The 64380-nt window shown below is 32.4% G+C and overlaps 2 protein-coding genes and 1 pseudogene across 2 annotated transcripts; all 3 read left to right on the forward strand.

Moving 5' to 3' along the window:
• The first annotated feature begins 2049 nt into the window (after positions 1 to 2049).
• LOC150036179 (RNA pseudouridine synthase 4, mitochondrial-like) lies at positions 2050 to 5867 on the forward strand. Its single transcript, XM_090313735.1, has 10 exons — positions 2050 to 2457; positions 2655 to 2723; positions 2866 to 3003; positions 3363 to 3410; positions 3508 to 3588; positions 3769 to 3882; positions 4010 to 4117; positions 4267 to 4375; positions 4868 to 4914; positions 5014 to 5867. The coding sequence occupies exons 1-10, from the start codon at positions 2095 to 2097 to the stop codon at positions 5350 to 5352; spliced, it is 1416 nt and encodes a 471-aa protein (XP_090169861.1). The 5' UTR covers positions 2050 to 2094; the 3' UTR covers positions 5353 to 5867.
• Positions 5868 to 25651: 19784 nt separating this feature from the next.
• Positions 25652 to 41934, forward strand: LOC150036180 (uncharacterized; annotated as a pseudogene).
• Positions 41935 to 47598: 5664 nt separating this feature from the next.
• Positions 47599 to 50795, forward strand: LOC120078707 (cinnamyl alcohol dehydrogenase 1-like). Its single transcript, XM_039033002.2, has 5 exons — positions 47599 to 48153; positions 48262 to 48375; positions 48488 to 48715; positions 49248 to 49687; positions 50323 to 50795. Exons 1-5 carry the CDS (start codon positions 48065 to 48067, stop codon positions 50517 to 50519), a joined length of 1068 nt encoding a protein of 355 aa, XP_038888930.1. The 5' UTR covers positions 47599 to 48064; the 3' UTR covers positions 50520 to 50795.
• Positions 50796 to 64380: the final 13585 nt, after the last annotated feature.

Genomic DNA, 64380 nt, shown 5'->3' on the forward strand with positions numbered 1-64380 from the left:
TAGATATACTTCATATATCGTATATCTATTATATATTAGTTGACTAATATATCAAATTCAAATTGAATAAAAAAATATATCAACGATATTATTGATATCTCAAATATGAAATATATCATTTAGATTGATATACTTAGACTACTATATCGATATTTCGATAGGATATTAGTACTCATTCAAAATGCATTTTAAGCATATTATTTGATAGTATATCATAATTCCTTCAAAATGCAATAATAATTATTACATTGATGTATAAATAGTTAGCATTGATCCATCAATGTCATAAATTTAGTCTCCTCAATATGTAGTTAGCTTTTAAAACATCGATATCTTTGATTCAATGGGTCAAGATAATTGATAGGATAATTGAAATGGATAGCACTTTTAGGATTTATAATTAAGTATATAGTAATGTATTTAAAAATTGTAAATATAGCAATTTCTCGAATCTCCAAATTTATTTACCTTAATTTCTATTATACGATTATTATTTCAAATTAACATAACCAAAGTGATTCTAACAACACCACTTTTCCCACTCTTAATATCGTTTTGGGTCCCAAAGGCACCATCTACAACTTTTATGGCTTCCTGGCCTACTCCATTTACTAGGTAATTTTACTGAATTTGCTTCTATAAATTGCAACAAGCAACATAAATTTGGGATGCAAACTACACTTTCTTCTTCAATTATTATTAATTAGTATTTTGATTACTTAGCATTTTTTTTCCTTTTTGAGTTAAAAGAACATGTGATGTTGGAAGATTCTATCCTCCCCCTCTTGGTTCATGTTTTTTTTCTTGCAAATGATATTTTCGGTTATTTTTGTTTATGTTGTTACTCATTCTTGATTAACATTTGAATTTTTCTTCTCAATTTAGTCTTTTTTTTTTTCATTTTCATTATATGTCCAGTTTTGTACAATATTTTCTTTCTTATCTGATTTTCATTGTCTTTTCTCTTCTTTACAAGTTTCTTTCCCCCTCTCTTATTATTTTGTTTGTGTTTATCAATATATATTTTTAGAACAATTATGGTGGGATTCGAACTTTGTGACTTTCTGAATAAAAAGTCTATGTCTTATGCCAGTTGAACTATGCTCATGATGTTACTTAAACTATATTTATGTTGGTTTCTATTATTGTACATTTTTTTCATAGTTAGAAGTCTTTTAGTAATAAAAGTCTCTCACTAACATACTTTAATCACAACCCAAATCTATCAATGATAGACTGTTATGACGGATAGATTTCAATCATAATGCAGAAGAAGTCTTATCAATGGTGAAGCCTATCACTAATATGCCTTATTCATAACTCAAAAACTATCAATGATAGACTATTAAGATTGATAGATTTCAACCGATTCTATCTCTTCTATCATAGATTGCAAACAAATATTTTTCTTTTACTTTCTCCATGTTCTTACTTTTTTTTCTCCATTTTTTTTCTTCGTCTCTTTCATTGATAACTCAATAAAATATTTAAAGTAATTTGGCGCAATCTTTTTTTCAAAGTAACCATAAGAACAAATATATATATATATAAAATTGAAACTTAAAACTACATAATAAAAGTCTAATCACTAATAGAGTTCCTCATATCACTCATAGAGTCTACCCATGGAAGAGTATCAGTGATAGATTTTTATAGTATAGACTCCAAATGATATAAGCCTATAATTCAAAGAGTTTAATCACTTATAGAGTTCCTCAACCCATGGAAGAGTATTAGTGATAGATTTTGCTATTGATAATAAAAGTTTATCATTTATATAAATCTATTGATTGATTGAATTTATAACAAATTCAATTCTATCACCGATTGCAAAATCGGTAAATGATGTAAATTCTATTAGACATTTTCTATGAACTAGTTGTAGATTTTGCTATATATAAAAAAAAAAATTATGTTATATGTGCTAATATTTGAGTGATATATTTTCAAGGGCAACGGTATTATTCGGCCCAGTAGACGTCAAGATGGGCCATGCATCCAATATATATACTTCGGCCCATTTTCATGTTTTCGGTGTAATTACGGAACCCCTCGTTTTCGTAGTTCGTTTCCTCCACCTCGACGCCCCTCGCCATGGTACTTCCGGCACTCATCCGTCGTTCTGTCATCCTCCGTATCCCCCTATCTTCAGCCGCTCCCGTCGGCGAAAGCTTCCATTTCTCAATTTTTCATGAGTTGAAATCCACCTTAGCCTTGAGTAACACCACCGAAACCGTATCCCATCGGAAGAATGAGAAGGGAAGCAATAGATGGTTCACGTTGCCTCCATACACTGCGACTGTAAACGGCTCGCTTTTAGGCAATCGCATACTTAAGAGAGGAGATCAAGCCGAAGCAGAAATTTCCACCGCTGCAATCACTGCCCTGAAATGGGTGATTCGTTGCTGCCCAGAGCTGCCGAGGAGCCTCGTGCAAAAGCTATTTCGACTGAGAAAGGTTCCGTCCTCAATTTCAGTTAATATTATGTTACATTCTCGCAATTGAATGATTAGTTTAGCTAGCTGAAATAATGCCTTGAGATTTTTTCTAATTCATTGTTAATGTGGTAGTTTGCATCGTCAGCTTTCGAGTTTATTTGTTAAATTTAAGGACCTTCCTCAGTTTATGAATCTTTTCCTTCTGATATCTTTCAGGTTCGAAGAGGTTCTTCTATGATTGGAAATTCTGAATGTAATTTGGAAGCTCGAGACCAACTTAAAAGAGTGAGCCGTCATTTTCTATTCAAAGATAGATATCAATTGCTCTATTTATATTCTGATTTGGAGAAGGAGAACATTTGATTATGTTTTCCACATGGTAGAAAACTTCCTTAGATCTTTACTAACATGTTTAAGTTATTGCAAGGTGGCAGCCAAAGACATTCTGAACATAGGTGATCAAATTTTTCTCCCTATCTCGGTTCAAGTATTTCCTACAGAGAAAGCTCGGGATTATTGCAATAAAGAAGAAGAGAAATTCATTCATAGTCTTGTATTATATAAGGTTTTCACTTTTCACTGTGTTCTTTCCTTCTCTGTTGTTGCCTGAGAGAAAGGTGAGGGTTAAGAACTCTTACAGGGGATGTGGGATGTATAGTATGTGTTTGGGTTACAGACTATTTTAGTTTGGGCATGAAATAAATAGTAAACATTGTAACGGAGAGGGAAAGAGAGGATGAATAAAAAATAGTAAACACCGTGAAATAGTAATATTGTACATAATGGTAGGTTGTAAATACCACTATTATATTTGGAGAGTCCCAAACATGGAGTCCATTCCACGGACTTTAAGTTAGGGGCCAAACACCCCTTAGTTTCTCCTACTGCTTGTGACACTCTTTTTTTTTTATTTTTGTGTGTCAGGATCCAGCAATACTTGTTATCAATAAACCTCCTGGGCTGCCCGTACAGGTATGGTTTTAACTTGTTCCAATTACCATCGATTGATCCTTTTAAATAATTTTGGTTTCAGTTAGCAAAATTCTAGCAAATAAAAATGTTTCTGCAGGGTGGTATTGGTGTCAAAAGAAGTTTAGATGAATTGGCTGCAAGTTGTTTAAGTTATGACTACTCAGAACCACCTCGGCTAGTAAGTTTTTCTATAAATGATAAACTTTTACCTTGTGGGTTCGTTTAACTTCATGAATTAGCATGCCATATAATGATTTAGAAAAAGGCATTCTAGTTTGATAATTTCCCTTTGATGATGGGCATGTATTGAAATCTTTATCTTGTTACAAACAAAGATATGGGCTTTGCTTATTGCTAGGTACACAGGCTTGACAGGGATAGCAGTGGCATCTTGATAATGGGCAGGACTTCCACAAGTACTTCACTTCTTCATTCTGTCTTCCGTGAGAAAACTTTTGAGGCATCAAAACATGTAGTTTTCTCTGTACCTGTATTGTTACTTCAGCAAAATAAAAATCTGATAGAGATACAAAAGCAAATAAAGCATCGTTAATGTTCAAACTGACATGATTAATTCTTTTACTGTTCGTTCATTGAAGGCAAACCATGTTGATAGTGAGAAAAAGATTTTGCAAAAGAGGTATTGGGCACTTGTAATTGGTTCTCCTAGACGTTCAAAGGGGTTGATTACAGCCCCACTAGGAAAGGTCTGTGCATAATTTCTTTCAAGCAACTATCTTGGAAGTTTTATCCTATACTGAGTGACCATACATTTGCATTGGTTTCTTTGTGAGTACTATCTGTTTCTTTCCTTATATGTTGTCTTGAAATTTATGTGTGCTTCTGATGATTTTAGTTTGTGATGGATGATGGAAGATCAGAGCAAATTATGGTCATTGACAATGCCGAATCTATGCCTTTTCAGCAAGCAATTACTAGATATAAAGTGATCAAATCTCATCATGGTTTGCACTTCACCCTTTCTATATGAAGCATTTGACGTTTCACATTTGATTTTTCAAGCACTAGACATAATTTTAATCTGAATAGTGAAGGCATATTGGAACATCATACGAAAATGTATCAAATTATAGACTTTGTAGGTATTTTGTTCTTCAGAATACTTGGGTAGTTTGTGTTAGCCGTTAGGCACATGAGATCATCTCTTGATCTTGTTTCTATTAAGGCTTACATGTGATCATTTGACACGGAAGATACTTTTATTTTAAATCGAGAGGGTAGGATATGACTGAGAACTTGTACACATTGTTATTCTTCCTATTAAGTTCAGAATGAGAAAATTTGTGAATGCCTCCTAAATAGCTAGAAGACAGCTTTATGCTCAAGTAGTTGGCTAGAAGACAGCTTTATGCTCAAGTAGTTGAATGCGCCTATCTTATCAATGCTATAAGATAAAATATCAGACTCTGTTCATTTATTGCAAGGCAATTATGCAGGATACACTTGGTTGGAGTTGTGTCCCGTCACTGGAAGAAAACATCAGGTACCAGCACCCCATAGCTCCAACTACTACAAGTCTTATTGATCTCATTTTCTACAGATTTTTGGCTGAATATACCTTGCCGTGTTTTGTTTATTGCAGCTTCGTGTACACTGTGCTGAGGTATTAGGAACGCCTATAGTTGGAGACTACAAATATGGATGGCAAGCACATAGAAATTGGAAACCATTTCATTCTAATTTCCACAAGAATGAAGGAAAGAAACAATCCTTCCCTTTTGGTCTTGACTTTGAAAGTGGAAGTATTGCAGAAAATAACCCTCGCCTACACCTTCATTGTAAGCAACTGACTTTACCAGATGTTTCTTTTGCACTACATAATGATTCTATAGATCAGAAATGCTCAAGATTGGAATGTTTGGAGTTGGATGCTCCTTTGCCCTTATACATGCAAAGAAGTTGGGATATCATAAATGGTTAGACTGCCATCAAAGTTTCTGGACCAACCACTCTCAATCCTTTTGGTCTTCATTTTCCAAATGGAAGTATGGTGGGAAACAACCCCTACCTAAATTTTCACCTCTAGCAATGGCTTTTACCCGATCTCTACAAAATCATTCTCTAGATTATGACTTCTCAAGGACGGAATCACTTGGGTTGGATGCTCCTTCGCCCTCCTAAATGCAAAGAGATTTGTGATATTGTGAGTCATCGGACACTTCTTAGTTTAAAGAAGTATTAGGGTGATACGCAGGGTTGGGTTGAGTCATGTATTTAGATACTAAGTTGAGTTGGTAATAATTGTTTGTGTTTTGGTGCAAAGTTGAGTTTGGTTGAATTATGGGTATATGGTATAATTTTTTGTAACTTAAAAATATATGCATTTTTAATGATTTTTTTTGGGCTTAATTTTGTGTTCCATCGAAATATTTTATAATTTTCTACATGTAACTATTCTACTTGATGTTAATAAAATAATATTATTTGTATGATCAATCATTCTACAACATATTTTAATGGTTGTGAAATGTATGAGTTGAACACAAAAAAAAGTTGCCATCAAAGGTCTATTTACATGTTCACAAAATATATATATATATATATTAACATGGCTGACAATTGACCAATTTTACGCATAAGAAAAAAAATATCATCCTTTATCATCCTTTAAGATAGCCAAGATAGGAAGTCATACATCAAATAGATGCAAATAATACCTCTTCTTAGACTATGGTGGACTGTTAAGTAGTTAGTCTTTTGGATGTCAGTGACAAGTAGGTTTATAATGATGATCCGATAATCAGGCAATCTTTCAACGTCAAAATTATTATAAAAGATAACTATTAAAATCTATAAACTAATAATTTCATGTTTGTATTTAAAAACACATTCGCCAAATATATTTTTTATTTTAGTATATATTCGGCCGAGTTGGTTGTCGGAGATGAATGACAAAGTTGAGGTGATCGTCGCAGAGTCGATTACTAAAGATGGTTTTCACTAGAGTTGGTCACCTGATGTGAACATTGGAGTTGATCATTGAAGACGATCTGTGTTAGAGTTATCGTCGGAGGTGAGCCAAACAATCCCGTAGACACGAAATTGAAAATTTAGAGATCCATCAATGGGATACTATATTAATTTTGGGAACCTATTTGACAAAATTTGGATAGTTTAGGAACCAAACATGTAATGTTTCATATTGGAACTTAGGACCTGAAGGAAGTTTGGGTTATTTGTCTCATTAAATCAAGAATATGATAGCCCCCAGTTATAAACTTATATACATGTAGTTGGGGGAGGAACGAAGTGAGGGATTTGGTATGTACAGCCCAAGGTAGTTTGTTTATTAGAATGGGCCATGTTGAGGACAAAGCTCTCGAATTTGTATCTTGCTAAATGTTATTGCTTACAATTATGTGTACCTTCAAAATGTTATTGCTTTTTCAAATTGAAAAGTCTTTCCTTCTAGTTGTCAAGTTGTTCCAACCCATAATATAGGAGAAAGAAATTATACACGAAACAAAATATAAATTTAAACGTGTTAGGTTGACAAGTTGATGCTTGATTGGACTAAATATGCGATATTGATCATTAGTTTTATAATCGTACATCTAATATCATTTGAAAGTTGGCTATTCATTTAATTGATGTTAAATGGAATTTTTTCCCCACAATCTCTTTCTCAATGTTTCATCGACTCTTTGAAAAGCAAAATCGAGGAATAGCTCAAAAAAAAGTCAGAAATAGTAAGTCAAAAAATATCAAAAGCTAATAGGCTCTGAATATTTTTTTTTTAAAGAAAAATGAAGTGAAATCGACCTTTTATATGTAAACATAGATCGAATTGAATAAAAAAATTGAAGAAAGTGTTGGAAATTGAATAGAATAAATGGATCTTGGTTTGGTTAGTTTTGGCTTTGCAAAAGGAATAATTTCATTTTGAGTGGTGTAGATTTTCAGTAGAGAAGATAAGGTGGTGAATGTGATGGTTGCAAGAGATTTGTCTACTTCTCAACCTTTGCAACTTATGGTATGAAAAAGTCTTCACCATTAATTTTAATTTGTTTCCACAATGTTGACCCTTCATTTGTTTTTTTTTAATATATAACAATAATGGATTTATATTTATCACCCAAGAGATCATAGATTTGACATATAGCTGAATTCAAAAAATAAATAAATAAATATCCAAATTTAAGAATAAAAATGAATGGTTAACTACAACATAGTGTTAAATGTCATACTATATTTGTCAATAAAGTGAGTTGTCATTAGGTCACATTACTATTTTAATCTATATACTTTGGATCTCATTCTATAAATTTAGTCTATATCTTTAAAAAATTTAAAATTAGTCACTACATTGTTTATTTGAAATTAATTTTTATTGAACATGTAAACTAATGAGTGGACAAATTTTGGTTTAGTCTAAAATATAGAAAAGATATTTTAACAGGATAATAATAATAAATGAATAAGGATGTGTTGGAATACATTTTCAAATGTTTAATTTAAAAAATAAGTTATTTAAAAAGAAATTGATGTGTTTGGTAATCACTCAAAATAACTTATCATGTGTATTTCAATCAATTTTTATCAAAAGTATTTAAATAAAAATGAGTTTTTTGAAAAATATTTTTTTTTCTTAAGTCAATTTAAATGGACCTAAATAGATAAGAATAATTCTTTGAATTGGTTCAAGTGATTAAAAAAAAATTAAATAGGGGAAAAAAAAGGTAAGTTCATTGAATTGAGTGAACATTCCTTGTTAAGTTGCAGATATTTTAAATAATTTGGAGGATTTGTTGAGATTTTGCCCAACAATGACATTTGATACTTTTCATTATTTACTGTTATTTCTTTCTTTTTGAATAAACATTGCTTCCATTAATGTTGGAGTTAAATAATACTTTTATTACTTAGTTTATGTTTAAGACTTACAAATAATGTTAACTTATGCAAAGTCTTATTTGAAAAATATTTTAAATAGTAAAACTGCTGAAAATAATCCAAACTTCTTTCAAGTCCTAAGTTCCAATATGAAACTTTCTTCACATCTAGTGAACGAACTTCCATTGGAATGTTTAATGGATGTATTTTGTCCATATAGGACCTTTTCAAAACTTTTCCGGTATAAGTTGACTGATGAATAAATATCCAATTTGTTAAATACTCAATTTACAAGCCAAGGCAAAATTTTGTTATTCCGAGATTTTCATCTCGAATTCTTTCTTAAGATGTTTTATTATCTTAGAAAGTTCTTAAAGAGTCTTAATTATATTTAATTCATCAATATATACAGTTATAATAGCAAATTCTTACTGTGATTTCTTTATAAAAAATACATGGACATATTGGATTCACTACAAGAAATCTGACTTCTCCCAACGTCACATTTCGTCGGAAAAGTGTGAAAAATTCGTCGGGAGAGGCTCTCCCGACGAATAAACGGGCATCGGGAGTTTGGTCGAGAGAGAGGATCTCCCAACACACTTTAAAACTGCATCGGGAGTTATGGGGAACTCCCGACGCACAAATAGGGCATCAGGAGTTCCCCCATAACTCTCGACGCCGTTTTAAAGTGCGTCGAGAGATTCCGACTCCCGACGGTTGTTCTATGCATCGGGAGATACTATATGCGTGGGGAGTATTAAAATTTAATATATCGTTTGTCATTTTTTAAAATTTGATCTGAAAACCTATAAAACATATTAAACCGAATAAAGATTCACATAATTAAAAAAAAGAAAATGAAGTCTATATTATAACAAGTAAATAAAAAATTACAATATCCAAACGAAGTCGATACTAGAATTTCATAAACATTCATATCACAAATACATAAAAGAAATAAAATCAAAACGACATCTAGAACACGTCTTGAACACAGTATTTTCAACAATTGTCCCAGCTCATCTCCGAACAGCATTCTACAATAAAACAAAAACATTGAAATGTTATATCGACAAACATTCACAACACATTCAAACTTCAATACGGGTGGTAATGAAAATCTACCCACCCCCCACGACAAACATGAACCTCCCGAACATCAAAAACACATGAAACGCCTCAAGAATGACCAACACACATAAAACTCAAATTTGTCCCTAAAATGGTTTATCTCAACCCTCCCCCCTTCCCACCACAACATATTAAACTTTGTAAACATTCGTAAATACACAAAATAACCAAGTTTAAGGACAAGACGGGTGTAATGAAATTCTACCCACCCCCCACTACAAATATGGAACCTCTCCAACATAAAAAATACACAAAACGAGTAAACAATGATCAACACACATAAAACTCAAATTCGTCCCCAAAATGGTTTATCTCAACCCCCACCACAACACATTAAACTTTGTAAACATTCATAAATACACAAGATAGCTAAGTTCAAGGTCAAGACGAGTGTAATGAAACTCTACCCACTCCCCACGATAAACATGGAACCTCCCAAACATAAAAAACATACAAAACGAGTAAACAATGACCAACACACATAAAACTCAAATTTGTCCCCAAAATAGTTTAACCCAATCTCAACCCCACCCCCCCCCCCCCCAACACATTAAACTTCGTAAACATTCATAAATACACAAGATAGCCAACAAAAAACACATCAAAATCCAGTTGTTTGGCTACCACAACTGCAGGATAGCCAACAATTCTTTAATTATCATAAAGCTACTTAAGACATAACTACTTTGCTATTATAACTGCAAGATAGAAACATATTAGACAACTAAATATGTAGTAATCATACCTAATTTGATGGGTCTCCTCTATGTGATCGTATCATGTCTTCAATCATTTTTTTCATTTCTTCCATTTATCTTGCATGATCCTCTTCCATTTTTTTCTGAACGTCTTCAAATTCCTTAATCCTCGACTGAGACTGTTGGAAATTAGCTATCAATTCCTCCATTCCCACCTTTGTCCTTGAGTAGATGACAAGCTTGATGAGATGCTAATCCTTCTTGACTTAGGCTTAGGGCCCCAACCTAGGCCTTTTGAATATCCGGGTCTTCTACCCAAAATCGTCTCACAAATTTTATCCCTTGTTAGTGGTTGAGAACCTTCTAGAGTGGGGTTGGATTGTAATTCCAACATTTGATGCTAAACATAATAATTAAATGGGTAAGAATGAGTGACTAAAGTTAAAAATGAAAAAAAAACACGATAGTAAAGCAAAAAAAATGTTACATGTGCATTTCCAGCTGCCTCGTTCACAAACTTGCCACCTTTAGAGCGTGTTTCCCTAAATAGGTCAACACGTCCTATTTCTTGACCCTTCTTTGCCTGTAAATCTGCCTGAATTTTCAGGAATGACTTCGATCTACCTACATGGTCGAACGATAATTTCTCTTTATTCTTCATGTTCGTCACAGACATTTCCTACATTTGAAGAAAAAAAATGTCAATAGTGTGATGTATTAGTAAATGCAGCAAATGATACACGCCATAAATATTCTACCTGAAACGCTTCACTCTCGAAGTGGTCACACAAAAAGTACCAATCTTTTGGCCTATTTTTTACTCTTGCCATCATTAACTTTATACCAAGACTCAACACAAATAGAACATTGTTGTAAATCTGCAAAATATTTCCAATACAATATACAATCATATTTGCACACATGAATAGACTCATAACCTAGGCCTAAATCACGCAATTTTCGCTTGGCTTCATAAAAGGAAGTAGGTATAGAGGTGCCAGCTAGAAACGCTGCTTTTAATAATTCCAGCAACATGTCAAACGATTTGTTACTCCAGTCGTTCAGAACTTTGATATGCATCAACTTCACTAAAAAGTTCAAAGACGAAAATTGCGAACACCCAGAGTATAATTCATTACGTGCTTCGGTCATTAAATCCTCGAATAAGTTCGTGGTATCTCTTTCTTGACCATTAAAGGACATTTCATTCTCAGTCCTTCCTTCATTTGCATTTTCGTTTTCAATTGGAACTTGTAAATCGTTTATAAGATTCAACATCTCATTTTCTTCGACAACATTGCTCTCTATACTATCTACTTCAACATCCTGTATTGAATGACTTGTATAACTTCTAGATAAGTTTACTGGCTCTCCATGATATACCCATTCACAATATGAGGGAGATATTCCATATGTTAATAGATGTCGTTCCACAATATCTATCTTTTCCCAAATTGAATTCATATAATTCTTGCATGGACATCTTATTCGTCCGGAATCATTAACATGAAACCTTGCCATATCTAACAACTGTGATATTCCTTCTCTATACTCCACTGATAATTTATTCCTTAGTTTAATCCATTCTTTATTCATCCTTAAAAATAAATATTTTCTGACCAACTTGTAATCCAAAACAATAACCTGAATTAGAGGACAAAGTACAAAGTATTATTAAACATTGAGTTCCATAATTTTTATTTTTTAAGGCAAAATAAACACATAGGTCCCTAGACCGTTTAAATTATCTTAACAACTTTCAAATGTTTTATTTAGTACGTCACCAAGCTTTCAATTTTGTGTCTAATATAGGCCTTTCATCTATTCAACATTTTCTAAAATTTACAAGCCTATTGGACACAAAATTTAGTTTTATGTTTAGTAGATTCTTTAAACTTTTTTAAAATATTAAATGTGTTAGGGACCTATTAAGTAAGGTTTAAAGATTTATTTTATATATTTTAGATTTATAGATTTACTAAACACAAATATATAAGCATAAAAAGGTTCATATACTAAAAATAGCACATAGCATCTATGTACTAATTTTCTTTCTCCTTTCAAAGAAAGTTCGAAATGTTAAATCATGCATGCTTAGGCTCCAAATAACCAACATCATATCCTTTTGTAGACATAAACATAGTGTTATAATCAACTTGAAACTTAAAAGAATTTTATAATGTTTATCTCTAACGAATTAAGACATGTTCATTATAAAATTACTCTCAACAATTTTAGAGAATTGTAAAACAAATATGTTCTGCAAAATTGACGAGATATTAATGGGCATGATTTGTACAAAAAAAAATTCAGAGAATATTTTAATGGGCATGATATTAATGGGCATGATTTTAATGGACATGATTTGTACAACAATTTCAGAGAATTAACAAAAGCGAATACAACATTGAAACACATTTCAATGGGCATGATTTGTATAAAAAAATGTGAAATAATGATTTAAATAAATATACAAGATAAAATAAAATGAGAAGATTATCGGCAAGGAGATGACGGCGGCGGGCAGTTGATTGCAGCTGCTAACCGAAGGGAGGAGCGGCGGCGGTGGAAAAATGGAGGAAAAATGGGGGGAAATGGGAGAAAAATGGGAGAGGGAGGGAGAGGAGTTGGTGAAAAAACACTATTTGTAAAATATTGAAAAGGAGCGGCGCGGAAGGGGCACGACGAGGGTGAAAAAATGGGAGAAAAATGGGAAAGGAGCGGCGCGGTGAGGGCGGCGGCAAGGTGTAAAAGGATGGGAAACTAGGGAGAGGGAGGGAGAATGATGGAGAAGAATAAGGAAAATGGGAGAAGGAGGGGCAGTGAGGGAAAAATTTAAAAGGGAGAGGCGGAAAAATGGGAGGCGGCGCCAGTTAGGGGGAAGATGGGTTAGGGTTTTGGGAAAATGGGGGGAAAATGGGGGAGATGGGGAAGAAGGGGTCTGGTTTAAACTAGACCCCTCTCCTGACACCGCCCAATGAGCGTCGAGAGAGTCGTCGGGAGTTCCCCGGAAACTCTCGACGGCTAACAAACGGTGTCGCCTGTTTTAATCGTTGGGAGTTCCCCGAGGAACTCTCGACGATCCTTTACGGTGTCGGGAACTCCCGATGGGCCTTTACGTCGTCGGGAGAGACGGTCTCTCCCGACGACCTAACGAGCGTTAGGAGAACTCCTTTTTCTTATAGTGATTGTTTCAATATTCTTACTTCAAAAAATATCCATTCAGGCGATTTTATCACATTCTTCCTGATTGTTTCAATCCATAAAGCGATCTCTATAACTTTATTGAATACAATTAACGGAAATTTGATTTATATGTTTCAAGTACCTTAAATCCTTTTGGGATTCTCATATAAATATCATTATCAAGAGATCCATATAAATATGTTATTACTACATCCATAAGATGCATGTCCAGATTTTCATACACGGTCAGACCAATTAAATGTCTTAATGTAATTGCATCCACCACCGAAAAATACGTCTCCTCATAATCAATACTAGGTTTTTGTGAAAAACCTTGCACAAATAGTCTTGCTTTATATCTTGTGACCACATTATTTTTATTTTTTTCCTCACAAATACCCATTTGTATCCCATAGGTTTAACACCTCCTGGTGTTCGGACTATTGGTCCAAAAACCTGACGTTTTAAAAGTGAGTCTAATTCTGTCTCGATTGCTTCTTTCCACAGAAGTCGATCTTTTCAATATCTACATTCTTCAACAGATTTTGGTTTAGGATCCTCACTTTCAGATATTATATCAAGAGCAACATTATACGCAAAAATATTGTCAATAACTACATTAGCTCGGTTCCATCTTTTTCCTATCATGAAATAGTATATTGATATCTCATTATTATTTTTAGGTATTTCATCTTCCTTACTAGTCATGTCAAGGATTTCTTCATGGGTATTTATATCCTGAACCAATTCTTTTGACTGTTTATTATTTTTCTTTTTCGAATATTTTTATCTTTGGAACCCACTGGTCTACCACGTTTCTGACGTGTTCCAGACTCATTAATGACAACTTGCTGTGTTGAAATATCAATTTTAAATGGAACATTTGCAACTGGTATATATGACTTAATTACTTTCTTTGCATCTATAAAGGCATCTGGTAACTGATTTACTATATTTTACAAATGAATTATCTTCTGAACTTCAAGTTCACATTCATCTATACGGGGATCTAAATGAGACGATAACAACACATTCCATGTAATTTCTTTTTCCAACTTTTTAATTTCTCCCTCTAATATTGAAAATTTGTCTAATTAAAATGACAATCAGCAAATCATGCAGTAAATACATCACCCATCAAGGGTTCAAAATATTTAATAATTGATGGGAAATCATATCCAATATATATTCCTAACCTCCTTTGAGGACTCATTTAGTGCATTGTGGTGGAGTAATTGGAACATATACTGTACATCCAAAAATTCTCAGATAGGAAATATTTTGCTCATGGTCATAAGCTAATTGTAATGGCGAGTACTTATGATAAGCTACTTGTTTAATGCATACAAGTGACGCTGCATGTAGAATAGCAGTTTCCATTCAAATGTAGGAAGTTTAGCTTTTGTAAGTAATGGTCTTGCAATTAATTGCAAACGTTTTATAAATGATTATGCTAAACCATTTTTGTGTATGTACATGAGCTACGTGATGTTGAACACTTATCTCAATTGACATACAATAATTATCAAAAGCTTGGGATGTAAACTCACCAGCATTATCAAATGGTCTTAATTGTGTAGTAGGAAATTGTGATCTTAACTTAATTATTTGAGCAAGTAGTCTTGCAAATGCAAGAATTTAACTTGATAATAAGCACATGTATGACCATCTGTTGCATGCGTCTATTAATACCATAAAATATCTAAATGGTTCACTTGGTGGGTTCATAGGTCCACATATATCTCCATGAATTTGTTCTAAAAATGCAGGGGACTCAATTCCCACTTTGGTTGGTGATGGTCTAATTATTAATTTGTCTTGAGAGCAAGCATTGCATGATAATTCATCCGATTGAAGAATCTTCTGGCTCTTCAATGAAAGTCTATTTTATTGGAATACAGAAACAAGCAACGGAAGAAAATAGGATCATTAAGCATTCTAATTCTATAATTTTGACATCAACACAAGCATGTTCATAAGTAATTAAGAAGGTTTCAATACATATCTTTGAATATCCTCCAATGCAAGCTGCTCCTCACGAATCCTCAACTTCAAATTTTCAGTGAACCACCAAGAGATCTTCTCTACTATTCTCAGCCTTGAATTTGAATGGTGGAACTCACAACTGAGTTGAATTTGTGAAGGGAAAGGGATGAGTTTTCAGGTGAAGGAGAAGAACTCAGCTGAAACTTTTCCTCTAGTACTTCCAACTTCGTCTCTCTCAAATTCACACAAAATTGGAGTGGTTTTATTCTTCAACTACATGCAAGCCTAAGTGAATTTAGTCAAAGACACCTCAAACTTGAAGATTAAATTGGGATAGATGTGTGAATTGCAGAGTTCCACCTCCTAGTTAATGGAACATTGGATTTTTTTATTAAATGGAAAAGTCCAAATTCCAAACATAATTTTAGCTTCAATTAATTCAAAATTAATTTAAATCAAAATTTCAAAAATACAATTTCTTAAATTGAATTAAATTGAATTAAATTTGAAAAATAATTTGATATTAATTAATTAAATAATAATTTAATATCAAATATTAAATTAATCACACACCTAATTTTAAATATGAACCCTATTCATGTAATTAATATTTAAATCAATATTTAAATATTATAAACTCTCCAATTTCGTTTAATTTCAACATATTAAACATTAATTAATTATATCAAATATAATTATATAAACTCTAATTTTGAATTTGAACTATTCAAACTCAAACCCTAAATTCAATTTGAACACTTCAAATCGATATTCGATTTGAACACTTTAAATTGATATCATTTCAAATTTATTTAATTTATTAATTCAAGATGTTCATGTTTTACGAGCTAGTAGAAAGACTTTATGGACCTACAGATCATGTACTCCAACGGTTTGAGATTAATTGGCTAAAACTCTTTAGACCAAATTAATCAATATTCGTTAACTACCAAGTCACACCATTATAGCTCAAAAGTTGCACTTTCCTCACTGTAGATATCTTTGTGTCCACTTGATTTAACCATAATTAGTAAGTTGACTTGTTTAACCATAATCATTATAGATATATTTGTGTCCACTTGATTTAACCATAATCAATAAGTTGACCCTTCATAGGTTGTTTGTAATAACGGTCGGGTCAAATGTTGTTTTACCCCCGAAATTACGTCTGACTCCTTAAGTTCCACTCATCCTCTAATGAATAATTAGTTTGTGTTCCAATCACTAAACCGGATCCATCTCGGGCCAATGAGAGGGTGGGGTCCCATGTTCAAGACCTGGATTCAGCACTTAAGAGAATAACCTTCCTCCTATCCCTTAAATCGGGCAGGCATGAATTCCATTTTGCAGAACTATATCCCCAGCTATCTATCTGATCTTATCTTAGAAATGGGAGGCTTATTGAGCAGCGATGTTATACTACTCTCACCTATGCAGATCACAGGATAATCCCGAATAAACAGGAGTTCATAGTTAGCTCAGAATTAAGATCGAGATACCTAGGTCATCTAAGCGAAATAGTCAATTTTAAATAGTAAACAGCGTTATAAAGTAAAAGTGACTTATTTCTTGGTCCGATCTTATGCAAAATAATTGCATATAACGCACTCACTCCTCATTTCATCACATGAACGAATCAGGATCACCTCGTTTATAGAATCTTACAACAAATTGTAACAACTACAGAGTGGGTCGCATCTGATAGTGTTATCAGAATAAGGCACCCAACCTTATTTGTACACTATAGATCATTTTGACTATTTACTCGAATTTGATCCACTTTTATGTCTCCACATAAAGTTCAAGTATTCATATAATAGCTATTGATCTTAATTTATTGGCTTTAGTCTTTATAAGTGCAATTTACAAATTCAATAACAGATATATTCAAGAAATGTTAAATAATATCTTTATTGTTTATAGAAAATGTCTAACTCTACAAACTGCGAGTTTTAGGACATACAACCCAACACATTTGAATTCTCAATAATTCTTCTCAACATTATAGACCCTAGATGACCTAATCTGTCGTGCCAAATTATAAATATGTCTGGATTCATGAACTTTAGGCTCATTGTTGCATATGTTTCAATTACTCGTATATGAGTATAATATAATCTAGAAGATAAAGCAAGCAACTCTTCTAGTATTTTTCATATGAGATAATATATATGATATAAAGATACTCCATATTATTATTTCTTTCAGTCTCAGTATGATAACCATTGCAACATATATATTTAAAACTAAGTAGATTTCTCTATAAATTGACTAGAGAATAATGCATTGTCAATTGTAAATTTTGTTCTTCTAGACAAAATAATATTTGCTTTTTTGAAGCCTTCAATCGGGTTTGCAGAACCTGATATTGTATTGACTTTTGCTTCTAGCATTGTCAATTTGGAAAAATATTTTCTATTTGTAAGTATTGTATGTGTAGTTGCACTATTTGCCAGACATAGATATTCTTTACTCATTTTTTGATCACCCAACATATGAAAATGATCCAGGTTTCGTCATTAAAAGAAAATAATTACAATAAAAAAAAACAACATTTAGTATATACAAAGGTACTACTAAGAGGGAAAAAAACATGGAGATGAATAAAAAAAATATTAAGTCAAGATATTTTCAAAGTCAAAGGAAACATTTGATGTTCCATCAATTCTTCCAGTTTTCTTTTCAGGAGATTCAAAGAAATCCGCCATATCCAAATTTGTCATATGGGATGGATCAAATATGTCATTATCTTGGTATGCAAAATTTGCTCCCACTTTTTCTCTTTTTCCTTCAAGGATGCTTGATAGAGATCAACTAAGTGTTTTGACATACGATAGGTACATGACCAATGTCTAGCCATTCCGCATCGAAAGCATTTATTTTCAACACTTTTTGAACTCTTATCTTATAGAGCTTTTCCTTTGTGATCACCATTTTGTGTGGTTCTTTTGAAATTTGAATAATTATAACAACCACCACGAAAATAATAATTATTTCTTCCTCTGCCAAGGTCACAACCTCGATCTCGACCACGATTATTAACATTCACAGCATTCACTTCAGGAAATGATGTTGTTCCAGTTGGTTGAGATTCATGATTTTTTATCAATAACTCGATATTTTGTTCGGTCACGAGAAGTCATGAAATTAGTTCAGAAGATTGTTTAAAATTTATCTTGATATTGCTAACGTAGGAGCATATCCGAAATATAGAAAAATGTCTTTTCTAACATATTGATTTAAAATTTTGGAGCCTTAAGTGCATCCATTTACGCTGAGCTTTAGGAAGAAAAATTGTTTTCTGATGATCACATTTTTATGACATCCAGGTGTATTTTGACATTAAGCACTACTAACAAATAATTATTACCATTAATATCAAATACTAAAAATTCTAATTTTATAATATTTTCTTAGTAACAATATTACAAAATATTATATTTATATTAGAAAGTTAATATATATTAAATATGCAAAATAACATTAAATTTATTAATTATAATGAAGAGGGAAAAATCGGCATACTTTAGGACCTACCTTTGGTGAGAAAAACGATAGGTGCTCGTGCTAATAATATGTTGTAAATTTGAGAAGCACAATGGCGCACAACGTGAACACAAATATGGAGAAGATATAATATAATATTAAAATAAATGAAACATAATATATAAATAGATAAAATAAAATAAATTAAAAAAATATGAAATAAGGAATTTCTCTAAAATCTCCACTTTCTCCAATTTTCATGAATTTATAACAAAACTCAACTTAAATATTAAATTCGTAACTTTTGGAAGTTTAGGGACCAAATGAAAATTAGAACCTAAAATTTAATGGCCAAAAGGTGGTTTTTTTTTTCTTCTTTTCTTTGTGGTTTCTTTTTTTTTTTTTTTTAATTCATGATCCACATCTGCCTAGACTTTTATATTTAATTAAAATATCTATTTCTTAAGAGTAATCGAAATTGGCTTCCCAAAATTTGAACATGCAAACGTTTAACATGGTTCGTCCAACAAACATAAAACAATAATTAATGGTCAAATTTTGATGTCCACTACTTTTTTCTTCTTAATTATTTGTTTCAGTTTTTTTGTTTTCTTGTCGACATCCCCGGTTTCGGAAAGAATTTTTTCAAAAGAAGACAAATAATAATAATAAATAAATAACTTTATGCTATATATTGAGTAAACAACTTCAACTTTATGAAGTTTGTCTCTTCAAAATATGTGTAGATTATTATAGTTTAAAGATAAATATGCCTATAAATAAATAATAGAAAAAATATCAATTTATATACTGAGTTGTATCAATCAAAATTTTGATTTAGTAATTATATCATTTATTTGAACTCAACTTTTTGTAAGCATATTAATTTTTACCCTCCATTACATTTGTTTGGGAAAATCCCGTACGAAATTTATATATAATTGTATCAATTAAACTTCTAAACTTTCATAAAGGAATGATATTGCAAATGTATTTCACAAGTTAATTTGTGCATAAAAGTATGAGTAAAAATACAATTTCAAGAGGCTAAGAATAGTCCCTAAGAAACATCAACCAACCCCTCCCCCACCAAAAGAATATTTAACCTTCCTAACCACAAAGACTAAGTCTAAATATTTATACATTTAACACACTCCCTCAAACTTAAGGTGGTAACGTAGGAATCAACTTGAGAATGAAGCGTCCAGAAGACAAAGCTTTGGTGAAAATATCAGCAGGTTGCTCAATACTAGAAACAGCACGTAAAAGAAAAGTTCTTTGGTGAAAATATCAGCAGGTTGCTCAATACTAGAAACAGCACGTAAAAGAAAAGTTTTACTTTGAAGGTGATGTCGAACAAAATGATAGTTATTCTTAGTATGCTTTGGTGCGCTCATGAAAAACATTATTGTGAACAATCTGGATCGCACTACAATTGTCACAGTGAAAGATGTTGGCAGACAGCTGAGGAACTCCCATATTAGCAAGAAGCCAACAAAGCCATAATAACTCTGACGTAGCATCAGCTAAGACGTGATATTTAGACTCTGTACTAGAGCGAGAGACAACGTTCTATTTCTTACTCCGCTAAGAAATAAGATAGTTGACAAGATAGAAACAATAACCTAAAGTAGAACGTTGGTTAGTAGGATCACCAGCCCGCGTCAAAGTAGCTGGATAAGATCAGGGATGACTGGGATGAAAACTGAAGGCCATGCCCTAGAGTCCCCTTGACACAGCGAAGCATACAGAGAACATCAGTAAAATAAATGCTTCGAGGAGCAGCCATGAACTAACTTACAATGTGAACAGCATATGCAATGTCGGGACGAGTCACTGTTAGATAAATCAGGCTACCAACAAGTTGACGGTAGAGAGTGGCATCTTCGAGAGGAACTCCATCAAACGGAGTCAGGCGAACATTAGGGTCGAGTGGTGTCGAGGCTATAGCAGAGTCAGTGATCTCAGAATGCACCAATAAGTTCGAAACATACTTCGCTTGAGACAATGAATAGCCAGTAGAGCTCATTAATACCTCAAGACCAAGAAAGTAACTAAAGGATCCCAAATCCTTCATCTCAAGGTGCTCGTCAAGCTAGTGTTGCAAATTAGAAATAACCGGAGGATCATCTCTAGTAATAATTATATCATTAACATATAGAAGAAGGAGAAAATACCATGGTCTGTCTAACGTGTAAAAAGTGTCGTGTCATGAGGACTCGACGTAAACCCAAGTTGAACAATGTAGAACTGAAATAAAGCCCCATTAAGGTCAACTTGAGAAAATACCATGTCGTGTCAGAGAGATACCTAGGGTCATTGCATATAGACTTCCTCAAATAAAGCCCCATTAAAGAAAGCATTCTTAACATCCATCTAAAACAGAGGCCATTGTTTGGCTGTAGCAATGGCTAAGAGACTCTAAACAGATGTCACCTGGGCCACAGATGCAAAGGTTTCTTCACAATCGATCCCCATATTCTTAAGAGTATCCTTTTACCACCATTCGGGCTTTATATCGTTCAATAGAACCATCAAAGTGAGTCTTGATCTTGTATACCCACTTGCAACCAATAGGGTTCTTACCAGGAGTTAAGTCAACATAGTCCCATATGTGCATCTTATTTAATGCCTGGACTTCGTCACTTATAGCTTGCTGCCACAGGGGGTTAGTATTCGCCTCATGAAAAGAGGTAAGTTCAACCAAGGAAATGATAGTGGAAAAACAATGAAAATCTCGAAGATGAATGGGAGGTACTCTTACTCAAGTGGAGCATCAAACAGGAGAAGCAGGATCAGGAGCAGGTTCGGACTCCACAAGTGAGACAGTTGAAGGATTGTGATCAATAGAGGTGACCACAAATTGCTCAAGCTCAGTATCACAAGAGGATGCATATGAAGGAAAAATGTCAACCGAATCATCAGGAAGAAAGAGAAGAGAACCTGAAAGAGAAGCATGAAAGGTCGGGAGACTAGAAAACATTGTATGCTCCCAGAAAGTGACATGATGAGATATGTGCAAACTGTTTGAAGGAGAATCCCAACAGTGGAAACCTTTGTGCTCGGTTCCGTAGCCAATGAAGCAACAAAGATGTGCATATAGTCATTGTTTAGTATGTTCATAGGGATGGAAAAGAACAAAACATGCACAACCAAAGATTTTGAGGTTAAAGTAATCAGAAGGAGTACCGTATAAATGTTCAAATGGAGAAACATTGTGAAGGACAGACAAAGGGAGGCGATTGATTGTGTAAACAGAAGTAAAGGCGACCTCACCCCAAAATTTGGTAGGACAAGAGGCTGACAAGAGATGAGCTCGAACAGAATCCAAAATGTGGCAATGTTTACGGTCCGCTCTCCCGTTCTGTTGGGAGGTATGGGGACAAGAGCGTTGGACAAAAGTGCCTTGCTAGGTGAGAAAGGAAAGAAGCCTAGAGTTCTCATACTCCAAGGCGTTATCTATACAAAGAGCTTTAATTGTACAAGAGAACTGAGTATGAACCATATTCACAAAATCAATATATATTTAAGGCAAGGCAGAACGATTTTTTTAGAAAATATATCCAGGTGGACCGAGAGTAACAATTAATAAACAGGACAAAATAGCGATATCCAGTAACAATAGAAGTACGAGAAGGACCCCAAATGTCAGAGTGAATTAAGTCAAAAGGCTAATCGCATATAGAATTGGACTGAGAAAATGATAATACAGGTTGTTTAACAAGTTTGCAATTCACACAATCAAAGGGAATAAACTTGGAAATATTATTCAAATTTTTACAAGAAATCAAATGAAGAAGTTTTTCAGAAGAGGCATGACCAAGACGAAGATGTCACTGATATATAGCAGAGTCATTGACAGGAGTAAAAAGAAAACTAACAGGTTGCCGAAGTGATGTGAGCTCAAATAATCTTCTCACTTTGCGATACGCACGAACTATCTTTCCCGTCCGTGAATCCTAAACCTGACACCTAGTAGAAAAAAAAAAAAGAAATAGTTAAGCCATGATCACACAACTGTCCAACTGAAGCAAGATTAAAGGTTAGGTTTTGAACACAATAAGTATTGGAAAGTTGGAGTGTGAGAGTGTCAATGGATCCAACATGGGATGTGATCATAGCATAACAATCAACAGCATATATGGAAGGAAGGGATTTGGTAGGTGTGGGTGTCATCAGAAGGGAAAAATCAGAAGTCATATGATTACAACATACAGAATCAAGAAGCCCTCGATTACCTGGAGAAACCGCAAGGGCGGAGGAATTGGACAAAATCACATGTTTAAGCAAGTCCTGCAAATCACTCATCTAAAAATTAGACAGAGAAGGTTCGGAATTAGTAGAGGCGGCTGCAACAATAGAGGCAGAACAAGGCTTACTAACATGTCTTGTCTTTGAAGAATGTCCTGGAGGTCGAGATGGTCATGTGAGACAGTTGTCCATAATATGCCTGCATTTGTGACAACATTTGAACTCGACTTTTGGGTAGTCAACAAATTTGTGCCCGGTGAGCTTACAGTTTTTACATAAAAGAGCTCCAGAAGTACCGACCAAATGATTTCTTGCAAGCACTACCTCAGATTACCTGAAAGAAGAAATTCCAAGACGTTTTTCCTCAAACAATATTTCCTAAATTGCCATGTCCAATGAGGGAAGAAGACTACAATGTAGCAAAGCAGCACGAAAAGATTCATATTATGGACAAAGCCCCATAAGAACCTTAATAAGACGAAGATGATTAGCACTAATTTTAGCTTGATCTAATTATGTCCAAATTGGTTGAAGTGTGGCCAGATATTCGTTAACGGATAAGCCAGTCTCCTGACTAAGACTAATAAGAGTGTTGTGCAGTTGATAAAAATGAGCTAATCTAATAAATTGAAAACATGTAGACAGGAAATCCCATAAACTCTTGATGTCATCAAATGCATTAAACTTAATATGGATGAGCCTAACTTACGCCCTATTAGAAAACTCTTCATTTGATGGGCCTAGGTAAGATAATTTGTCCCATCAAGTATAGTACTAATAGGGCGAAACACATGATCCTTCTCCATGTGATTTGGCTTGGCTCAATTGGGAAGAAAGCAAAAAAAAAAAAAAAAAAAAGGCTTGTGACTCAGTTTGGCTCAGTTGACTGATGGCTTGGCTCGGCAGCTCGACTCCGTTGGAAACAAAATAGCTCGTCGGCACGGCTTAGTGGCTTGGGTTGTTGGATTGGCTTGGCTTGTTGGATTGGCTTGGCTTGTTGGACTGGCTCGGTTCATTTGAGGCTTGACTTGACGAAAACAGCTCGTTGGATCAACTCTCGTTTGATGGTCGGCTTTTGGCTCGTTGTTTGGATCTAGCTTGTTTGGGATATGGCACGATGAATAGGGATCTGGTGGGCTGGCTTGGTGGGAGCTGATGTGATGTCGGTGAATAGAGTGCACGGGCAATGTTGGCGAATAAAGGGCACAAACCTCTTTGAGCGATGGAGACGAGTCCAGTGGATCTAGAAACAGAGATCTGATCGGCTTATTAAGGTGGACTGACTCGGCTCGTTGTGCGAATAGGGAGTTATGTGAGGCGGAGGCAATAGATTTGGGTGGCAGAGGCGGAGGAATCTGGAAACAGGGGTCCGATAAATTTGGGAACAGAAATCTATTGGTTGTGAACAGAGGACATAGACTTGTGGACAGAGGGCTGGAGATGGTAGAAATTGCCTAATTTGGCTCTATTACCATATTACAAATGTATTTCACAAGTTAATTTGTAAAGAGAAGTATGAGTATAAATACAACTTCAAGAGGCTAAGAATAGTCCCTAAGAAACATCAACCAACCCTCTTAAAGAATCTCTAACCTTCTTAACCACAAAGACTAAGTCTAAATATTTATACATTTAATCAATGAATTTCGACTTTTAATCAAAATTTTCTTTTAGATTCATCTATGCATTTACTTTAATTGTTCATTTTATAAAACCAACATTTAAAGAAATTCTACACACGTTTAAGCATTAATGCATTAACGGTTTTCAAATGTAATCATTAATGAATGATCTAAATTGATTGGCTTAAGAATATTTAGAAGTTTAATTGATCAAATTATAAGTTTTACATGATGTTAGTGATTGAACAAAATCTTATTGAAGGTGTAATTTGATATACTTACGAAGGTTATATTAATATAATTATTAGTTTATAGTTTTAATTGATAAACCCACAAAGTTTAGGGGTATAAAAATTAATATATGCCCTAAATAATAAATAGAAATATGTTTTGATGATATGATGAAGAAAAAATCGTGCTTATTTATAAATAAACCATATGAAATCTTAAAATAATAATAATAATAATAATTACTGATAAAAAAACATATTTGTAAATATTATGAATATTATAATAATAAATAAATGTCAATTGCTTAGTATCCTAAAATCACGTGTCACTCTTCATGTTCTCCATGTGTCTTGTAATTAATCATGTTTGGTGTCCATGTAAGTCCACATCCTACTTGTCACTTTGCCTATAAATGGTGACGTTTGGTGGATCTTAAAATCATACATACATCTGTGAGAATTCTACTTCCACTAATTTTTATATTATCCAATTTTATAATTTTAGTTAATTTATGTTTTTAGTTATTTTATTTTATATTATATTTTATATATTTAATATTATTAAATAAATATATTATTATATTATATTTTCTCTATATCCGTGTTTTCGTTGTCTCTTCAAATTCACAACACGTTATCAGTACAAGCTCCTGTCGTTTTTCCTACTAAAGATAGGTTCTAAAGGTATGTCGGTTTTTCCCTCTTCGTTATAATTAATAAATTTAATGTTATTTTGCATATTCAATATCTATTAAATTTCTAACATAAGTACAATATTTTATGATAGTGTTGCCATGAAAAATCTCACAAAATTAGAATTTGTCATTCTTGATATTAACGGCAATAATTATTTGTCATGGGTACTTGATGTTGAAATCCACCTAGATGCTATGAATATTGGGGAGACTATTAAAGAAAGAAATACGACATCGAATGAGGACAAAGCAAAAATTATGATTTTTCTTCGTTATCATCTCCATGAGGGATTGAAAATAGAGTATCTTACAATAAAAGATCCTCATATCTTATGGAAAGATTTAAAAGAGATGTGTGATCAAAAAAAAAAAAAAAAAAAAATTATTATTCCTAAAGCTCGTTATGAGTGGATATACTTGATTCTATAAGATTTCAAATTAGTAAGTGATTACAACTCCGCATTATTTAAAATCAGTTCAAAATTGTTATTATGTAGAGAGAAAATTACTGATGTCGATATGTTAGAGAATATATTTTCTACATTTCATGTCTCGAATATCCTCTTGTAGCAGCAATATCGAGAGAAAGGTTTTAAATAGTATTCTGAATTAATTTCATGTCTTCTCGTAGACGAACAAAACAACGAGTTATTGATGAAAAATCATTAATCTCGACCAAACGAAACGACACCATTCCCAGAGCTGAATGCTGTGAATTTTAATAATAATCGTAGTCGAGGACGTGGTCGTGGTCGAGGTCGTGATCGTGGTAGAGGAAGAAATAATTATTATTTTCGTGGTGGTTGTTTTAATCATTCAAATTTCAAAAAAACCACACAAAATGATGACCACAAAGGAAAAGCTTCACAAGATAAGAGTTCAAAAAGTGTTGAAAATAAATGCTTCCGATGCGGAATGATTGGGCATTGGTTAAGTACCTATTGTACGTCAAAACATTTAGTTGACCTCTATCAAGCCTCCCTGAAGGAAAAAGAGAAAAATGTGGAAGCAAATTTTGCATACCAGGATAATGACATATTTGACCCATCCCATATGACAAATTTAGATGTAGCAGACTTCTTTGAATCTTCTGAAGAGAAGATTGGCGCAGTTGATGGAACATCAAGTGTTTCTTTTAATTTTGAGAATATCTAGACTTAATGTTATTATTTTCTTTTATCTATCTTCATGTTTTTTAGTAACTATTATATATTTTAAGTTTTATTTTTCTTATTGTAATTATTTTCTTTTAATGAAGAAATATGGATCATTTTCATATGTTGGGTGACTCAAAAATGAGTAAAGAATATCTATGTCTGACAGACAGTGCAACTACACATACAATACTTACAAATAAAAATACTTTTCCAAATTGACAATGCTGAATGCAAAAGTAAACACAATATTAGGTTCTACAAACTTGATAGAAGGTTTTAGAAAAACAAATATTATTTTGCGTAGATGAACAAAATTTACAATTGATAATGCATTGTTCTCTAGTCAATCAAAGAGAAATCTTCTAAGTTTTAAAGATATACATTGCAATGGTTATCATATTGAGACTGATAGTAAGAATAATGTAGAGTATCTATATATTATATCCATAGTCTCAAATGAAAAACGTATATTGGAAGAGTTTCCTACTTTATTTTCTAGATTGTATTATACTCATATATGAGTAATTGAAACATATGCAACAATGTACCTGAAGTTCATGAATCCAGACATATTTACAATTTGGCATGACCGATTGGGTCATCCAGGATCTATAATGATAAGAATTCAAATGGACATCCATTGAAGAGCCAAAAGATTCTTTAATCTAATGAATTTTCATGTGATGCTTGCTCTCAAGGAAAATTAATAATTAGACCATCACCAACTAAAGTGGGGACTGAATCACCTGCATTTTTAGAATGAATTCATGGTGATATATATAAATCTATTAACCCACCAAGTGGACCATTTAGATATTTTATAGTATTAATAAATGCATCCAATAGATGGTCACACGTGTGTTTATTATCAAGTCAAAATCTTACATTTGCAAAATTACTTGCTTAAATAATTAAGTTAAGAGCATAATTTCCTGATTATATAATTAAGACTATTCGTTTTGATAATGCTGGTGAATTTACATTTCAAGCTTTTGATAATTATTGTATGTCAATTGGGATAAGTGTTGAACATCCTGTAGCTCATATTCATACACAAAATGGTTTAGCAGAATCATTTATAAAATGTTTGCAATTAATTGCAAGATCATTACTTATGAGAGCTAAGCTTCTTCATCTGTATGAGGACATGCTTTTTTGCATGCAGCGTCACTTGTATGCATTAGGTCAGTAGTTTATCATAAGTACCCGCCATTACAATTAGTTTATGGTTATGAGTAAGTAGTTCCCATCTGAGAATTTTTGGATGTTTAGTATATGTTCCAATTGCTCCACCACAACGCACTAAGACGGGTCCTCAAAGGAGGTTAGGAATATATGTTGGATATGATTCCCCATCAATTATTAAATATCTTGAACCCCTGACGAGTGATATCTTTACTGTACGATTTGTTAATTATCATTTTAATGAGACAAATTTTTCAAAATTAGGGGGAGGAATTAAGAAGTCGGAAAAAGAAATTACATAAAATGCATCGTTATTGTCTCATTTTGATCCCATACAGATCAATGTGAACTTGAAGTTCATAAAATAATTCATTTGCAAGATATAGCAAATCAATTACTAGATACATTTATAGATGCAAAGAAAGTAACTAGGTCACATATGCTAGCTGTAAATGTTCCATTGAAAATTGATATCCCAACACAACAAGTTGTCACTAATGATTCTAGAACATGCCAAAAGTGTAGTAGACCAGTGGGTTCCAAAGATAAAAATTCTCGAAAATGAAAAAATAATTAATAGTGAAAAAGACTTGGTTGAGGATGTAAATACCCATAAAAAATCTTCGACATGACTAGTGAGGAAGGTGAAATACCTAAAGATAATAATAATATTTCAATAAACTATGTCATGACAGGAAAAAGATGGAATCGAACTAATGTAATTATTGACAACAGATTTGGGTATAATGTTGCTCTTGATATTATATATGAAAATGAGGATCTTGAACCAAAATTTGTTGAAGAATGTCGACATAGAAAAAATTGGCTTTAGTGGAAAGAAACAATCGAGGCAAAATTAAACTCACTTTCAAAACGTCAGGCTTTTGGATTAGTAGTTTGAACGGAAAAATTTGTGAGGAAAAAAAATGAAAATAATGAGGTCACAAGATATAAACCAAGACTAGTTGCACAAGGTTTTTCACAAAGACCTGGTATTGATTTTGAGAAAACGTATTCTCCAGTGGTGGATGCAATTACATTAAGATATTTAATTGGCTTGACTGTGTATAAAAGTCTAGATATGTATCTTATGAATGTAGTCACAGCATATATATGGATCTCTTGATAATGATATTTATATGAGAATCTTAGAAGAATTTAAGGTACCTGAAACATATACATCAAATTTTCGGGAATGGTATTAAAAAAAGTCATAGAGATCACTATATGGATTGAAACAATCAGAACGGATGTGGTACAATCGCCTGAGTGGATATTTATTGAAAGAAATATATCAAAATAATCCAATATGTCTATGTGTTTTTATAAAGAAAACACAATCAAGATTTGCTTTTATAACTGTATATGCTGATGACTTGAATATAATTGGAACAGCTTTCAAGGCAATAGAATATCTTAAGAAATAATTTGAGATGAAAGATCTCGGAAAAAATAAATTTTGTTTTGGTTTGCAAATTGAGCATTTAGTAGATGGAATATTTATTCATTTGTAACGTCCGAATCCTTACACATTATGATCCGACCGCTACGACATGCATACTTAGACTTTTCTATCATGAGATGAGTTTAGGTGAAAATTTCAAAGAACATATCTAAATTTTATTAATTAGATAGAAAAACTATATAAAAAGTTTATTTATCAAAACACCAGGATCCATAAAATATTAGCGTGGTGGTACAAAATGCATGTGCCTATAATAGTGAGTTTGATGGTTGGCCATTTGAGCGACGTCCAATTCTACCATCTACGTTGTGTACTTACCTACAAAGTCTGTAAAAATATAGGATGAGTATATAATATACCCAGTAAGTAGTTCTCACGTAGAGTAGTGACCAAATGCACAATCACAAGCAACATGTCATGAAAACATATGGTTAGAACCGAAAACGTATAATAACATGTGGTGGTCGGTTATGCTTCCAACATAAATCTCTCCGCCCTGATAGGAAGATGAGAACCTAAGCGAAAACTAACCCATCTGATGATTAGCGGGTCATGCAGTCAATAGGGCCAGAGTCGCATCCAACATCAACCATTAGCATAAACGTAATATTGGACTAGAGGGGTGCAACCATACATACCCTGCTAGTCCCTAGCGTAAACATAACGTAAGATAGGCCTAGAGGGGTGCAACCATACATGCCCTGCCAGCCCTGGAAGCATAAATTTCTCCGCCCTGATAGGAAGATGAGAACTTAAGTGGAAACTAACCCATCTGATGATTAGCGGGTCATGCAGTCAGTAGGGCCAGAGTCGCATCCAACATCAACCATTAACATAAACGTAAGATTAGACTGGAAGCATAACTTACACCTAATTAAAACTTGATTTTAATGTAATCGTGAACAAACATAATGCATGGGGTCCCTTGTAGAGAAACGTGTTCTAAACAGTAATGCAATATAACAATTAACATAATCATGCAACATAATAAAGGTACACTACCATAGAACATTTAAAGAGAAGGTGAGATAAACTACTTACTGTGATCTAGTTATTCCTTATTATTCTTTATGATTTGATCAGTAAAGTTTTCCCTTTTTAAACTAGAAGGAATTTTGGGCAGTACCTTACCCGAGCTTTTCTCTTTTAACCTCACAGAACTTCCTCACTCACACTTACTTTTTCACATGATTCTTTGTTACTGAGATTTGTTTGAGAATGGGTTAAATCTTCGGCAAAGGGTCCTATTTATAGTAGTTTTCAGCTCTTCTCAGTGTGACAAATCATCCTACAGGTGGCTTCTTTAAAATTACTTAGGGTTTAAGGATTCCTCTCAATAAGACACCTAATCTTGGCTAACGTTTGTCCTTACGTCATCATTCTTTGTTTGTATTCAATTTTAGGGTTTTTCCATGTATAATTTATAAGATCGTGGCCAAATTCAACACATAATCTATGCTTCTGTCCAAATCTCGCTCTTTATGTTCTCAGAATCACACTCTCTTCAGCTTTCTCGCTGGTTTGCTCTTGTGACTCTCGCTATCGCTGGTCTCACTCTCGCTCTCACTGGTCTCGCTCCCCCTCTCGCTCTTGCTCCCGCTCTCTCCCACTGTCTCGCTGAGAATCTCGCTCTCTCCAATTTTCTCTCCAATCTTGCTAGTTTTCACGCATGGTTGCCTTCACTGTTTGTTGATTCCACTTCCTCTTTTTAACTCTTTCAAATTTTAAGAGTATATGGGCAATTAATTCACCTTCAATTCTTCCAATGAGCAGTGCCCAAACAAAAAGTTATCTACTGCCCGTTGTCTCCTGGATTAGCTAGCGTCCAACTTCTAATTAATCCTCCCTAATTCTGCTCCCTTATTCATTATTTTGGATAATGAATAAATTTCCTATTTTTTCCCCTTCTAAATTTTCACCCGATTTTTCTATTAAATTTATATATTTTTCATTCTTAATTATATATTTTATTTGTTTTCCTGCTTTCTAAATTAAGGTTAGGGCATTACATTTACCACCCCTTTAAATAAAATTCCGTCCGGCTTAACATTTGACATTTAATTTCCTGTATGCGTACAAATCTGGGTTGTTACATCATTAGTCAAGTTATACAGAAAAATTTTAAAAAGATTTTATATGGACAAAACATATCCATTAAATATACGGAAGTCCATTCATTGGATATAAAGAAAGATATATTTCGACCTCGAAAAGATAATGAAGAACTTCTTGATTCTGATGTAACATCCCAAATTTCAAAAAAATTTAAGTTAATTATCTAAAATTATTGAGTTTAAATTTCTCTTACATTTAGAAAATTGAGGTTAAATTGAAATAATTGAAAAACTTTTATTGGTTAAATTGAATTTAATTGATTAGATATTCGAACTTATTATCTTGAAAATATTGAATTTTGCTTCCCTTTGATTTTGAATTTTAGAGCCAACTTAAAAAAAATTAAAAGAGATAATTATTTTCACATGGTTTTGAATTGATTTAAATATTTGGAAGGATTTAATTTGTTTTAAATTGATGGATCTTATGCTTTAATTTTGGTTTTTGAAGCCTAAATTAAGATAATTTGAGGAGTTGATTGATTTATAAATTTAATAGAATCTTTGGAGATTTTGGAGATATTGTGATAAAAATATTTTACTCATCTTTTCAAAATTTGAAAAAAAAATAAAAGAATTAAGATTTTTTTTCGAAATTAAATGAGAGTGAAAAGAGGCCAAAAATTGGGGAGAAAGCAATTCGGTTTTTTAGCGACAGCTTCCACAAAATTGTCGATTGTCGGGGAAATTTGGTCTGTTCGAGACATATAGAATTTCATTTTGAATGGTTGGATCGTTGTTTAAAGCTTTGGTTTGTTCGTAATCGTTGCTGAATAAAATCTGTAAAACTAGAAATTCCCCTTCTCTCTCACTCTCACAAACCCTCCTCATGCAAGACCCTCACTACCAGTCGCTAGCCTAAACAATTTATGCCGTTTGACAGCAACACCTGCTGCCTATCTATGGCAGCCACAAGTCGACGTGCCGTCGGCCTCCACTGCCCCGATCTTTGTTGGAATTTTGAGGAAAACCTTGGGTAAGACTTATTTTTCCTTATAATTTAGGAGGTGAAGTTCACCCATTTGATTTTGGATTAAATTAGTAACCTCTCTTTGGCGTGAAACTTAGATTCAAGATTTGAAAGTTTTGAGACATTGACCATCAAGCTAGAGACCATTTTTCGTTTTGCAGAAAATTGGTAAAGATCGGTAAGTTTTGGGTAAGTTGTTGGATGGTTATTCTTTTGGATTGAGAGTAATGGTGGGAAAATTAAGTTATTGATTTTGGATTTAATTCATGATCAGACTGGCTAATTAAATCGAGTATTGGAATTTGTCTTGGACCAAGCCACAATTTTAGGTTGATTCAAGTGTGCTAAAGAAGTTCTAAGGAGATTTTGTTTTGCGTTTTTTACCAAGTTCAAGTAAGTGGTACTATTATCGGTGCCTTTGTGCCAGGCGACCTAGTGTAGAATTATAAAGTTAACTAATGGATTCTTGAAGCATGATTTTGTCATTATGTTTTACTTGTTGCATGACAGTTATAAGTATTATGAGCATGGTCGAATTTCTAATCAGTACTGATATTATGTATGTGATGCATGAATAGATCAATAGAGCGGTTTACTGTCTCGCCTTGACGCATATTTTATTTCAAAGGACTTACGGGTCTAGTTTCATGTTTGATGGTGTGCTTACGGGCCGTTAGACATGCGTAAGTTGAAAGGTTCACGTTTATGTTATTTTTCCATGTTTGACGGTGTGCCTACGGGCCGTTAGACATGCGTGAGCCGATAGGTTTACGTTCATGTTACTTTTTTTCATATTTCATGTTTGACGGTGTGCCTACAGGCCGCTAGACATGCGTGAGCTGACAAGTTTACGTTCATGTTATTTCCATGTTTGACGGTGTACCTATGGGTCGATAGACATGCGTGAGTCGATGGGTTCACGTTCATGTTATTTTCATGTTTGACGGTGTGCCTACGACCTGCTAGACATGCATATCAAGGTAAGATAGTACGTCTTTCGGTTTTCTTTTCATCATCAAAAATCGATGTAGCTATATGAACCACGGGCTATTTTTCTTTGCTAGTGGATGCATAGCCTGATCCCGTTAATGGGATCACTTACTGAGTATTTTATACTCAACCTTTCTTAATTTATGTTTTTCAGGTAATGATAGGAACGAATCGGCGGATGACAAGAGGGATCTGTGATCGTATTATATAGGACATGTAAATCGCTTCCGCTCAATTTATATTTTCAAGCTATTTAAAAGTTTTTATTTGAAACTCGATATTGGTCAAAATTTTATTTGTTTAAGTTTTTTTTTTTTTCATTATTTTAGGGGCCCCGAACAAAGGTTTTTCTTATTTGTTATTTATTTTGGAAAACTGTCTTTATTATTGCAATTTATTTTCTTCAATGGTCAAAATGTTTTGAATGTAAATGTGTAATTTTGAGTAACGACCCTTATCAGAGTACTCAAAAGGTCGGGTCGTTACATCTGAAGTACCACATCTTAGTGCAATTAGTTCACTTATGTATCTTGCTAATAATAAAAGGCCAGATATTGCATTTTCAGTAAATTTGTTAGCTAGATATAGTTTTCTCCTACAAAAAATACATTGGAAAGGAATTAAGCATATACTCCATTATCTCCGATGAACAACCGATATGGGTTTGTTTTATTCAAATAAATCAAATTTTGATCTAATTGGTTATGCAGATTCTGAATATTTATCTGATCCACATAAAGCTAGATCTCAAACAGATTATCTGTTCACATGTAGAGGAACTGTTATATCATGGTGATCGATGAAACCAACTATAATGGTCACTTCCTCAAATCTTGCTAAAATTCTTGCAATTCACGAGGCTAGTCGAGAATGTGTATGGCTAAAATCAATGACTCAACCCAATCGTGAAACGTGTGGCTTGTCTTAATAAAAATCTTCCAATAATATTATACGAAGACAACACAACTTGCATTACCCAAATCAAAGGAGGATATATTAAAGGAGATAGAACAAAGCATATTTAACCGAAGCTTTTTTACACTCATGGTCATGAAGAAAATGGCGACATCACTGTACAACAAATTTGTTCGAATGATAACCAGGCAACTTATTTACAACTTTTGAAAAATTGGTGCACAACATTGGAATGCGGCGACTTAGAGATCTTAAGAGATGTTTTCATAAGGGGAGTAAATATATTGTATTCTTTTAGATTATATAAAATATGTACTCTTTTTCCTTCCCTAGGAGTCATTAGGTTTTTCTAGTAAGGTTTTAAGGAGGCATATTATATATATATATATATATATATATATATATGTGGATATATAAGGGGGAGTATTATGAATATTATAATAATAAATAGATGTTCATTGCTTAGTGTACCAAAGGTATGTGTCACCCTTCATGTTGTCTATATGTCTTGTAATTATTCATGTCTGACGTCCATGTAAGCCCACATCCTACTTGTCACTTTGTCTATAAATAGTGGTGGATCTTAAAATCACACATGCATGGGTGAGAATTTCACTTCCACTAATTTTCATATTATCCAATTTTATAATATTAGTTATTTTATGTTTTTAGTTATTTTATTTTATATATTTAAAATTATTATATTATATTTTCTCTATATCTGTGTACCCGTTATGCTCCTCAAATTCACAACAGTAAAGATTAATAATTTGAATATTGTGTGTCATCTTCTATGTCATGTACAAGCATACATGTGAACTTTGTTTAAAATGCTTTGAGGATCAAGATCTTATTGATCTCTTTTGTTTATTTGCTTATGTCATTTGACTATTGTCAAGAATATCTATTAATATATATTTTTTTAAAAAATCAAGTGAGAATTGAATTTTATTTATGCAACTAAGGACTAAGATAACATTATTAAACTATTAGTAACTTTCTTTATAGGTCATAAGTTTAAATATTTTCCCTTGACTTGAATTTTAATCTTCTAAAAAGAAAATTCCTAACATATAAATTCAAAGGAAATTATCAAATTTCACACAAAAGCAATATTTTAGCTCTTAGTCATTTTCTCATTATTAAGTCAAGTTAATAATTTAAAACCCCAACTCAAACTCATGATCTATACCTAACTTCCATACTCTCAAACCAAAATATGATATCATCAAACTCATTGCTAATTACCAATTTGTTAGGTAGCTAAATTATATTAGCATATGTTGAACTCAAAATTATTATATATATAAAAGTGCTATATTGAATTTTTATCACCTAGATTGATAAGAAGATTAGAGATTAATTTATTGACACAATCTTACTTAAAGATGATAAAAAAAATAAAAAATAAAATAAATTCAACAAAACACACACCAAAGTTTTATTTATTTATTTATTTATTTCTTTATTTGGGTGTGTTTGGTAGGCCAACTCCAACTTTTTCAAGAAAAAGAACAAGAAAAATTAGAAGAAACCAGAAAAGTTGGAGAGAAAAATTAAGAATGCTGACGTGACGGTACAAGATGACGTGGACCACTCATTTCATTTAGTTGGCCTGAATGTTCGGAAGAATAATTTGAAGTCAGTCGTCAAAGGGTAATTAAGTCATTTCATGCTAGTGCTGAGATAGTCCATGACGCATCTATATTACTATTCAGTATCCACAAACCATATATCTACATAATTTAGAACATGTTGTTTATCACGTGACTCGTATTTATTTATTATTATTTGTTGGGTGTAGGATTCGAACACCTAAGTCAAAACTAATAAATTTTGTGTTAGTTAAATTTACATTTATTTTATAAATTTGTATCTTTAAACTTATTAAACTTTATCATTTATTAGTTTAGACTTTCAATTTTGTCAAATTGAATGATAACTTAATATATTATCTTTTTTACTGATTCACGTGTTAAATTATTAGATTTTATAGATGTATATAATTTATTTCAACTTAAAGTTATTTTGTTAATATTTGTTTAGCATTAGATTTATATTAGTATAAATAAGTTAATAAGTCAAAATGAACATAATTCATGTATTTAATTTAATAACTTTGAACATAATTCATGCATTTCATAATTCATTTTAAACATGAGAATACTTTTTTTTAATGAATTCTCAAATGTAAACGTATCAAAAGAGTAGAAACTGAACATTTTTCCATGATTAAGGTTCATATTCCAACATTTATCAAAAATTTGATGCAATTTGATGAAATGGAAATTTTAGAATAAAATTAATACAACATGCAAATTTAGGAGTAAATATCTTGAATCTCATTACCTATTTCTAAGTTCAATCTTTTTTTTTAATGGTGATACAATTAATTATTTATTTTATTCATATAACAAATAAATGGTGTAGGCCTTGTTTGATGACTATTCGAATTTTAATTTAGTTTTAAAAAATTATACTTATAAACACTATTTGTGTCATAGAGTTTATTTATTTATTTAATCTACTTTTGTGAAGAATTTTAAGAACCAAGCCAAATTTTTTGAAAACTAAAAAAATATAGTTTTTGAAAACCTTTTAAACTTTTGTGATTTGATTAAAAAATTACATATTTGCTTCGGAATGGTAAATCACTCTAAAGGTGTTGATGTGATTTACAAAGCACAGATTTGAAAAATAAAAAAAATAAAAAAAATATTAAAAAGAAAATAGTTATTAAACGAAACCATAGTCCTAAACTTTTATATTAATGTGTTTTCATAAACATATCAGAATGACAATGAAGTCATATTTTAAATTTAGGGTTGTTTTTAAATATAGGAACACGAATCAAAATATTTATAAATATAGCAAAATTTTACTATCTATTTATGACAGATCGAGATAGACTGCAATAGATTACTATTTGTGTCTAATAGACTAATATCTATGTTATAATAGATACAAATAGTAGTCTTTATAAATATACTGTGATATTTTGCTATTATTTATAAACATTTTCAATAATTTTGTCATTTAAAATATTTTCTCTTAAATTCAATATTTATCTTGAAAGTTTAAAAATTATGGAATTAAATAAAGCTTTGTATATTTAAATAAGATTCAAACCTTTATATATACACGGTTAGAAAGAAAATGGTTTAACTATAATTGTGACCCTTATATGATATTGAAATTAAAATAAAATGTTTAAAATTTAAAATTTAAAATTATATATATATACAATATTGTAAGATAAGAAATTAAGAAAGGTCCAACTATATAGTTAGTAGAAAGAGTCGACTTCTAGAATTTTGAATCACTCCCATCTCAATTTCTTCCCAAGATTTTTGTCAAAAGTAAGAAACTATTAGTTGAAATGTGAATACACATTTACTTCTTTTCTTTTCTTTTCTTTTCTTTTTTTTCTTTTTTTTTTTTTTTTTAAAGTAATAATAGAATGATAAAAGAAAGTAAGCAAGAAAAGTTGTTCATTTGTTAAAATACTATTTTAATTTATGAATTTTTGAAACTCATTCACATAGTATATTTTCTTACATGAAAATTATTATAATTATTTAATCAATTTTGATTAATAAAAAAACTTTATGAAATATTAAATTTAAGATTGATTGAGAATATATGAACTAAAATTAGATATATCAAAGAACATGGATATTGGTTCAAATGTATAGATCAAAAAGTTATTTTAACCTTTTTAGTTTATCGGCCAATTAAAAATGAAAATCAATAATCTACAAATAATTTTTTTTAAGTAGAACAACTATAAAAGGATGAAGGATCAAATTTTCGATTTTTAGACAGGAAGGTCATGTCAATTATCGTTGACCTAAGCTAACTTTGATACTTCACACATTTTTAATGAGTAAATGTCACCAAATTAGAACCTTATAATATTGCTACCATTTTTTGGACCTAATTAAATGAATTTTCATTTTCTATCGATTGAGTGGATGAGGCGTAATTAGAGCATTTATTAGTATCTATTTTCAAACGTAATAGTATGATTTTTCATTTCTATTAAATAAGTGAACGAGGCCTAATTAAAACATTTATTGCTATCAATATTTAGACCCAATTGAATGGATTTTCGTTCTCTATATATGTCGATATTAATATTTAGGATAATTGCAAAATCTACATTTAGTAGACTCTATTGTTGATTGACTTCTCTATCACTAATAGACTCTTACTGATGATATGATCCTATCTATGATAAACTCGAATAGTCTATATCTACAAATTATTTTGCATTGTACTATATCTGTGAATATGTTGAGCTTGATTCGTATATTTGCAACAACCCCTAAAATTTATCTTATTACTTTAGGTTTCTAAGATAATGAAATGTTTAAATGATGCTAAAGTAAAGAAGTTATTGATATATATTTCTTTGAAGTTGGAGATTTAATTGCATACCCCATTTGTTGTATTTTTTTTTTTTTTTTTAAAAAAAGAACTAAAGTGAAAATTTATCAATCCATAAATTGGAAAGGTATGTAACTTCTTTATAATTTTTTTTAAATGATATATCAATAGTAGATTAAAAAGCAACCCTAAGTCTTAGATAAAGGTGTTCGTAGGATTAGGTTAGGTTGGGTTAAAACACTTTTTTAGATCCAATTCATTTGTTCGAAACTTCGGGTTGTAAAATTTTTTCAACCCAAATAACCTTTATTAAATAATGAATCCAATCAACTATGAAATATTTTGGGTCAAGTTGGTTTGAGCTACTCAGGTTATTTATTTAAACTTTTGTTATAAAAATAAGTAAAATGTTAATATGCAAGAATTTTATTTAATTATTTTCAAATATCTAATTAAGATTAATAGTTTAATTTCAACTTATATTATAAATTTTTTTCTAATGTGCTAAAAATTATTTTTAGGAGTGCATTCTATTCTATGAAGTACAGATATTTCAACTTACATTACTACTATCGCAAAGAATCAGTATTTATAACTTACATTACTGCAATAGTAGAAATATCTGTGCTAAAAACTATTCTATGAAACATAGATATTTCGTATGAGGCAAAGAATCAGTATCAGATACGTATCGGATACTGATATTTTCAGATATTTCCCAGAGACATATCTGACACGCGATTTGACGTATCTATACTTTCAGATATTTTCCAGATACGTATCTGACACGTGATTTGACGTATCTATTTTTATGCATATTTTTTTAAAAAAAGACAAGTAACTCATTTAATCTTTCACAATCTAAAATTAGGCAATCTATTTAAAAAACTCATTACTCGAGTTCAAAACTAGAAGAAAAAAAAAACAGACCAAACCCGAGATTAGAATCATCTAATTTCCATCTTCACATTTGAATCCCTACAAAGTCCACCAAAACATAAACCATTTGGATATCTTTAACAATAAGTTCTTCGTTTATCTTCATACTTCTCTCTCTAATTTTCTTCTTCTTCTTTGTAATATGAGTCATTTTTCTATTGTATTTTATTAATTATTGTACTTCAACATCTTAGATGTTGCTTTTATTATATTGTATTTCAGTGTTTGTATTCTATTTTGTGCTATTATTATTAACTTGTATGCTAAATTTATTTATATCATAGATTTTTTTAAAGAAAAAATGTATCTTTAACGTATCAGTATCCTCGTTTTTTAGAAATATATATATATATTAAAAAATGACGCATCCTTAGACGTATCCGGAAATTAAGTGCCACGATAGACATTTTATAGTAGTTTAATATATATGTTCTTAGAGATAAGTGCCACAATTGTATATAGATTCTAATAGTTGCACAACTATTGCAAACAAACTTTTGTCATACATATCAACTACAACGATTAATCGATGTGTTGCTTACAATTGTTGCAATAGGATAAACTCTTGCACCAAATATGAAACCACTAAAAAAAAAAATCAATAGTTTGTTTATTTTTTTATTATTTTCTAGCGCATACACTACTATATAATCCCACATATTATAAAAATCGTAGATTATTATAACCAACTCTACACCCTAAACAATCCCTTACCTACTCTATATTTATAATATAATCTTTTTCTTATATTAAAAAATGTAAAATCAATATTGTTGTTAATTTGAAAATGCATTAGCCCTATTTGGGTCGAAATTAAAATACTTTAGCTATAGATTGCTTTAGTAAGACAAATTCCTGATTTTTTTTATACAATTAGTTGTTAATATTTCTTGGTATACAAACATGTTAAAAAAAAAAAATTAATCCTATTTGGCTCATAAAATATAGTTTAACTGTGCTTTGTCTGAAAATTAATCATTGCTTTTGTTCAAGAAATTCTTGTAATTAGGTCTTTAAATCGCATGGGGTTGAAAAACACCAAAGTTTCGAGATTTCAGCCTAAACTTTCAAACCCAGAAAATTCCATATACCAAACATTTCAAACCATATTCATAATTACTATGAAAAGAAATTAAGAACAAAAAGTAAGAGGAAAATAATTATTATAGTTTATTACATGTTGTACAATCTTTTATGACCAAAACTAGCCTTTTGATAAAAATATAGTTGAAAATAGTTAAAGTGACATTTTAGTACCTATATTTTGAAATATTTTATATTGTAATCTATGTACTTTCAATTGTCCATATTTAACTTATAATCTTTGTTCCTTTTGCAAGAAGCATGTAGAATCTTCAAGCCATGTGTTATGGGGATGTAAGTTTTATAAAAGTATTTGGTTTTACTTTTATCCCTTCAGAGTGCGCTTCTTTGAATATTCAAGAGACGATTGGAGTACTGCAAATTGTTAGGATGCTCTGACAGACATTATTAGAGACTCCAACCGCAATGTCACGGCCATCATATTGTGGGAGATCTAGAACTATCATAACTCCTTAAAGCATAGCAAAAACCCCATTGACTAGGGATTTCTTTGCCACAAGATCTTGTTACGCTCCAAGGAGTTGGGGTTCATTTGTTATCCTTCTCTGCCTTTGCCTAGTTCTAGGACCCAGGTGAGTCATGGTTCGTGGTCCCCTCCTTATGTGGGATGTTGGAAGATGAATTATGATACTTTGTGGAATGATTGGTGTGGTTCAGGCAGGATCAACTGGATCATTCGTGACTCCTTAGGGTCTCTGGTCTTCGTTGGGTGCACCAAGCTATACCGCAGGTTGCCTATCAAGTATCTCAAAGGGCTCACGTTGCTTGATGGGTTATCTTGCCTTTCCCTTCAAGTTAGTTCGTGTGATATCTCACTTTGTCCATTATTTGTGGAATATGATTGTATTGATTTGGTGAGGGCTGTTCTTGGTGATGGGGAGGATTTGTCTGAGTTTTCTGACTTTGCAGGTTGTATTTCTTTCTTGTTTGGTTCGACCTAGGTTAAATCTGTTTCTTGGTGCTCTAGGTAGTCAAATGGAGCAGCTCACCGTCTTGCTCGTGCGGTGGTTGAGTTTAGGAATTTTATACATTTTTTTTCTTATGCTTCTTCTTCCCTCTCTAAATAAGATGTTGGGCTGGGTTTTGTTGATCCTGAGTGGTTTTCCTCAACTATTTTTGAGGATGATATTGGTTCTGGTTTGGTTATTGGTTAATGAATATTTTTTCGAAAAAAAAAACTAGACTTTTTTTCTTTCGTACATAGTTTATTTTCGTCCTTCACTATTATAGTTTCTCAAATTTCCATTTTTTAATTAAAAAAAAAAAAAAAAAAAGACTTCTTTATCTACCATTAATTTTTCATTATTCATTTAACCAGAATCTCCATATGCAACCTACTATTTTCAAAAAAAAAAAAAATTATCCATGCAAATAATAGTTATTAATCAGGTACTAGAAGAATAGAAAGAAGGTTTTACATTACGCTTTTATAAAATAATATATACAAAAAAAGTTAAAATAAAATTTCCTAAAATGATTTTCTTATCCATGATTTTCAAATATTTAAAAAAATAAAAAAAGAATACTAAAATGTTTAAAAAATAAATTAAAATAAACATGAAACTCCTCATCCAAAATTAGCAAGACATCATAAACCCATATTGTTCATACATATGGGTGTGAATATTTTCAATACTTTCATAATATTTCCAATTTTTTTTTTAGTGTTTTCTTATATTAAAATCAAATCCATTGATATATAAAAACATAGAGGTGTTGATAGGAAAGTTTGGGTCGAAAAGTATAATTAGTTTTTTTTTTTTTAATACAACAAAAGTTGGGTCGATCTTCAAATAACTTTATAAGAATGAGTACATATCAAGTTCCAATGAGCTAGCCAACATGAACATAGGTCATATTTACCAATTCTAAAAATAGATATAATCGTAATGTGATTCTATTGATAAATCAATCGTAATGTAACACAATTGCAAACATAATTGGATTGCTTAATCAAATTTACTTATAATTATATAGTAACAGTAACAAATTCATAATTCTCATGTTGTAATAACAATAATGGTAATTGCAATGATATCAGTGTAATTTCCAAATGCAATCGAATTGAACATTCTATGTTCGTGAATCAGTTTTCCTTTTTCTATTACATATTTGGAAGTGGCCCATTTTACGAAATCGACAATTAAAGAATACAAAAAATGTAAAAAGAATAAAGAATCAAACACAAATTTACATAGTTCACTAACGGTGTATTAGCTATATCCACGGGATATAGGAAGAACAATTTTATTAAAGAGAATGCTACAAAATACAGAATGAATAGCGATTCTAGGGATAAAAGGTTTATATAGTGCACTTCTATAAATCCTAAGTAAAAAAAGAATTTAATTAAATAATTAAATATATATCAGCTTCAATTCTAATCGTACTTAGTAGTTTGAAGGGCCAAATAACATATTCAAGGCATTCCAACAATCCAGATATCAATAATGTATGAAACACAAGTAAACAACATCAAACGCAATCAAATGAGGTCCACTTTTTAGACTACCATTGATTTATTATGTTTTCTCTAGAGAATAAACGTGGTCATAGTTCAACTGCTATAAACACATGTATCCTTCGATAAAGATGTTAGAGATTTAAATCTTTGACCCGCATGTTATTGGACTTTAAAAAAATATATATGTCGGTAATCAATACTCATATTGACATACTTAGGTTAAGATGAAAGATTATGATGCACGATGAATGAAATTATAAGAACATTAACTTTCCGTTCCTTTTTAAAATATCTATTGAATTGAATGTTGACAATGATTGGTATTCCAAATGGAAGGTTCGCCAAAATAATGCTAACAAAATAAAGCTCACATATTCATTACTCAACATTGACGTAATAATAATAATGGAAAAAAAATATATGGCCTATTCTTTTTTCAAATAACTACAGCATTACAAATATATGGTTGGAATTTGAACTAATTTTAGTCTATAGGAGGGATTGCATTTTCTAATTGCAATTTACGTAAGTATAGTTCAACTGATTGAGATATGTGTTCTCAATAAAAAAAAGTGAACGGAATAATTTTATATCTTTGATTTTTAGAAGTTAATTAACAATGTCTTAACTAATAAAATTAGATAAATAATTGTGGATATTTTTCTTAATAATTGGTTGATTGAGTCAATTTTTGTAGATATCTTTTCTTCTATAACTCACTCAAGGGTGGGAAAATTGGATGATTGTTGATATAATATGTTGAGACTTGGTGTCTGGTGATTGAATGTTAACAGAAATGTTGCTCTAAACCACAAATTTAGAAAAAGTCTTTAGGCGTTTACCAATTTAATTAGATATATAATTAATTATCTTTAAATGATAAATTATAGCAAATGCCATTTATTTTTCTCCCTCGAGTACTATGTTGAATGAAGCAAAGCACTACCAGGAAAATAATGTGGGAAAATGGCCAAATACGCATCGAAATAAGCTTTTTCGATGATTGAAAGCATATCGACATAGTAATAAAAAAAATCTCTCCTCTCTCGATGTCACCAATAATGTTGTCACCGGCCATCGATGGAGCTATGTAAGGGTCGAGGAGGGACACGGAGGGACACGTGTCCCTCCTCGACTTATCATATTTTGTATTTTTTGAATATAGCATTTAAGTAATATTTAACTATATATTTTTTATTTATATTAAAAATCAATATTTTGAGTGTGGTATAGTGGTAGGGGAGATGCACTTGAATTGTTAAGGGTGTGTGGGTTTGAATCCTCTAATTTTAATTTATAATTTATTTTAAAATTAAATTTTGTTAGTGTTATTATCTATTGGTGTAGTACTTGCCTAAGAAAGGAATTTAGTATTAAAATTTTTTTATTTTTTTCTAAAAAAAAAAAGACAATAATAAAAAATAAATTTAGGTTTTCTAAAAAAATAACCCTTACCTTAAATTTTCTAGTTGTTGCCTCAACAAAAATTTGAAACAAAAAAATAAGTTGCAATTTCTTTTAATCATAGATATTTTTTTTTTCAACCTAAATTTTCCTCTCAAATCTCCATAATATAATATTGAAAAGATATTGTTAACCATTTTTTTTACTTAATTTTTAGTTTGTATTATTTAGTATATATTTATTTTAATTAATGTCAGAATTAAACTATAAGATAATTTTCTCGTTTGTCGTCAGGATATATGTATCATACTATTCACACGTAAGTTTCAAAGTTTTCTCAATCTTTTTAATTTTCATACTTTTAAATATATGTAATAAATCATAATATTTTTATTGATAATACTTTTGTAGGGTTTGTATCAATATGAAGAGATATTTTAAAAGAAAAATAACAATAGAAACTACATAGTCATCATCTTCAAGAACAAAAAAATACTTTTGATTCTGATATATTTTATATAGAAATTAATTTAGGAGAACTACCTGCAGATCTTAGTGTAAGAACTAAAATATATCTTGCAAATCAAGTTCGTAGAACATATTTACAACAATGTCCTTATTAGTCTTATAATCATATTTTTCAATTCAAGAAATTTGGATCGATTTCAAAACATAAAAACTCGTAGAAGACAATAATATGTATTAATTAATTAATGGAGCTATATATTTTTTTTTAACATTTTTTTATAGTTTTTTTAATTACATAGTGCCTCTATACAAAATTTTTTGCTCCGCCATTGTCATAGGTAGTAGTCCTTCCTTTTGACGTGGTACGAGCAACGCCATCCCCTATGTCGTATTCTACTCATTGATAGTTCTCGCTTCTCTCGACAGTAGTTTTCTCAACGTCGATATTATTGTCGGGAAAAATTGTTGTCCATTGAATTTTTTCTTAATAAAATCATTTTAGAGTGCAATTAAAAGAAATTGTTATTTAAAATACCTTTTTAAAAATGTAAGAAGTAAAAATATTTGGGTTGTTTTTAGATATATGTAAATGCTAAGAAATATTTTTAAATATAACAAAATATCATTGTCTATTAGTAATAGATACTGATAAATAAATATTTAACTGTTTATATTAGTGATAGATAGTGATATTTTGCTATATTTAAAAATATTTTCAACAGTTTTATCATTTAAAACAATTATCCAAAATATTTTTATTGAAAATATTTGTTATAAAAGTCTAAAAACTACCCAATATTCCAAACAACCCTTAAATCTATTTTTTTAAAAAAAAAAAGAAAAAAGAAAAAAAAAGTAAGTAAAGTCATTAATTGAGTACGAGTAAAGTGCAATTTCTCTCATGGGGAAAATTATTTCTTACCTAACCCAAATTGCAAGAGAATTAGGAAATATAAATAATATTTTTAAATTCCAAACCAAAAAAACAAGGAAATTTATTTTGTTGGTAATATTTTCCTTTAGTAATCAAAATCAAATTAGTTTCTATTTTCCCAAATAGGAAATTTGGAAATTTATTTCTAGAATGTAAAACTTTTTAGGCTATTTTTTTTTTTAAAAAAATAATAATAGAGACGGCGGTTTGGAAAATTGAAACAAACAATAATCTGAGAAGGGAAACGTGGGTTTAATTCATCTCTTGTCCTAACTTCAAAATTTTAAAATAATAATAAAAAAATAAATTTTAAATTCTTTAAAAAAAAAAAAAAAAAAGAAACAGAAAAAAGATCCAACAATCCAGATTCGTCTTCTCCACTCGCCGCCGTAGGATCCGCCGCATCAGATCTCCGCCACCGGGTTTCACCTACTGCCCTTTTTCCTCGCTCCTCACTTCATTATTAAAAATAAATAAATAATAAAAATCCACGGGACCACCTCCTAATTACTCTTACCTTATAATAATCAATATTGGACACGTGTTCAAAATCTATACTTTTTAATATAAACATTTTAATTAATTTTGATACGATTAGCCATGAATGGGAGTAGTACGTCAACGAGAGTATTGTTAGTTGGTCGAAATATTTTCTCCTCCTTTGAAATGAGATCGTTCAAAACTTATGTCTCTACATTCGGTACGTTAAATGTTGGAAATAGTCAACATGAATAAAACTTAGATATAATTGACATACACTTACTAAATTGAAAGTTCAAATCTTCGTACTTTCACTTATTGCAATAAATAAAAAAATGGGAAAAACATCCATACTTATATTATGGTAGTGAAACTTTACCCTTGATTTTAATTAATTAAGGAAAATTTTCAAAAATAGAAAAATAAAGGAAACTATTTACACAAAAGAGCAAAATTTTAATTTTCTTTGATAGACGCTGATAGAAGTTTATTAATGCTATCAGTAATAGAAACTGATAGAAATTTATCAGTGTCGATTAATATATTTTTTTTGTTTTTTTTTTACTATTTCTGTAAATAGTTTAATATTTTTTCTATTAGCGAAAACTTTCCATTAATTAATTAGTGTCTTAATCAATTTTTTAGTACAATTATAAGGATTGTGGATCAAAAATGTCTTAATCAATTGGTTATGCTCAAGTTCGTTTGAATAATAACTAATTGATACATGCTTTATAATATAAATAAATAACTTTTCTTATATTAATATAGCATAAATAACTTTTCTTATATTAATATAGTATAAATACTACTTTTATAATTCAATCATTTAAGATGAATACTCTAGAATTAAAGATGGTAGATTCAAATCTCTCACGTTCACATATTATGAAACTCATAGAAGTAGAAAAATATTACTATTTATTGTTAGTTAGGTATTCACATCCAAATTTAAATATTGAGATTTCAAATTTGCGAAAATGACTATAGATATTTTTAGAAAAATCAAATAAACAAAAAAATCCATCGAAAGTATATTTAAATTGATAAATAACCTTTATATCTTTTATAGATGTTTAAATACTTATGATTTATATTATATTCACATTAATATTTTATTTACTTTTTTATATTTTATAATTTTGTACACATTGATTTGTCTCTCATTATCTATTTGAATCTGTGGTAATTTTTTAAATTATTTATCTTTTTTTTTTTTTTTGAGTTTAACATGGTTAAAAAAAAAGGATATAAGGTAAAAACAACATAATTAAATTATTTATGAAGCAAAATTGATAGCGTGTGTGAAAGAACATGTATTATTTGGAGAATATTTTGTTAGTAATTTTTTATTATTATTATTTTGAAATTGTCTTCGATGGAGGTAAAATTGTAAGACCCTCCACTAACTTCTTCTTATTTATATGCTTCATCCTTTGCCATCTTCATCCTCAAACACATCCTCTCCATTTCTGCAACAAAACCCTAACCTCATCTCTCTCTCTGTTTCTCTTTCTCTCCATTACTCTCTATAATGGGTGGCGTTGAAGGAGAAAGAACAACAACAGGATTTGCAGCAAGAGACCCATCTGGGTTTCTCTCTCCTTACACTTACGAACTCAGGTTGGTGAATAAAAACAGAGCTCAAAATACTCTGTTTTTCTTTCTGTTACTGTATGTTCTTCATTTCAGGGTTATATAATAATGAGTAAATGAATTGTGAATTTGCAGAGAAACAGGGCCAGAGGATGTTTACATCAGAGTTATATGCTGTGGGCTCTGTCATACTGATATTCATCAGATCAAAAACGACCTCGGAATGTCCAATTACCCCATGGTTCCAGGGTTAGAAACAAACAAACAAACCAACCCAAAATTTACTCTGTTTTTTGCTCTGTTTTTTGTTTTTGAGTTTAATAATGGGTTTTATTATTTTTTTTTTTTTTGGATTTTGAAGGCATGAAGTTGTTGGTGAAGTGATGGAAATTGGGAAGAATGTGAAGAGATTTAAAGTGAAGGATATTGTGGGAGTTGGATGCATAGTTGGATCTTGCAAAACTTGCAAGCGATGTGAAACTGATAGAGAACAATACTGCAATAACAAAATTTGGACTAATAATGATGTGTACACCGACGGCAGACCCACCCAAGGCGGCTTCGCCACCGCCATGGTCGTCGATCAAAAGTAAGCCCTTTTATTACCTTTTGCTTACAACCACAATGTTACAGCCTAAAAGTTGAGAGCCACTCTTGTTTTGTTTTGTTTTTCTTTTGCTTTTCCCAAAAAAAATTAAATTAAATTAATTTACCTAATTAGGTTATCTGACTTATTTGGATTGAAGTCAAGTAAATTAAAATTTTATGGTTTTTATTGATTCAGAGTCTAATTTATTATTATTTTTTAGGATTTTTTTTTTTACTTACGATATAGTTAAATTTAATTTAATTTTTATAAGATTTTCATGAGTTACTGATTTTTTTTAGCAGGTTTATTTAATAAATGATTTCTATCAAGATAATTCAAAAACCTAAATGGACCAAATGAAGCAGAATTTAATCTTTTATTAGAGTTTGAATACAGAACAGTCGGCAATTAAGACCATATTAAACCATTATTGAACGAAACTCACAGTTACATAAATTACTCTCTCTACTTATTGAAATTAGTTTCAGGTTAGATCATTACTAAATTCAAAAACTTAAACCGACAAATGTAGGTTTGTGGTGAAAGTACCCGATGGAATGGCACCAGAGCAGGCGGCAGCACTACTATGTGCCGGCGTGACGGTGTACAGTCCACTGAAACATTTTGGGCTGAAGAAAAGTGGGCTAAAAGGAGGAATCTTAGGCCTTGGAGGAGTTGGGCACATGGGGGTGAAACTGGCAAAGGCATTGGGCCATCATGTCACAGTCATAAGCTCCTCCAACAAGAAGAGAGAAGAAGCTCTCGACCATCTCGGCGCCGATGACTACCTCATTAGCTCCGACGAGGCTCGGATGCAACAAGCCGTCGACTCCCTCGATTACATTATCGACACTGTGCCAGCATTTCACCCTCTCGAGCCTTATCTTTCGCTCCTCAAGCTTGATGGCAAGTTGATCTTGTTAGGTGTTATTAATAACCCTCTCCAATTCGTCTCTCCCATGGTCATCCTAGGTAAGTCTCTTTTGTTAATTATCTTCAATCCTCACTACACTCCATAGGTTTAACTCTAAATTTCATATTTGGGTTTCGAATTTTTTTTTTTGTTGTCTAAATTCAACTTGTGTGGTTATCAAATATTAATTAAGATAGAAATAACGAATCTCATCAATATAGACCGAAAATTGTATGTGTTCTAATAACCACTTGTTATGAATTTGAAATACTTATACTGTTTCTATCTCATACATCTAACGGTGTAAAATTGTCAGTCACGTGACGACCCTCCAAATAATAGAGTGCATATAGATTTTTTAATAAGTTAATCACATCCCTATGTGTGTAATAGATATATCGGGTCAACTAACTTGGTAACAAATAAATTTAATCATTTATTTATATTAAAAATAAATAATTAGATAAAAGTACACTACTTATGTGTCAAAGAGATTAGGTTATGAAGGGTTACAAATAAATTTAATCTTATTTTTAGTTCAATGGTCGATTACGAGAGTGATGAACCATCGACTTTTGCGATATTAGTGATTGGTGTCTATTATCCAAATGTCCATTTAGTTATTTTCGAATTGGCTAATAAATTTAATATTTTATCCATATGCACTTAACACGTATACCTATCATTTGAATAGGGAGGAAGACGATTACAGGGAGCTTCATAGGGAGCATGAAGGAGACACAGGAGATTCTAGATTTCTTCAAGGAGAAGGAATTGAGTTCAATGGTGGAAGTGGTGAAGATGGATTACATAAACAAAGCCATTGAAAGGTTGGAGAAGAATGATGTTAGATATAGGTTTGTGGTGGATGTTGAAGGAAGCAAGTTTTAAAGAGAATTAATTAGGCTACCATTTTGTCCTTGGGCTGCTGATTATAATTAATTATCTCTACTTTTGGGGAATATATTATGAGAAATTTGGACTTTATTAATTGATGTATGAATTTAACGTGGGAAAGTTTGAATATATATAGTGTTAAAAAAAATGTGTTCTTTTAAGTTTAAAGTTATGAAATACATCTCTTTTTGGTTAGCCAACTTTTGAGGCTATTGGTTCTCAACCTTGGATGGATAATGAACATAATCACATCACATGAATGGTCAAAAAGGGACTAAATTTTTGTTTTTTTAATAAACTAAAAAGATAAAAAGTAATGAGTGTTTCTTTCCCCTTTATTTTGAGAAGAAAAGAACAATATAATATGAAAGGTACAGGAATCTTCAATCTAATCTTGAAAAGGGTTCATAGGCAATTGATATCTATTTAACATACAAAAGAATAATTTTTGGTCCCTTTGACCAATCCAAAAACCCTTTGGTATTCTTGCCTATATACATTAACCCTTTGCATTAGCCTAAGATAAAATTTGGTTGCAATGTAATTCAAGTGAAAAATGGCAAAATTTTAAGTATATGATTTGCTTAGCTTAACAGCTATTGAGAGTGTAGCTATTATTTATATGGTAAAATTGTTTGAAATAGGCTTCAAGTGAAGGTAAAAATGTAGGTTAAATTACAAGTTCTACCACTGAAGTTTTATGTCTGTATTTAACAACTGTTTGAAGCGCTTACCAGATAAAAAGAAAATTTAGAGGTTTCATTTGAAAAAATAGTAAAAATATTTCAAAATATTGAAAATGGAAAAATCAAATTAAATAATTAAAAATAACAGTGACGAATTGTCAAAACTGCCTTCACTTACAAATATAAATACCTACATTCATAAGTTGAAGCTGAAAAATTGCAAAAACATTCAAAATAAACTTCAAATGCACAATAACTAAACAATTAGCACAATAACCAATGGAACTTGTCAAACATCCAATCAACATTTACATGATATGATTACTACACTGCTCTAGGTTAGGGGTAGGGGTGAGTAAGGATGGTCGAAAAACTGAGTCGAGGAGGCCAGTTTTTTTTTAAAAAAAAAACTGATGGGGGCGGTTTTATTGAATTATAGTTTTAAACCAACCCGACCCCGACCAAAAATTTGACCGAACCGCCCAACCCTGACCGAATTAATTAAATATTATATAAGTATTATTGTATTATAATTTATTTTATAACATTTATAATTTATTAATAATAATATACTTTTATTATAAATAATAAAATTCAAATATCTTAAAATTATGTTGGGATTTTGTAATTTGCATGACTAGTTTATTAGGTATTATTTAATGGATATTTGTATATGTTAAAATGATTGGAACATGAAAATCATGAGTAGAGTGCAAAAAATAAATAAATAAATAATGGGAAAAAAGATAACGAAACAGAAAAAGGAAAAAAATAAACAGAAAATGTGTCGTCCCCAATCAGTCCCAGACTGACCCCGACTGGTCGGTTTATAGAACGTGTGCGGTTTTGGGACTTTTCAAACCAACTATGACGGTTTCGGTAATGGTTTTTATGGAAAACCAACCCCGCCCGAATGCTCACCTCTACCTAGAGGTGTTCAGCTGGGTTTGGTTAGGCTAAATAATATTCTAGGCCCAACCTAATTGTTTGTATTGTAAATTTCTTCGGCCCAAAATAACCCTTATTAGAAAATGAATAATCCAATCCAACCCAACCATGAAATATTTGGGTTGGGTTGTTGTTTCAAAAAGAAGTAAAATGTAAATAGTAAAAATCTAATTTAATTATTTTCATATATTATATTACAATTAACAATTCAATTTCAATTTATATAATAAATATTTTATTTTCAAAATGTTAAGAAACTATTTTTAAGAGTTGTTGGAGAAAAAATAATTAAAAAAAATAATGAAATTAAATGAAATTAAAGCAATATATGTATAAATAATTGTATTATAAGTAACAAAAAAAATATATAGTTTAAAGTTAATAATAAGTTCGGATTAGTTTGAGTTATATTAAGTGTGACCATAAACCAACTCAACCCATAAAATTTTCATTTATTTAAACTCAAACCACCAACTCAATCCATAAAATTTTCATTTATTTAAACCCAAACCAACTCAAATGAATTGATAACCAAATCGTAGTTGCATGGGTTGGGTTGGGTTGGGTTGATCAATTTTTTCGGATCATCGGGTTTTTTGAACACCCCTACTCTAGGGGTTCATAGAAAATAAAAAAAAATTAAAACTAAAACCGCCAAAACTCAAATAAAAAACAAAAAGAAACTAGGGGTTTAAAAATTTTCTCCTCTCCCTTCGGTTTCCCTCCCAAAAAGAACTTAGGGATTTATGTCTCTTCCTTTTTTTCTTTTTCGTCATGCTACCACAATACACACTATTATAGAGAAGAAGAAATGATTGAAGAAAAGAAAATCATAGATGAGAGTTGAATGCCTATCGATTAGAAACTGATGAACAAAAAAAAACACAACTGAACCTATTGATGGTATGATTCATACACAAACAAAAAAGTGAGGAAAAAAAAAAAAAACACACTTGATATGGTATGCGATTGTGATAATGGTAGAACAACAAAAGTGGGAAGAGAGAAAAAAGTTCACCTACGGTTACATTTTCTTTTTCCTTTTTTATTTTTTTATTTACTTTTTATTGATTTAAATTATATTAAAATTGGATTCTGAAACAAAATCTAAACATTTCAAATTTGATAGAAATTTATTGGGTTTCAAAAAAGTGAAATATATATATATAATTTCAATTAAGGTTGATACTTTTCCCTCTTAAATTTAAAATTTAAAAATTTTAATTCTTTTATCAACTTAAATACAGAATTTTCAAATCTCGTGTCAAACATAAGTTGGTTATCTTCTCAATTATATTAGTTTGGCACTAAAACATAAAATTAAAAGGGAAAAAAATCCAATAATTTATTATAATTTATTTAAATTTACAAGATCACGAAATATTATAGTTTATATATGACAATGATATATTATTATATTATATTATTAAAAATATAAAATTATATAAATAGTAATAATATAAACGAAAAAATGCATGCAATAAAAAAAAAATAGATAAACTGTGATAGAATACAAATCTCTAAATGTATAAAAAAATTAAAAAGAATTAGATAAAATTGAATCAATTCAAAAAAATGTTATAAGAAATTGAATTTAATAACAAAATGTATAAATAAATCGAAAAAGAATAAGAGGAAACCAAATTTGATAAGAAAATGTATAATAATAATAATAAATCGAGTATTATAACAAAAGATAGATTTGGATACATATTCATGGAGCAAAATCAGGAAGATAAAAGATTCTATTATAATAACTAATCACGAAAAAAAATGATGGTTAAAAACTCATAAATCTACGTTACAATTACATTGTATGTGTAAATGTAGATTAGTTAAATCTCATAGCTTCATATTACTATTACACTATATGTGTAACTATATGTTAGTTAATCGGTGAAAACTGATATAAACATAACTATAACATTATGATAAGTGCTAAAACGGATAAAAAAAAATCGAAGAATCAAGACAAATCAATCAGTTGGAATTAAATATATTAATAAAAAACTAATAAATTAATAAAAAAAAATAAAAAGATAATATAAATTTTAAAGATTTACAATAAATTGAAATTTAAATGGAGAGATAAAATGATAAATTGATTTTTTTTTAATAGATCCGAAAAATAGTTATAGAACTCAGAAGTGGACATTTTTCGCCTGATTCGAAATTAATAACCGACTATTCAAGAAGAAAGAAGTACCCTCTCTTTTGCACAGTGGATGTCAGCATCTTGGCCGAACCACTTAAATTTTTGTGTTTCTTCTTCAATTCCCTTCTTCTACTTCTTAATTATCTTTGGTCCTTCGTGAAATTGTAAGAAAACTTCATAAATCGAACTAACTCTGCAAGAAACCATTTGTTGCCCTTGAACTTGTTAATATATCATAGACAAACGTTGTTTATGAACAGAGATTAAAAAGACGACTTAGACTAAAATCAGTAGCCGGATTGTCTAGGTTAATTAACCTCTAGGTAGAAAATTCAGTGGGAGGTACTTGGGGCATGAGATACTTCACTTAAACCTTTCACGTTTCTCCTAAATAGTCCATACCGTGAGATCTACCCTTGACCTCGTGGAACTTTTGGCATGTCCCCCTAACGGATAGTGTTTGGGTAAGTCAAATCAAGGTGGATGTAGAGAGTGTTCATAGTAAGTGGAAGCGGGAAGTGCGACAGCATATCTCTCGGTCTCCCTCGTTAGGTTGAATAAAGTTACTGCACATCACCTCGAGGCACCCTCGGAGTGTCCCCCTAAAGGATGGCAGTTTTGCGCGTTTCTTTATTTGATCTCCTGTAAAAGGATAAGGTAACTTAGTCTCTTGTCCTGATCTGCTTCTTCCCTACAATTGGCTCATTAGGGTTGGACTCTGACACGGAAAGCGAGGGATTACACTTACGCGGAATAATTAAAGGTTAACGATTCTGGACCAAAAAATGGAAGCTGTTAAGTTTAGTTCCAAGAGTTTGTTCTGCCTAATGGTTGAGAATGCCTCATCTCAGCGAAGGGGCAACTGATCACCCCACCGGTGACGTTTGTCCTGCCTCACTGGGGCATCATTGCAAAATAGAAGTCTATATCTTAGGGCACTTGAAACTGTTTTGCAAAACTGATTGGTTTAAAAGTGGTTTAGTAAAATCTAATAAAGTTTTGTTCGCATTTTCAGCAACATTTTCAAAATAGCAATAGCCACGTTAGTATTACTAAGCGCCGAAAAACTTACTGGCGATAATTTCACAATATGGAAACACATGATCACGACGATCCTGATCATCGAAAATCTCATGTTCTCTCTCACGGAGGCTTGTCCTCCTATTCCAGCTCCAAATGCCACTCGAAATATTCGGGAGGCATACGAACGATGGACAAGGGCAAATGAGAAAGGCCCAAACCTATATCTTAGCAAGTCTTTCTGAAGTCTTGACCAAGAAACATGAGCCTATGGTCTCAACGTGTGAGATCATGGAGTCCCTGTGGAGGATGTTTGGACAACCGTTTGAACAGCTTATGTGTGAAGCTCTTAAATACATATTCAACTCCAAAATGGAAGAAGACACCTCTGTTCGTGAACATGTGCTAAACATGATGGTCCACTTTAATGTGATGGAGTTGAATGGGTCTACCATCGATAAGGGCAGCCAGGTTAACATAATCCTGCATTCTTTGCTGGAGAGCTTCCTGCACTTTGTTAGCAATGTGATTCTTAACAAAGTGAAATATAACCTTACAACTCTCCTCAACGAGTTGCAGACCTACCAATTTTTACTGAAAAGTAAGAAGAGGAACAAGGGTGAGGTAAATGTTGCTTCATCCTCCAGGACGTTCCATAGAGGTTCAACCTCAGGAACGAAGTCTGCACCTTTTGCTTCTAACTCTGTAAAAGGAAAGAAGAAGAATAGTGGTAAGGGAAAAGGGAAGGCACCTGCTAATCCACGTCGTCGCCCCAAGAAGGCGTCCACAGGTTGCTAAGGGAAATTGTTTCCACTGCAACCAAGATAGACACTGGAAGTGGAACTGTCCTCAGTATCTAAAAGAGAAGAAAGCAGCCAAGGCTAAGGACAAGGCTAATAAATGTAAATGTGATTTACTTATTCTTGAAACTTGTTTAGTGGAGAATGATGATTCTGCCTAGATTGATTCAGGCATCACTAACCATATTTGTTCTTTTTTTTTCAGAGGATTAGATCTTGGCGACAGTTGGAGACTAGTGAGATGACGATGCGAGTAGACACCGGGCACGTCGTCTCAACTGTGGCAGTGGGAGGACTTCAGTTAGCTTACAGAATAGATTTCTTACTTTAAATAATGTATATATTGTTCCAAAACTAAAAAAAACTTCTAAATGAGTTAGAAGAAAATTCTTTACCAGTGTGCGAATCTTGCCTTGAGGGTAGGATGACTAAACGACCTTTTACTGGAAAAGATTATAGAGCAAAGGGGCCTCTTGAGTTAGTACATTCTAACCTTTGTGGTCCTATAAATGTGCGAGCCCGAGGTGGTTATGAGTATTTTATCAGTTTTATTGATGATTACTCCAGGTACGGCTATGTTTATCTTATGCAACGGAAGTCTGAATCCTTTGAAAAGTTCAAAGAGTTCAAGGCTGAAGTTGACAATGCATTGGATAGATGAATTAAAACACTTCAATCGGATCGAGGTGGAGAGTTTTTGGATTCGACTTTCCAGGACTATTTGATAGAACATAGAATCGTTTCCCAACTCTCAGCGCCGGGTACACCTCAGCAGAATGGTGTAGCGGAGAGGAGAAATAGGACCTTGTTAGACATTGTTCGCTCGATGAGGAGTTACGCTTCCTTACCAGACTCGTTTTAGGGTTTCGCAATGGAGACGGCGATATATATAATTAGTTGTGTTCCCTCCAAGGGTGTTGCAAGAAAACCTCTGGAGTTGTGGAACGGGCGTAAAGCTAGTTTACGTCACTTCCGCATTTGGGGTTGCCCTACACATGTGCTTGAGGCTAATCCCAAGAAGTTGGAACCACGGTCGAGGTTATGCCTCTCTGTAAGCTACCCCAAAGGTACACGAGGGGGTTATTTTTATGATCCGATGGAAAATAGGGTATTTGTTTCAACAAACGCTACTTTTCTGGAGGAGTATCATATAAGGGAGCATAATCCACGAAGCAAAGTCGTCTTGCGTGAACTTTCCAATGAAACTACTGAAACTTCAACAAGAGTTGTTTAAAAGCCTACTACATCAGCAAGGGTTGTTGATGGGAGTTTGTCCAGTAGGTCGATACCACCTCAAGTATTGAAGGAACCTCCACATAGTTTGAGGGTTGCGAACCCACCCGTTCGCTATTTGGATTTCACGAAAATCCTTGCTATGGTAGCAGATGGCGATGTTGAAGATCCATTGTCTTATAAGAAGGAAATGGAGGATGTTGACCGGGATGAATGGATCAAGGCCATGGATCTCGAGATGAAGTTGGTATACTTCAACTCAGTATGGGAGCTTGTAGATCAGCCTGATGGGGTAAGACCTATAGGTTATAAATGGATCTATAAGTGCAAACGGGGTGCTGATGGGAAGGTACAGACCTTCAAGGCTCAACTTGTGGCAAAGGGTTATACCCAGGTAGAGAAAGTCGACTATGAGGAGACTTTCTCGCCTGTTACCATGTTAAAGTCGATCCGCATCCTCCTGTCCATTGCAACTTATTATAATTATGAGATCTGACAAATTGACGTCAAAACGGTCTTTCTGAATGACAATTTTGAGAAGACCATTTAGATGGTGTAACCCGAGGGATTCATAGTCTAAGGTCAAGAGCAAAAGGTTCGCAAGCTGAATCGATTCATTTATGGGCTGAAACAGGCGTCTCGATTTTAGAACATACGGTTTTATACTACGATCAAGTCGTATGGCTTTGACCAAAATGTTGATGAATCTTGTGTCTGTAAGAAGATCATCAACATTTCAGTAATCTTCTTAGTGTTGTACGTAGACGATATACTACTCATTGGGAATGATGTAAGTCTACTGACTGCAGTTAAGAACTTGCTAGTGACCCAACTCCAAATGAAAGATTTGGGAGAGGCTCAGTTTCTCCTAGGTATACAGATCTTTCGAGATCATAAGAACAAAGTGCTAGAACTGTCCTAGGCATCGTACATTGACAAGATTTTACTCAAGTACTCGATGCAGAACTCCAAGAGAAGCCTACTGCTGTTCAGGCTTGGATTCACTTTTTCTAAGGACATATGTCTTTAGACCCATCAAGAGGTTGAGGAGATGAGACGGGTCTCATATGCATCTGTCATTGGCAGTTTGATGTACGTGATGCTCTGTACTCGTCCAAACATCTGCTACGTTGTGGGCATAATCAGTAGGTATCAGTCTAACCCAAGCCAGGGTAACTGGATTGCAGTGAAAAACATCCTCAAGTATCTTCGGAGAACAAGAGACTACATGCTCGTATATGGTTCTAGGGATTTGATCCTTACAAGATATACGGATTCTGACTTTTAGACTGATAAGGACTCTCGCAAGTCCACATCAGGGTCAGTCTTTACTCTTAGCGGAGGAGCTGTAATGTGGCGAAGCATTAAACAGGGGTGCATCGCTGACTCCACTATGGAGGCAAAGTACATAGCGGCTTGCGAAGCTGTAAGAAGGTCGTTTGGCTCAAGAAGTTCTTGACAGAACTGAAAGCTGTTCCAGATATGTCTAGGCCCATTACCCTCTATTGTGATAATAGTGGGGCAGTGGCGAACTCCAAGGAGCCGAGGAGTCACAGGCGCAACAAACACATAGAGCAGAAGTATCATCTAATCTGTGAGATAATGCATCGAGGGGACGTGATCATCACGAAGATCGCTTTGGAGCACAATGTTGCTGACCCATTTACAAAGGCTCTCACGGCTACAGTGTTTGAGGGTCACCTACGGAGCATAGGTCTACAGAATTGCCCGCAGCTGGACTAGGGCAAGTGGAAAATTTTCTTGTACTGGGCTTTTATGCCCTAGTTTATTGTTTTGTACTAGTTTTTTGTACACCTTACTTCACTTTAGAACAAATGGGAGATTGTTAGGGTTGATGCCCAAAAGTCTCGTGCCCTGTAGTTTGTAAACAGTTTATACGAACGCTTTTGTTGTTAATATATGATATTTGTTTCATATCTTGTATTTTGCTCAGTTGCTTATTTTATTTTCTTTACCACAAACCAATAAACATAAAATCCCTGGTTATCTGTATGTGACTTAAGCATGTATGTGGTGACATACAAGTGGATCATGTCTTGAGTGATAACCAAAATGGTCTGTAGTATATGGATATAGGAGGGAAACCTTATCCTGGTAACGCTACGGATGCGACCCGCTTTGTGGAATGGTCACAAATGTTGTGACTTGTCACAGATGGTCTGATCCTGATCATTCGTGTTGGGGACATGCGAGTGATGTGGCTGATTCCGGGGCTTGAACGATGTGGCGCCACACACCTTCTCTTGGCCCAAGAGATGTTCGCACATAGTTGGACAATGTTGTATTGTTCATTAAAGGAATCAGTGGTACTTAAAGAGTGATATGTAACTACAGGGGCAAAATAGTAATTTGGCCCAACTGTACTTACAAGCATCTATGAAGGTTCATCGTACTTATGATTGGTTATATCCGATGAACACAGAAATATATCTGTGGTAAGAAGAGTTCAGCTGTTGGTCTTTATTGGAATGTCTGACAGTTAACGGATGGTGGATCTCATGGCTAAAGAGTTTAGTCAGCTATTCACGAACCGTTCGAACTTCGAATCACAGGTCCATTAGATCCCTTGGGTAGCTTGGATAAAGTCGAAAACCAGTGTTTGGGTTAATTTGAAATGTTCAAATTGACAAGAGAAAGTTCTATTATATATGATATAATTGGACTAATTAATTATATATGATATAATTGGCTAAATGTATGAGATACATTTTTTTGGATAAAATTAGATATAAATATGATTTATATCAAGTAGAAGAGAAAATACTATAGTAGATATGTGATATCAAACTATAGGTTAAAAATATAATATGATCATATTTATTAATATTTTAGTTGGTTAATTATATGATAATTAACCCAAAAATCATGTTTGGACGTGGGTTAGTGGGGCAGCGTCGGTTATTGTAACTGATGAATTAAAATGAAAATAGTTTCCATTTTGATCGTCCCAAAAGAAATTAAAGAGAGCACGCTGGTGAATCGTAATCGATCGCTTAAGCAAATTGAGAGCCTATACGATAATCACTTTTCGCCTAAACGATCGTCCACCTCACGCCTAATCGATCGCACACTAATCCCTACATGATCGGATAGCTTCCCTATACGATCGTATAGTGTGCCGAGTTTGCTAAACGATCGTATACCATTTTCTAAACGATTGTTCAGTAAAACCTACACGATCGTGTAGTGTCTCCTAAATGATAAGCATAGTGCTATGCGATAACGCCTTTTTCCCTCCCACTTACTTATCGCCTACACGATCTATGCTTCCTCCTTCCTCTACCAAACTCACCAAAGACCATGCTTTGGATTCTCACTCCGAGAATACCCGGGGCTCTTTTCTGGTGATGTCGTCCCCCCGACTTTTGTGTTTGTGCGGTTGTTCGTGCTGTTGTAGTCGACACTGCTGCTGGGCGTGGTTGATCGAGTGGAGGGTTTCGTTGTGTTGAGTTCCGAAGATTGAAGATTATCTTCAACTGGTATGGTACTCTCTCCCTTGTTATATCTTGTTCATAACATGTCGTTAATTAAGATTTGTTTGCATAACTGTGCGTTTGAATGTATATTGTGTATTTCAGTCACTGTGAGATCGGAGCGATCCGAACGCGCTCATGGAACTTTTCGGTATGAGATCCTTCATAGGGATGTTTGACTCCATTGGGTGTGAGTATAGAGGAGTTTGAGGGACTTTCGAGATAATTAAAGACTCAAAAGTGGTTCTAGTGGCTACAAAAATTGATGGCTTGTATGTCATCAAATATGTTCAGATGACATAATCAGCTTTAATAGCTTCAAATGGAGATCTTACAGAAGATGAACTTTGGCACAAGAGATTGTCTCATATTAGTGTGAAGGGGCTGCAAGTCCTATCAAAACAGGGCATACTTTCTAAAGGGATTGGAAATAACTTGCACTTTTGTGAGCATTGCGTACTTGGAAAGACAACGAAACAGAGTTTTCCAAAGGGGCAGCACACCATTAAGGAAACTCTTGAGTATGTGCATTCAGACCTATGGGGTCCAACTCATTTTCTCTCTCTAAGTGGAGCAAAGTATTTTCTTTATTTTGTTGATGATTTTTCAAGAAAAAACTGAGTATATTTCTTAAAAACTATAGATGATATTTTTGAGAAATTTAAATAATGGAAAACCTTAATTGAAAAACAAACTTCTAAACATATTAAACATTTGAGGACTGATGATGGAGAGTTTTGTGGAGAGGAATTTAACTTGTTTTGCAGGGAAAATGGAATTGTGAGACATAAGACAGTGAGGTATACACCTCAGCAAAATGGAGTGGCTGAAATGCTTAACAGAATAGTTCTTGAAAGTGTAAGATGTCAACTTTCAAATACACTCTTACCTAAGAAATACTAGGCAGAAGTTGTTTTCTATACAATCTATACCCTAATCAGGTGTCCACACCACTCTATTGAGTTAAAAACACCTGAGGAGAAGTGGACTGGACATCCTCTCAAGTTGGAAAACTTGAAGATATTTAGGGGTGTGGGGTATGTGTACTAAAGCCAAGGAAAGTTGAAACTTAGGGTTGTAAAGTGTATGTTTTTAGGTTTCATACTAGGAGTTAAAGGGTACAGGTTGTGGCGTCCTATTGAGAAGAGATGTATTAATAGCAAGGATGTGGTGTTCAGAGAAATTGAGATGTATATGCTAACATAGTAGCAACCTGCAGCTATGCCCAAAATTAGTAGCACAAGGTTTGAGGTGGAGTCACAAAATGTCTCTAAAACCTCTACTTCACAACAGAACTTAGAATTTAAAAGTGAAGACATTGTGGAGGCTGGGGAAAATATGTCTAGTGAATAAAAAGCGACACAAGAAGACCTTCAGAACTATTCCATAGCAAGAGACAGGACAAGAAGAACTATTGTGCCCCCTACTAGATATGCATAATCAGATTTTGCCAATGTTACTTTGAGTGCTTCCATTTCACTAAGCAACAATGAACCTACAAGTTTTGAATAAGCCACTAATAGTCCTGATGCTAGACAATGGATTTAGGCCATGAATGATGGGATGAGGTCACTCAATCTAAATGATACGTGGAGGTTAGTACCCTTACCAAAAGGGTACAAATCGATCTCATGTAAGTGGATCTACAAATTTAAGGAAGAGATTCCTAGAGTCCAAAAGTCTAGGTTCAAGGTAAGACTTGTTGCTAAAAAGTTCACACAGAAAGAAGGCATAGAATACGATGAAGTGTTCCATCCTGTTGTGAAACAAATATCAATTAGGCTACTCCTCTCCTTAGTTGTACAGAAGGATTTGGAGTTAGACCAATTGAATGTGAAGACTGCTTTCCTACATGGTTATTTGTGTGAAACCATCTATATGAAGTAACCTCAGGGGTATGTAAAAAAAAAAAGAAGAAGATCTAGTTTGTTTATTAAATAAATAAATATATGGGTTTAAGAAGTCTTTTAGGTGCTGACATGACAGATTTGGCGAGGTGGTCTCCAAAATAGGATTCAAAAGAAGCTCTTATGATTGGTGTGTTTATACAAATACCAAAAGTTTTGAAGATGTTGTGTATCTGCTCCTATGATGACATGTTACTTGTAGAGAGCTCTCAGAAAGTTCTTAAACAAGTCAAGATTCTTCTAAAGAATGAGTTTGACACGAAATATCTAGGGGAATCAATAAGAATCCGAGGGGTTCAGATCATTAAAGACAGAAATAAATCCAAACTCTATGTACGCCAGTCAGACTATTGTAACAAAGTCCTTCAGAGATTTAAAATGAGTGATGCCAAGCCAATAATAACCTCTCTAGCACATCATTTTAAACTCTTAGCAGCAAACAACCCTAAGTCTACTGATAAAAAGCACATAAACTAAATGAAAACCATACCTTACTCTCAGATAGTGGGGTCTCTAATATACCTAATGACATCCACTAGACTGGATCTATCCTATGCTACAAGCCTGGTTAGTAAGTATATATCTAATCCAAGCAAGCGATATTGGGAAGTAATCAAATGGATATTGAGGTATCTATGCTCATCTAAAGAAGCCAAGATCTTATATAAACAGAATGATCCTTCAAATGATGAAATCTATGGCTATGTGGATGCAAACTATGCTGGACATCTAGACAAAAGACACTCTCTATCAGGATATATATTCCTATGGGGAAATAACCTGGTGAGTTAGAAGGCTAGCCTACAATTTGTTGTGGCCCTATCCACAACAGAAGTAGAGTTTATAGCTCTGTCCGAAGGTGTAAAAGAAGGCTTGTGATTAAAAGGGTTACTCAGTGATTTTGGGGTCAATTAGTCTACTGTGAGAATCTATTGCGATAACCAAAGTACTATATACCTATCTAAAAATAAGCAATTTCATAGTAGAACAAAATACATTGACATAAAATTTCACTTTATCAAACAAGAAATTGAAAATGGAGAGATCGAGATAATCAAGATATATACCTCAGATAACGTAGTTGACATGTTGACTAAATCCGTGCCTCAAATCAAACTCAATCATTGACTTGAGCTCCTCAGGTTTGAGCTACCCGAAAGAAGGTAGATAGTCAGCCCAGAAAAATTGGAGAGTCCTGCTTAGTACTTACAAAGTTGGATATTGTTCAAGAAGAAAGAAAGGATTACAGTTTTTCCTGTTGTAATTACCTAAGCTTAAAGCAGCTCCTTAATCTTTTTGTATATCTACATATAAAATAGGAACATAAGTGAGAAAAAGAGAGAACTCATTCTTGTAAAATCTCTACTAAACAAAAATAATGAAAATACCCTTCCTTTTGCATAGTAGATGTAGGTATCTTGGCTGAATCACTTAAATTTTTGTGTTTCTTCTTCGATTCCCTTCTTCTACTTCTTAATCATCTTTGGTCCTTCATGAAATTGTGAGAAAACTTAAAAAATCGAGCTAACTCTGCAAGAAACCATAATTGTTGCCCTGAGAGAACAAAACAGAGAATAAAGAAGTGAAAGATCTGAAATTTGCATGTTCAAAA

This window comes from Benincasa hispida, chromosome 5, assembly GCF_027475165.1.
Source record: "Benincasa hispida cultivar pf3 chromosome 5, pf3_genome.v1.1, whole genome shotgun sequence".
NCBI lineage: Eukaryota > Viridiplantae > Streptophyta > Magnoliopsida > Cucurbitales > Cucurbitaceae > Benincasa > Benincasa hispida.

Excerpts from the sequence above, each read along its gene's own strand:
- LOC150036179 (XM_090313735.1), top strand. The coding sequence starts at position 2,095 with ATGGTACTTCCGGCACTCATCCGTCGTTCTGTCATCCTCCGTATCCCC. Across the intron at positions 3,411-3,507 it reads CTCCTGGGCTGCCCGTACAG|GGTGGTATTGGTGTCAAAAG; the intron begins GTATGGTTTTAA and ends ATGTTTCTGCAG. Across the intron at positions 3,589-3,768 it reads ACTCAGAACCACCTCGGCTA|GTACACAGGCTTGACAGGGA; the intron begins GTAAGTTTTTCT and ends GCTTATTGCTAG.
- LOC120078707 (XM_039033002.2), top strand. The coding sequence starts at position 48,065 with ATGGGTGGCGTTGAAGGAGAAAGAACAACAACAGGATTTGCAGCAAGA. Across the intron at positions 48,376-48,487 it reads AATTACCCCATGGTTCCAGG|GCATGAAGTTGTTGGTGAAG; the intron begins GTTAGAAACAAA and ends TGGATTTTGAAG. Across the intron at positions 49,688-50,322 it reads CTCTCCCATGGTCATCCTAG|GGAGGAAGACGATTACAGGG; the intron begins GTAAGTCTCTTT and ends TCATTTGAATAG.